The sequence below is a fragment of the Cynocephalus volans genome, chromosome 10 (assembly GCF_027409185.1).
Source record: "Cynocephalus volans isolate mCynVol1 chromosome 10, mCynVol1.pri, whole genome shotgun sequence".
Classification (NCBI taxonomy): Eukaryota; Metazoa; Chordata; class Mammalia; order Dermoptera; family Cynocephalidae; genus Cynocephalus; species Cynocephalus volans.
Genome location: NC_084469.1, coordinates 60,519,318 through 60,591,406, shown reverse-complemented (window position 1 = coordinate 60,591,406; position 72,089 = coordinate 60,519,318). Strand labels below are relative to the sequence as shown.

The window sequence follows — 72,089 nt, the reverse complement described above, 5'->3', positions numbered from 1 at the left end:
ATGTCAACAGATTAACACAATACAATGTTCTAACCTACCATCCATGTTCCACTTTTTAAAACTGACCCACTAATGTCTTTTATGGCAGGTTTTCCTTCCAGGACATGATCCATCTTAGAACCAAATTTTGCATTTAATCATGTCTCTGTCTTTAGACTCCTTTATCTGGAAATTTTCCATAGTCCTTTGTCTTTTGTGACATTGGCATTTGGGAGCAATATGCTCCCCCACACTTTAATAGAACATTCTTCATTTGGACTTTGTCTGATGTTTGTTAGCTCCTGTATTCTTGGCCAGAATACTGCATAGGCAATTTTGTGTCCTCAGGGTATCTCATCTGCAGGTACCCAGTGTCCATCTGTCCCCTCATTGGTTAGTTTTGTTTACCCAATTAAGCAGTTATACAATTTTGATAATTAAAGATTTTTCCCTTGCAACTTATAAGCTGGATATGGGGAAACACGTTGAGACTTCACAAATGTCCTGCTCCTCATCAAAATGTCCCCTGGATTTAGAATGCATTAGCAATCTGCCTGATCCAATCTTTACTATGATGGTTGCAAAATAATGATTTTCCCAATTGCAGCACTCCCACCGCAATTACCAGCTGGCACTTGTCATTCTACTGTGGGCAAGTATATTCTCTTCTATACCCATTAATTTACTTACTTATTCATTCATACATTTATTTATCTGTTTATTATAGGAATGGAATTATGGATTCCTATTTCTATACAAAAAACAAACCCACAGAATTAAGGGTTTCTTTGTAGTTCTCCACCAGTGCCCACGCTGCCCAAGACTTACGTAAGACTCTCATATACTCTTTTCCTCTTCTTCCTCACTCAAAAGGTAGCATACTTTATATGCTCTCTTGACCTTTGATTTTTCCACCTAACAATAGCTCCTGAAAATTACTCCATACCAATACATAGAGACTTTTCTCATTCTTATCTAGATTTCTACAGGGCTCTATAAACTGCATCATAATTTATTAAACAAATTTCCTATACTTGGACATTTAAGTAATTTCCAATATTTTGTAAGCACAAAGAAGGCTACATTGAATAATCATATGAACATTTATTTTCCTATTTTTAAAAGCATATCTTAATGGGAATTCAGGGCAAAGGGTAAAAATCTATGTAGTTTTGTTGGATACTACCAAATTTCCCTCCATGAGTGTCATACCACTTGAATGCCTAGCAACAAAATATAACACTTCTTGTTTCCCCACTGCATTGTCAAGAAATATATTTGTCAAGCTTTTGAAGTCTTGTCAAACTGATGGGTAAGAACTGTTATCTCAGAATAGTTTTAATTTGTATTTTTCATATTATAAATGAAATTGAACATTTTTTATGTTTCAGAGCCATTTTTGTCTTTTTGTTACTTGTCCATTCATGTCTTTTGTCTAATTTTTGAATAGGTTTTTGGTCTTTTTCTTCTTAGCTTTTTGTTGTGAGGTATTTTAAATTTTCTTCTTGAAACAGTTTTGGTGAATCTTTCTAGGAACTTAGCCATTTCTTCCATGTTTTAAAACTTATTGACATGTTTATTTATAATATCATCTTATCTTTTTATGTCTGCAGCATCTATAGTTATGGCTCTTTTTCTGTTTATATATTGTTTATTTGCACCTTCCTTCTCAGGTTCCTCATCTTTTCAAAGAACTAATTTTAATTTTATTTTTTTCCTGTATTGTATGTTTTTCTGTTTCATGCCCTTCTACTGTATGTATATCTTGATTTTTTTATTATTGTCTTAAGATATGTGCTTAGCTCATGAGTTTTTATTTCTTTTTTCTAAAATAAGCATTTAAGAACATAAATGTCATTAGGTTCTGCCTAACTTCCTTTTTAATATATATATATATATATATATATATATATATATATATATATATATATATATATAACCGCTTCATTGAGATATAATTCACATAGCATACGCTCCAACTATTTAAAGTGTACAAATCAATGGTTTTTCATATACTCACAGATTTGTGCAACCATCACCACAATTTGAGAATATTTTTATCACCTCAAAAAAGAGACCCTGTACCTCTTGGCTATCACCCTGTACTGCCCCACTAGCACTAAGCAACCACTTATCTTTACCCTTAATTTAGTGTGTGGTGCACGTGTGTGTGTGTGTGTGTGTGTGTGTGTGTGTGTGTCTGGCTGGCTGGTACAGGGATCTGAACCTGTGATCTTAGTGTTATAAGGCTGCTCTCTAACCAACTGAGCTAACTGGCCAGCCTACCCTTAATTTTTAAAAAGTTCTTTGTATATTAGGATTATTAGCTATTCTCCATGATAAATGTTGCAAATACTTTCCTACAGTTTGTCATTTGTCTTTGAATTTGCTTATTGTATTTATTGCCATTTGGAAAGATTTTTGAAGACAAAATCATTTCTCCCATTGATTTGCATAGGTGACTTTGTCAAAAATCAGTTGACTGTATATATTTGGAAGTATTTCTGGAGTCTCTCTTTTGTAACACTCATATATTTAACTATCCTTATGCAAATACTACACTCTATAAAATAGCTTTATAGTAAGTATTGAAATAAGGTAAGTTAAATCTTCCAACTTTTTTTCCTCTTTAAGACTGTCCTTAGCAATTCTAGATCTTTTTATTTCCTTAGGCATTTTAGAATGAGCTTGGCAAGACCTACAAAGATGTTTGCTGTGATTTTTATTGGGATTTCACTGAATCTTTATATCAATTTGGGAAGAATAAACATCTTCACGATATGGAATATTCAAATCCATGAACTGGTATATTCTCTATTTATTTAGGTCTTCTTCAATTTTACCTAGCTGTGTTCTGTAATTTTGATGTAGATATCTTGCACATATTTTGTTAAATTTACACCTAGGTATTTGATGTGTGCCTTAGAAGATACATTATGGGACATAAGCATCCCACTTTCTGCCACTGTATAGCTTTTGCTAAAAACAAACCATTCATAAATCACACATGCACATTACCCAGAACTAAATGCTAGCAAAGCAAGTATAACTTGGAAAAGAACTGGTTTATTTCTTCAATGTAGTTTGTATTTGTAGTTTGATTCAAGATCTATAAATTCAATAATACTAAGGATAAATTCAGGGATCCAATCAAGATGGCGGAATAGACGGCCCGCAGCGCCACTCTCTCCCACAAATCAACCAAATTTACAACTATAAAAATGTAACATCAGCCACGCCGGGGCGCTGGAGCTCAGGGGAAGAGGAGGAGAGACCTACGGAGTTCATGAAGGCGGGAGAAACTACGATGGGAGAGGGAAAAAGCTGCTCTGAGCATTTCGGGCCGCAGCTGCTTTAAGGCTCGAGCTGATGAGCACATGGAGCAGGAGCCGGCAGAAGCCGCAGCTGTGCCCTTCAGATGGAGTTACTTGGAGGCAGCAGGGGAGAAGAGGGACTTGGCAGCTCCCAGGACAGCAAGACCACTAACAGGGTTCCCGTGGACCCACACAGGAGTGAGGAGCCAGAACAACTGAAAAAGGGAGCCACTCAGAGGCCGCTGAGTCATCACAAAGGACCAGTGCAGGGCCCGTCCTATGGGAAGTGTTTAGAGCATGGACAGTGGGGGAGACGGGCCCACCAGGGAAACACTGGGACACAGAAAGGACAGCTGATCTGCCCCCCAATCAGTGCAGGACCACTCAGAGGAGACTGGTAGGAATGCAGAATTGTATGGGGTGCAGTTTGATGAAAAAACTCAGGCCCAGATCAGAGATTCTACAGAACACAGATCCACCGGGTCTCTGGAGAGCCGGAAGTACCTATAAGGTCAACCATTAAACCCTGAGCTGCACTAAAAGCCTTTGCTAGGGAAACAGCAGCAAAGTAGCAATTTAAACAATCACACAGCTCAAGTACTGGTTCCCACAGGAAGTTCCCCATTAGAAGCAAAGGACAAAAAATTAATTCTGGCCCAGGCACACCACCAGCACCCTGGGGCCTGCCTGGGAACTGGAGGCTTGGATCTGGGGATCAGACCCCACTCCCACTTCCAGGCAAACTGCACCAGTGCCTCAGGGCCAGCCTGGGGACCTGAAGCATGGAGAAGGGGATTGGACCCCCCTCCCACAACCAGGCACACTGAGCCAGCACCTTGGGGCTCACCCAGGGATCCGGGGAATGGAGTTGGGGACCAGACCAACCTCCCACAACCAGGCACAACATGCCAGCACCTTGGAGCCCACCCAGGGACCTGGGGCAAGGAGAAGGGGAATGGTCCTCTCTCCCACAACCAGGCACACTGCGCCCTTGCTTCAGGGCCCGCCCAGGGACCCGAGGCACGGAGAAGGGGACTGGACCCCCCCTCCCACAACCAGGCACACCACACCAGCACCTTGGGGCCTGCCCAGGGACCCGAGGCAAGGAGAAGGGGAATGGACCTCTCTCCCACAACCAGGCACACTGAGCCAGCACTTCAGGGCCCACCTGGGGAACCAAGGCATGGAGAAGGGGACTGGGCCTCTCTCCCACAACCAGGCACACCATGCCAGAACCTTGGGGCCCACCCAGGGACCCAGGGCATGGAGAAGGGGACCAGACCTTTCTCCCACAACCAGGCATACTGAGCCAGCGCCTTGGGGCCCACTCAGGGACCCAGGGTATGGAGTCAGGGACGAGACCACCCTGCCACAACCAGGCACAACATGCCAGCACCTTGGAGCCCACCCAGGGACCTGGGGTATGGAGAATGGGACCGGACCTCCATCCCACAACCATGCACAACATGCCAGCACCTCGTAGCCCACCTAGGGACCCGGGACATGGAGAAGGGGACTGGACCCCTCTCCCACAACCAGGTACATGGCACCAGCGCCTTGGGGCCCACCTAGGGACCAGAGGCATGGAGGAGACCAAACACACACCACAACCAGGCATACTGCCAGTGCCAAGGAGCACGCCCAAAACAGCACCTCCATGTGGGTGGCCCACCACGGCCACCACAATAACCATGGCTGCTGCAAAAGCGGGTAGATACCACAGCCACCATGCAGATGGTCCGCCAACAACTGGAGTACATTCACACAAGAAAAGTCACCAGCAGAGACAAAGAAAAGAAGAGGATGTCTCTTTCCACAAAACCCATTTCAGAGTGACCGAAGAAGCCTCTGCTCTATGATAACACTGGGAGACCTGATCACATCTCTCAGATCATCTAGGCAACAAGTTAACAGAGTAACCATTATTCTTTCAGAAGGAGAGAAGTAATCTAGGGCAATTAGAGAGGGGGAGAGGGAGGGAATGGAGTAAGGGGAGAGGTTGGACAAGGGGCATAAAGAATTATTACGATTTGTAACAATATATATGCTAGTAATATTGATTTAATCAACACTTCTCAATGTTCAACCCCCAAAATATGTATAATCAATTTTGATTCAATAAATGAAATAAAATTTTTTTAAAAAAAGGATAAATTCATAGTATGCCTGTGTGAAAATGAATGAAGAAGAATTTTGTTCAATATTACATTTGTCATACCGAGGAAAATAATATACTTTCTATCTTTCTCTCTAGGTTTCTCTGGCTCTGAGTAAAATAAACATTTTCTATGTATTGACAATATGGCTTCCAGTCAGTTGGTAATTGGGATTTTCTTCTTCCATACTGGAGTTGGATCCCTGGGGAATTTGTCACTCCTTTATATATTCACTCTTTTCACTAAACACAGAGACCCACAAACTAATTCTCAACCACCCGACCTTAGCCAACTCCCTGGTCTTTTTCTCAAAGGGAGTCTATCGCACATTGGCTGCCTTTGGCTTGAACTACTTCCTGGGAGATGTTGAATATAAACTTAATTTTTATATTCACAGAGTGTCCCAGGGGGTTTCTCTCTGCACCACCTGCCCCTTGAGTGGCTTCCAGGCTATCATAATCAGCCCTAGTAATTCCACGTGGGCAGAATTCAAATAGAAAGCCCTTCAATTTGTTCAACTCCTGTTTCCTCTGTTGGATTCTTCAACTCCTGATAAATGTTATCGTGCCATTGACAGGAATTAGCGCAAGGAACACTACAAACATTAAAGAAAAGCATTTTGGATTGTGTTCTACAAGAGGGTCTGACTCATGTACAAGCTCACTCTATGCATTCCTATTTTCCTCCCTTGATAGTCTGTGTCTAGAACCCATGGCCTGGGCCAGTGGCTCCATAATGCTCTCCCTGCAAAGACACAAGCAGAGAATCCAATACACTCACCACAGCAGCCTCTCTCCGGTGGCCTTCCCAGGGACCACTGCCACTCACCCTGTCCTGCTTCTGGTGAGCTTGTTTCCTTTCATTCCCTCTCTTCCATCTTCTCACTGTATGACTCTTATCACTGTCAACCCAAGCCTGCAACTGATGAACATCACTACATTCCCGGCTGCTTGTTTTCCAGCTTTCAGCCCCTTTGTGCTCATTAACCACGATACTCAAATCTACAGAACAGAACTTACTTTGTCAATTGTGGTCAAACAAAAGTCTACAAATAGTCCTTTTTACCAGCAGTTGTCATCCATTCAACAATTTTTAAGCATTCAGTGTTTGACCTCTATAAGTGTTAACTGTAGACTCATCTAAAATCTATCTTGGTTAACGTGTTTCTTGTGACTTAATACATTTTCTAAATGCACTTATCATTTTCTTTTTGAATACTGCCTTCCAATGCAGCAGATATGAGTTTTCCTCTTTGCAGAAAATGCACAAACCATGAAAAAGGGGCCTACTTATATTGACATTTGATATTACCCTAATGAAATGATAGGGTCTGTATAATAATCCTAATGGAAGACCCACTTGATACAATTTCTGTCCTACCACTTGTGATTTGAATCCACTATTAAAACCTCATTCTTTAATATAAATGGACAAAACTCATGATCAGCACGCACTTGAACAAATATTCTATCCTCTGGGGGTTGAGGGTGGGGAAAGACAAATACAAAGAGAAAAAAGTTACATGAGGGAAAAAGAGCATATAAAGAAAGCTGGAAAAGCTTCAAAAATTACAATTAATATTGTCAAAGAGATATGAGACTATATTGCATCCATGAAGTAAGTGTAGCATGCTATTAAAATGAATGATAAAGGATAAAAAGAGCTTTGGGGAGTTAGAAGCACAACAGAGATAAAGTTTTCAAGAGAGTGTTTGGAAGATAATACAGAAGAGCCTCTAGGAAATTGGGGCAATGTGGGAGATAGGAAAGAAACATTAGAAAAACAGCAAAACTTCCCTAGAAGTGAATATTTAGATAAGAGATAACCCTAAAAGAGAAAAATATAAACAGAGGGGAAAACAGTATCAAAGAAACCATATAAGAGAATTTGTCAGAACTGAAACACATTCATTTAGAGACTGAAAGGGCCCACTGAGAAATGAATTAGAGTAAATCCACATTTAGATTTCAAAACATTGGGGAGAAATAAAAGGTTATTACGACTTCCAGTAAAAAAGAACATGTCATATCTAGAGGGAGAGAAATAAAAATGACTTCAGACTTCTTGAAGACAATGAAACAATGTTTCCAAACTTCTGAGATGTAATGTTTTCCAAACTCAAGTTAGACAGCAGTCAAATTACCAATCAAGGATGAGTTAGTATAGAGACATCTTCAGTAAGGCAAAGTCTCAAAACTTTCTCTTCGATTAAATGCTGTTCCAGAAATTATTGAAGATGTTCAACATTGAGAAAGTAAATGAAAAAGGAAAATATGGGATCCAGGAAATTGGAGATTTGATAAATGAAAAATGTTAATAAGATCCCTCCAATGATAACAGCTGAGATTATACAGAGATTACACAGTCCAGATGCATTCTTGGGCGGATATCCCCAAAATGAAACTATAAGTGAATTCCCGATATGTTCTCCCAGAATTCTGGAATGAATAAACACTATTTATTCAGAAAACAAACTATATTTAAAATGAGCTAATTTTAAATTTAGGAAATTAAAGTGAGTAGGAGATTGGAAATGCAACTCTAACTCATGGCACTCAGAAGTTAGTCTTTTATAATAGTGTAAGTACTAAGTATTTATTTAACAAAAACTTTGTGTCTATTAGTTATTGGAGAGAGTTTATTATTCAGGGTCAAATGCATTTTTAACTGATAGAACAGCTAATGTAGCTAGAATGTATTAAGAAGTATGAGGATTCATTAGAGATGAGGTAAGAGAGGTAAACAAGGCAGATCATGTAGAGAATTAAGAGTTATGTAAGCCATGCTAAGGAGTTTGACATTTACGTTTCTTTTCTTTTTTTGTAAGCTTGACAATGCAGTCAGAAAAAGCCAATTCACCTCACAATTCAATGCGAAAATCCTCATTCTTCAAAAACCTTTCTCTGAATCTGCACTTCATTATAATAAATGTTATGCTACCTTGTGCTATGAAAAATTTGTTTTTTTATTTCCTAATTATAACTTGAGCTTCACTTCCTTAAAACCCAACCAGTTCTGATTTCCAATAACAGATCTGATTCCCATCCTTGATTATCTGTTGCACACAACTATTTCTGGTAGAAAATTCTGGATAATACAGATTTCAGTGAAAGAAACAGAAACCCTTCTAGCTACTGAAGGTAAACAATATTAACAAGCTATAAAGGCTCCTTAAAGAAACTGTGCTGGACACTCAATGAATTTGTATCCAAAGTAGAAATTAAAAGACAAAAAAAAAAAAAAATGTCAAAAGATGGAACTAAAATAGTGATTAAGGATCTCCAATGCAAAACATAATAACTCAATAGAGTCATACAATTTTGTACAACAGGTAATTGCAATACCAAAACAATAATAGTGATAATAATTTTTTTAAAAACTATTATTCAATCTCACTCATGAGATGCACAAATCCTAAAAAAAAAAGTAACAAATGAAATCAAGCAAGTGCATCAGAATAATACTCTTATACCATGACTACCCTGGGTACATTCAGAAATGGGAAAAAGTCAAAGGATCTGTCAGTATAAATGACATTAACAAATTAAATACTGTACAAGTGTGGGATGAGATGGTGAAATGGCATTTGATAAAACTCAGGAGGCATTCCTCTTACATGCAACAAAGATCTTTACTCACAAATAAGAGAAAACATTAGAAAGAGGCAGCCAGTTGACAGCATGGTGCTAATTGCCATTCCGTCATAGCTAACAACAATATTTGGTGACTGAAATTTCCAACTTTAGAGTCTCTCTTGGTTGTGGCAGCACTGCCCAATGATGTTTCACATACCTAAGATGGTGATAGGTAATGGGAAACTGGTATTTCCATGATAAAGTTTGAGATACACCAGTTTAAACAAAGTTGAACAATTTTCTTCACTAGAACTCTCTTTAGTCTGATTATGTGCTTTTGAGATGCTGATGAAGTGCTTTTGGTTGTTCTTTATGAGGGAATTTAGAAGATACTACTTCATAAGCTTTGCTAACCAGAGAAGCCTCGTTCTTTTTCAAGTACGAGCAAGCACTGTGATTCTTGGAGAATAATTTCAGAAATGCTGGGATAAAGCACCATCCCCACATCTCCTGGTTAATACGCAAATATGGTACCCAGGGGGAGTAGCATATTAACCAATTAGCAATGATGTATTCTGTTAAAACACTCAAAGTATTCTGCTTTGTGTTACAGTTGATTATTAAGATTGCAGTTGTGTGGAACGATAATGTCAACCACTAGATGGTGAATGACTGAACAGTGATATCATGGATGCCATCTCTGCACAAAATAGACACAGAAGTGAGGTGCAGATTTATAATGATGAACCACAGATACCTGATTGTCAATGCAGAAGTTTTGATGGAAATGGCATTATGTTTGAAAAGGAATACATTTTAAAGGGTTGATTTCTAACTGTGTAAGTATATAAAAACATACTCTATTTCATTACAACTAATATGCTTTGACGCTAGCACTAACTCATAACAGCCACCTGGTTGAAAGTGATTACAAGAAGCCATCAATCTGAAGATATATTCTGATTTTCAAATATTAAAATACATACATATACCTTTCCAAAAGTAGTTGACCAAGATTTACCAATCCTACTAGTTATATAATGGATCTTTATAATAAAGCTTGAGCAGTCAATATCTTAATAAAGTGATCAAACATTTGTGATAGTGGGAAAAATGGATATTATGTGCTTCTGATATGCTGCAAAATGAAATACACATCACCATCTATGAAGTGTTCTAGCCAAAAATGTTTAAGCCTCTAGTTCTAACTTTTTTTTATGAGAAATATGAAGGAGAGAGGCACACATTAAATTTTACCATAAGGAAAAGAAACAAATTCACCATGAGAAACAAATGTGTGGCATTCTATAAAATAGCTTTCCTAAGCTCTTCAAAAGTCTGTTTCTTTTCAGCCTTAATTTTTGATGCAGCTTAAGGGATAAACTCTAGATAAAAATCCTCTCCAATTCTTTTCATTTTACTAGATTTTACCCAGAATGAATTATCTGAAATTCAAGTGGATGAGTAGTTATGGGAAGCTTTTCTTTTCTTTTTGGTGGCTGGCTGGTACAGGAATTGAACACCTTGATGTTATCAGCGTCAACTGAACTAACCAGTCAGCCCCCTTTTCTAAATTCATTATGCCGAATGGTTGTACTCCTAAGAATTCCCAATAGTAATATTAATAATGAGAATAATATGAAAAATAGTTAATATGTATTGAGCATAGTCTACATACCTGATACAAGGGTACTTCAAAAGGTTGTGGAAAAATGGAATTAGAAGATAATACAAATCTTGGGCCGAGCCCGTGGCGCACTCGGTAGAGTGCAGCGCTGGGAGCGCAGCGACGCTCCCGCCACGGGTTCGGATCCTATATAGGAATGACCGGTGCGCTCACTGGCTGAGTGCCAGTCACGAAAACGACAAAAAAAAATAATAATAATAATAATAAATAAAATAAAATAAAATAAGAAGATAATACAAATCTTTCCATGAACTTTTTGAAGACACTTCATACTCATCCAGGGATCTGATACATATAAAGTCCATCCAGTCTCTACAACAGCTTTATTGGATAGTTGCCATCACCAGCCTTTTAAATATGATGCCCAGAGGGGATAAGCATTTTGCCCAACATCCCACAGGTAGTAAGAAGGTGGAATGGTGATTACAAGTTATGGTTTGTGCGACAGGTAAGGGTTTTCCTACATTTGTTACATTAACAGGGTTGTTCTCTATGATGAATCTGCTGAAGTTTAACAAAGACTGAATAATGTTGGAAGGCTTCTATACATTCACTAAGTAAACAAATTCTCTTACACTGTTATGAGCATAAGAAAATTGTGATTCCCTCACTTGCCAAATCTTCCAATAGCATGAATATTCTGCTATTCTTAAACAGAGAGGTAACAATCAAGGATTTCTTATTTGAATTAAAACCTATTGTGAATTGCATCATGTTTTAAAAAGCATGAATGTTGTCTCTAAAATTATTTCTGGATAAGAAAATTTTTTAAAAATTTTTCGATCATTCATGAACTGATACTCTAGGAAAATACAATGAAAAAGTTATAGCAATAACAGATTGCTATAAAAGCTTCCAAACATTTACTCTCATTTTCTGCAATTATCTCATAGTGGATAGATGACAATTTTGTGAACTGGCACTATTGTCTAGAAAATAGTTTGGAAAATAGCATTTGTCTAAAGGCCTTCCTACCATTCTAATTCGAAGGGTTTCTCATTTGGATGAATTCTCTGCTGTACTCTAAGATGTTTACCATCCTATAAGCCTTCCCACATTCCTTACATTCATAAGATTACACAGCAGTGTGAATTCTCTATGTGGAGCAAGAACTGAATTAAATTTAGATCAATCCTACATTCCTTACATTTAGTTTTTCTAATGAGTACCAATTCTCTGATGTCGATCAAACTTTGTGCCATGAATAAAGGTGTTCACACATTCCTTACATCTAAATGGTTTTACATCAGTGTAAATTGATGTTCAATAAGACAGCGCAAAAGTCTAAAGGTCTTTTCATATTCCTTATATTAAAAATATTTCTCAGTAGAATGAATTTGCTGATATCAAGGAAACTGTCTACATACAGGCTACATTCCTTACATTCATAGTTTCTCAAGAGTAAGATTTCTCATATTGAGTAATTTGTCCATACGTAAAAAAATGTTCTTTCATATATCTTCAATGATAAGTTTGCACCAGTATCAGTTTTCTCATTTGAGTAAACTGTCCATATAAAAGTGTCCCCATTCTTTATATTCATGGGATTTACCATCACTATGAGTTCTCTCACACTGAACAAGGTTTGAGCTATGAGTAAAGGTCTTCTCAAATTCCTTACGTTGATAAATTTTTGCACCAATATGCAATCTCTGATGAACACTAAGTTGATAGCCGCTACAAAAGGCTTTCCTACATTCTTTACATTCATAGGACTTCTCACCACTATGGACTCTCTCATGTTTAACAAGACTTGAACCCCAACTAAAGGCCTTCCCACAGTCCTTACATTTAAAAGGTTTCTCACCAGTATGAATTTTCTGATGTTGAGTAAGGTGATAGCCACGACTAAACGCCTTCCCACATTCTTTACATTCATAGGGTTTCTCACCTGTATGAATCCTCTCATGTTGAACAAGACTTGATCCACAATTAAAGGCCTTTCCACATTCCTTACACTCATAGGGTTTCTCGCCAGTATGAAATATCTGATGCCGAATAAGCTGATACCCACTACCAAAGACCTTCCCACATTCTTTACATTCATAAGATTTCTCACCAGTATGGACTCTCTCGTGTTTAACAAGGCTTGAACCCCAACTAAAGGCCTTCCCACAGTCCTTACATTCAAAAGGTTTCTCACCAGTATGAATTTTCTGATGCTGAGTAAGGTGATAACCACGACTAAAGGCCTTTCCACATTCTTTACATTCATAAGGTTTCTCACCTGTATGAATTCTTTCATGTTGAATAAGACTTGACCCACAATTAAAGGCCTTTCCACATTCCTTACATTCATAAGGTTTCTCACCAGTATGAAATATCTGATGTCGAGTAAGTTGGTAACCCCAACAAAAAGACTTTCCACATATTCTACATTCATAAGGTTTCTTACCAGTATGAATTTTCTGATGCTGAGTAAGTTGATAGCCACGACTAAAGGCTTTTCCACATTCTTTACATTCATAGGGTTTCTCACCTGTATGAATTATTTCATGTTTAGCAAGGCTTGAGCCCCAAAAAAAGGCCTTCCCACAATCCTTACATTCATAAGATTTCACACCAATATGAATTCTCTGATGTTGAGTAAGGTGATAGCCACGACTAAAGGCTTTTCCACATTCTTTACATTCATAGGGTTTCTCACCAGTATGAATTCTCTCATGTTTAACAAGGCTTGATCCCCAACTAAAGGTTTTTCCACATTCCTTGCATTCATAGGGTTTCTCACCACTATGAAATCTCTGATGCACTGTAAGTTGATAGGCACTAAAAAAGTTCTTCCCACATTCTTTACATTCAAAGTGTTTTTCAGCTGTATGAGTTCTCTCATGTTGAACAAGTTTTGAGCCATGACTACAAGCCTTTCCACATTCCTTACAAACATAGGGTTTCTGTCTATTATGAATTCTTTTATGTGGAGTGTGAGATTTACTTCCTCTGTAAGTAGGCATCTTCGCATAGCTGATTGTCATTTGACTGAAGTATCCCTCTTGATGTCCCTGTAGTCCTTCAAATTTGCTTTTGCACTTCCAATTATTTCTGGAAATGGATGCCTGAAGGCTTAGGGCTTTACTTTTTTCCTTTATCTCCCATTGAGAAAAATTTATTTGAAAAATGTCCTTTTCTGAAAATATATTTCTGGTGTCATATGTTGACTCCAAATCTGAAATAAAACAATAAAACCACACATTTTATTTTCTTTACTAGAAAACAAACAAACAAAAACACTGTACAGTAGTACAAATAAAAGAAAAATTGAAAATAATACCTACTGGAAATGTGTTAGATTAGGAGACTTACTGGACTCACTCCTGAGCATCAAAGCTCTCCCTGTTAAACAGCAGACTTGGCTTTGATGTTTTCAGCTCCTGTGCTCTTAAAGTTCTGATTTGATAGTTTTCTGGAGGTTTCTACCAATATCACTTTTAAAAAGTCCCTCACTTTCCCATGCTGATTGCCTCCTAAACCAAAATGTGAGATTCCATCAATCAAGCCTTTATGTGCCCAAGTGTGGTCATCCAATGTCCCCTGCCAGGTGTGTCTCTCAATGGCAATCAAGTTCTTATTATAATGAGCTTCTGTTGTTTTTGTTTTGTCTACCCTAGTCTTTCTAAGTATTCTGTAACATGTGGCTTATTTTCTTTACCTCTAGTCAAAAGTCTCCTAAAAGACTTGAATTTAACTCCAGAGTTCGTTGTCTGGACTTTCAACCTTGACATATTGTCTGTTTGGTTATTTGCATGTAATTTGTTGGGAGATAGGAAATGATCTCCACCTTCTAATTGGCTTATGTGCATACTAGATCACAGAAACTCATGTAGCTGAGTCATCAGGAAATCACTGTCATTTTTCTACATCTTACACTTGTCATAAGTCAATGACTGTGGGTTTGTGTGTCTTTATTCTTGTAATGGATTCTACAGGTAACTCATGGTTTGAGCCATGCCCTACTCCATAGCAAGATCACAAACTAGAAGTTACCAGACTGCTAGCCTGGCCCTGACTACATAGTCGGCAAAATGTTCTTCATCACTCTTTACATCACTATTAAGTATCTCCTCCAGGTATGGAAACAATCCCTTGTGTGTATACTTTGTTTTAAATAAAAGATCTGCAAGGATGAAACAATTAACAACTTGCTCTTTAGGGAATTCAGCCTCTTATATGTACGAGTGTCCTTCAGGAAGTTCGTGAAAAAATGCAACTAAAAGATAATATGAATCCTTCCATCAACTTTTTGATGATTTGAAGACCCCTTGCATATTCAGTATTATCCTGATGCCAACCCCAAAGAGTTCTAGAACAAAGAAGAGAAGCTTAGTGATTGAGATTTTTTAAAAATATGAGAGCTCTGTGTTGATGTGCTTATATAGAACAAATTTTAAAAACAGAATTCAACAATTTTCAATAAGAGAGAAAAATTAGACTTCCAATGCTTTAAATGTTGTGGCTCTTTAAGAAAATCTTTAAATACTTGCTAAACCTGTAGCTCTAAGGAAAAAGAATTAAGCCCTCAGTTAAAGTAACAATCCTGTTTACTATATTACAAGATAAGAAGCAAAGCACTGCTATTAGATTTTCAATTTTTAAAAAATAACTTTAAATGTTTAGGTGATATATAAATATAATGAGAATTCAAGTGATATAATCTATTAAATATAAATCCTGATATTATCCAGTATGACAATATGTCTTCTTCCTGATTTTATCACAATGTAAAAACTACATTAGCAAAATATTCTAGAATAGGCAAAATTTGGTTTTACTTTATCACAGAAAGTCAAATTATTCTGAAACGACTATTTTCTATATCTGTTATACTCATCAGATAAGCTAGAGTTTGGCACGCTTTTTCTGTAAAGGGCCATAGAGTCACAAACATCAACTCTGCCATTTTATCAAGAAAGCAGCCATGGACAGTATGTAAACATAAACAAATGGCTGTGGCTATGTTCAAATATAACTTTATTTACGAAAACAGGTGAATTGGTCTCCAGGGCCATAGTTTGCAAACCCCTGAGATAAAGCTAACATTGCTTTCAGAACTGCTTACAATTACAAAAATATACATTCAATTAAATTTAAATTTTACATTTATTTAAATTTATTAGCCAGGATTTTTATAAAAAGATCGATTCTGAAACTTCAGATAATGCTACAAATTATGTGAATCTACAGATTTACCTTATTTAATTTTTAAAATGTCTATCAATTTTAAAAATCAAGAGTAATTATATTGCTATTTAAGGATCACTTTAAATTATGAGATCTCTAATTCACACAGAGACAATGATCTTGAGAGCTGTTAATAAATAATTTTTGGTTATAAAAAGTTCCTAAGAAAATATTCATAAAACAGAGAGCACAAATATTTTGAGTTATCATTCAACTAAGTTTACTTATTTCTTGATTATTTTCAAACATATTTTCACTCAACTAAGCTCCAGCTAACATGGTAAAAAACAATATGATGCACACATCTTCTTATAACACATTAATACTGTTAATTATATTTAGAGATGAAAACTAAAGCTTTAAATGATATAGTCATTAAGTATGGTATGTTATAATACTGGTATGTTTAAATGCATATGGGAAATGCTATGTCATGTTATCATGTGAGAAAAAAGTAACATAAGTATGATATGATAGAAAAGACTGATAACTAAAAGAAAACAATGGCTTTGGAGTAAACAGTCCACTCTCTGAAAACCAGCAGGGCAGACATTAAATCTCAAATCTCTTTTGACCCAAAGTCCTACATCCACAGCACAGTCGGGGATTCAGGCCCTGAAAGCCTTGGGCAGTCCCACCCCCATGGCTCTGCTGGGAGCAACACACTGGGCTGCACTGGTGCCTGTAGCATTTCCAGGTGGGCACTGCAAGTTGCCAATGGCCCTACAGTTCTGGGGTCCTGGCAGTGGCCCCACTCCTATGGCTCTACTAGCCATTGCCCTGGTGGGAGCCCCAACCCCACATTTCTGCTCTAAATTGCTCTAGTAGATGCCCTCTGTGGTGGCTCTGCATGTATGGCAGGTCTCTGCCTGGGCCCCCAGGCCTTTCTATCCTCTGAAACCTGGGTGGAATCTGCCACACCTCCACTGCTCTTGCATTCTGCCAGCCTGCAGACTCAACACAACATAGATGCTGCCAAGGTTTCTGTGTTGCACTCTTCACAGGTGCAGCATGAACCACACTTGGGGCTACTGAGACAAATCAGCTCCAGCCAGAATGGCTGGGATGCAGAGAGTAGTGTCCCAAGGCTGTGCAGGGAAGCAGGCCTGGGTTTCAGGACATTCAGTCCTCCTAGGCCTCTGGACCTCTTATGGGAGGAGGGCCCTTGTTGACTTCTGAAATGCCTTCAGGGCCTTTCTCTCCTTGTCTTGGTTTTAGCATCTGGCTGCCTCATAGCCATGCTAATGTCTTTAACAACCAGTCCCCCCACTGCACTCTTAGATTCTCCTGAAAATGCTCTCTCATTCTCTACCACAGGGCCGGGCTGCTGCAAATTTTCTAAATCTTAATGCTCTGCTTCCCTTTTAATTATAAATTTCATCTTTAGGTAATTTCTCTCTTCTCTCATTTTGCTGTATGCAATTAAAAGCAGCCACACAACACCTTCAATATTTTGCTTAGAAATGTCTTCCACCAGATATCCCAGTTCATAACTCTTAAACCAAACTTCCACAGAATCCTAGGGCATGGACACAATGCAGCCAAGTTCTTTGCTATGGTGTAACAAAGGTGATCTATTGTCCAGTTCCCAATAAGTTCCTCATTTCTATCTAAGTCCTCATCAGCATGGCCTTTAATATCCACATTTCTATCAGCATTCTGGTCACAACAATTTAACCAATCTCTAAGAAGTTAAGTTCCAAACTTTCCTTTGTCTTTTTATTTTCTTCTGAGTCCTTTACCCAGTTTGAAAGTCACTCCCACATTTTCAGGTATCTGTATAGCAACACCCCACTCCTTGGTACCAATTTTCTGTATAAGTCTGTTTTTGTGTTGCTATAACAGAATACCTGAAACTGGGTAATTTATACAGAAAAGATGTTTATTTTGCTCATGATTCTGAGACAACAACATGATGTGGGCCTCAGGCCGCTTCTACTCATGGTGGAAAATGGTAAGGCAGCTGGCATGTGTAAGAACACATAGTGAGAGGAAGCAAGAGAGAGAGGGAGGGGAGGTGCCAGGCTCCTTTTAACAACCAGATCTCATGGGAACTAACAGAATGAGAATCACTCACTACCCAGCTGGGAAGGCATTAATCTATTCATGAGGGATCTGCCCTCATGACCCAAACACTGCCACACTGGGGATCAGATTTCAAAATGAGCCTTGGGGGGACAAACATATCCAAACTACATCACTACATGAGGAAATTAAAGTAATATTCTTTATGTTCAGTACACAGAGAAAATAAAAGCTTAATTTTGCTACACCTCTATGTGTACTTTAAATTTTGAGTCTAATTTTCATGCTTTTAGTTACTTTTTGCCATACATAAAACTATTTTTATTCTCTTTTTATTTTATTTTTTATTGCAATAAGAACTAAAATTCTTTATTATTATTATTATTATTATTATTATTATTATTATTACTTTCTCATTGTTTATTTTAAATATTTTGTTAGCATTCTGATTAATTAGGTAGTCAAGACATCTACTGTTCTTGCCAAAAAGCCCCTCTGACAACTCTTTTTGGTAATGCCTTTTCCAAACTCGAAATAATAAAAAAGTTTGTAACAGATTACATCTTTTACATAAAATCTACCTTTCAGGTTTCCTACAGGACCACTGGGCAAACACAAATATTTTTCTCATTTGCCTTACAAAAGAAACAAAACTAGAAATAACTATGTTTGTTTGGCATGACCCATAATTTAATTAGCTCAAAGCTATTGTGACAGTGTTTTTGTTGATACAACCCAAGGTATATAAAAAACAAAAACAAAACAAAAAGCTGACATTAAAAAGATAGGTGTGGCCTTCCTAGGCTAATTCTAAATAAGTAACTTGTTATTAAAAGATATCTCAGTAATATGTATGTCAGGTTGAGAAGATATATACTCATATTCACATACAAAGAGGTTATAACTGTCTAGAAATTAATTTTAAGAAAGATTTTGTGTCTAGGCTTAAATACTCTTGTCAATTTGGGACAATCAAAATACTCCTTCATTGCCTGAAACCTGTTTTGTTTTGTTTTTTTTGTTTTTTTGTTTTTTTTTTTTTTTTAAAAAAGATGACTGGTAAGGGGATCTCAACCCTTGGCTTGGTGTTGTCAGCACCACGCTCAGCCAGTGAGCAAACCGGCCATCCCTATATAGGATCCGAACCCGTGGCCTTGGTGTTATCAGCACCGCACTCTACCGAGTGAGCCACGGGCCGGCCCCTGAAACCTGTTTTGACTTCAAGGTAGCCATTTAATTAATCATTATAAATTAACTAGTTCTCCATTCTGATATTGTTGGTTAATATATTAAATTAACCAGAGCCATTGATTCCTGACACCTACAACCAGGTTCTCCAACCGCAGAATTACTGGCATCTGGGGCCAGATAATTAGTTGTGAGGGGCTTTCAAGTGAATTGCCTACTACTGATTGTGTAACATTTTGGTCAAGCTATTAAATGGTGGATAAATACTATGGATGTGAATGTGGAAATAATAATCACGTATAATTGGCCATGGGCCTAAATTGTACTAACTGTTGCAATTTTATTTAATAATGTCTTCTTGCTTTGTATAAATTAATACTTGGTGTAAAGATTGTGTATATATCCAAAAGGAAGCCACAATATTTAAAATTACCAACTTGACAGTCCAACTGAGTACTGAGGTGGCCAATTATAAACTAAAAGGAGTAGTTTTTTACAACTTAGTATCACTAATGAATTTGAACTGCTATGCAAGAGCTTGCATTATAATTACTTGCTATTCAAATTTTAGTTTTGCCTAAGGCTTTCACAGTGTTGGTAAATAAATCAGGGTTTATCTTCTTTCTAAATATTAAAAAAAAAAAAATTCAAGGACCCCAAAGAGCTTTAGTTTATGTAGGTTATATATTTTGAATTTATCATATTACAAAAGATCAATGAATCAAAAAGTTGGTTTTTTTTGAAAATTTAAATAAAATTGACAAACCATAAGCAAGGTTAACTAAAAAAAGAAGAGAAGACCCAAATAACAAAAATTAGAAATGAAAAAGGTGATATTACAACTGATTCCTCAGAAATACAAGAAATCATTAGAGACTACTATAAACAACTATATGCCAACAAACTTGAAAATCTGGAGGAAATGGATAAATTTCTGGACACATAAACCACCAAAACTGAGCAAAGAAGATGTAGAAAATCTGAACAGACCAATAACAATAAAAGAAATTGAGCTGTTATCAGAAGGCTCCCAACAAAGAAAAGCCCAGAACAAGACAGGTTTACTCCAGAGTTCTAGCAAACCTTCAAAGAGGAATTGATACCAATTCTCTACAAACTACTCCAAAAGATTGAAACAGAGGCCATTCTCCCAAACTCATTCTATGAAGCAAACATCACCCTGATATCAAAACCAAAGATACAACAAAAAAAGAAAACTACAGGCCAACATCCTTGATGAATATAGATGCAAAAATCCTCAATAAAATACTAGCTAACAGAATACAACAACACATACACAAAATTATACAACATGATCAAGTTGGATTCATCCCAGGGATGCAAGGTTGGTTCAACATATGCAAATCAATAAATATGACACACCACATCAATAAAATCAAAGACAAAGACCATATGATTATCTCTATAGACTCTGAAAAAGCATTTGATAAAATTCAACATTCGTTCATGATAAAGAGTCTCCACAAGTTAGTAATATTTCGGGGTCGGCCCATGGCTCACTTGGGAGAGTGTGGTGCTGATAGCACCAGGGCCATGGGTTCGGATCCCATATAGGGATGGCTAGTTAGCTCACTGGGTGAGCGTGGTGCTGACAACACCAAGTCAAGGGTTAAGATCCCCTTACTGGTCATCTTTAAAAAAAAAAAAAAAAAGAAAGAAAGTATTTTGACATATTTAAAGCCATATATGATAAGCCCACTACCAATATCATCCGGAATGATATCCTCAAGAAAAAGAACTACACAAGGATGCCTACAATCACCACTCCTATTCAACATAGTGTTGGAAGTACTAGCCATTGCAATCAGAGAAGAGAAGGAAATAAAGGGCATCCAGATTGGAAAAGATGAAATCAAACTGTGTCTCTTTGCAGATGACATGATCCTATATATTGAACAGCCTAAAGCCTCTACCAAAAAAAAACTCTTAGAGTTGATAAATGATTTCAGCAGAGTAGCAAGATACAAAATCAACACACAAAAATCAGTAGCATTTCTATACTCCAACAGTGAACACAGAAAAAGAAATCAAGAAAGCTAGCTCATTTACAATAGCCACCAAAAAAAAACCAACTTAGGAACAGAGTTAACCAAGGATGTGAAAAAACTCTGCAATGAGAACTACAAACCACTGTTGAGAGAAATTAAAGAGGACACAAGAGATGGAAAGATATACCACGCTCTTAGATTGGAAGAATTAACATTGTGAAAATGTCCATACTACCGAAAGTGATCTACAAATTCAATGCAATCCCCATCAAAATTCCAATAATATTTTTCTCAGAAATGGAAAAAACTACCCTAACATTTATATGGAATAACAAAAGACCATGAATAGCCAAAGCAATTCTGAGCAAAAAAAATAAAGCTGGAGGCATAACACTACCTGACTTTAAACTATACTACAAAGCTATAATAACCAAAACAGCATGGTACTGGCATAAAAACAGACACACTGATCAATGGAATAGAATAGAGAATCCAGAAATCAACCCATACACCTACAGCCATCTGATCTGTGACAAAGGTACCAAGTCTACACACTGGGGAAGAGACTGCCTCTTCAGCAAATGGTGCTGGTAAAACTGGATATCCATATGCAGGAGAATGAAACTAGACCCATACCTCTCACCATATACAAAAATCAACTCAAAATGGATTAAAGAATTAAATATACACCCTGGAACAATAAAACTCCTTAAAGAAAACACAGGGGAAACATTGCAGGAAGTAGGATTGGGTACAGACCTCAAGGATATGACCCCAAAAGCACAGACAACCAAAGGAAAAATAAACAAATGGGATTATATCAAACTAAAAAGCTTCTGCACAGCAAAAGAAACAATTAACAGAGTTAAAAGACAACCAACAGAGTGGGAGAAAATATTTGCAAAATATACATGTATCAAAGGATTAATATCCAGAATATACAAGGAACTCAAACAACTTTACAGCAAGAAAACAAGTAACCCAATTAAAAAATGGGCAAAGGAGCTGAACAGGCATTTCTCAAAGGAAGATATACGAATGGCCAACAGACACATGAAAAAATGCTCAACATCACTCAGCATTCGGGAAATGCAAATCAAAACCACACTGAGATACCATCTCACTCCAGTTAGGATGGCTTATATCCAAAAGACTGAGAATGATAAATGCTAGTGAGGTTGCAAAGAAAAAGGAACCCTCCTACACTGTTGATGGGACTGCAAAATGGTGCAGCCTTTATGGAAAATGGTTTGGAGATTCCTCAAACAATTACAGATAGAACTGCCATATGACCCAGCTATTCCACTGCTGGGAATATACCCAGAGGAATGGAAATCCTCATGTCAAAGGGATACCTGTACTCCAATGTTATTGTAAATAGTGCTATTTACAATAGCCAAGAGTAGGGACCAGCTTCAGACTATGGTCTACTAAATGTCCATCATCAGACTAGTGGATACAGAAAATGTGGTATATCTACACAATGGAATCCTACTCTGCTTTAAAAAAGAATGAAATACTACATTCACAGCAACATGAATAGACTTAGAAAAAATTATATTAAGTGAAATAAGTCAGGCACAGAAAGAGAAATACCACATTCTCACTTATTTGTGGGAGCTAAAAATAAATAAATAAATACACAAACGGGAGGGGTGGGGAAGAAGACACAACAATCACGATTCCTTGAACTTGTTAAGACAAGTGAACAGATATGATGTTGTTGGGTGGGAGGGGGAAGAGAGAAGGGGAAGGGAGGAATCAGTAAAGGGACATAAAAATCAACTACATTGTATATTGATAAAATATAATTTTTAAAAATTTAAATGAAATTTTAATAATTTTCATTCATTTAAAAATAATAATAAATCATTAGATGTTAACATAAATAACATTTTATGAAAACATTTTCCAAAACAAAAAAATTAGGGCTGACCCCGTGGCGCACTCGGTAGTGCTGCGCTGGGAGCGCGGCGACGCTCCCGCCGCGGGTTCGTATCCTATATAGGAATGACCAGTGCACTCACTGGCTGAGTGCCGGTCTCGAAAAAACGACAAAAAAAAAAAAAAATTAATGAGATGTATTGTTTTATATTTCTGCAAACCTTTTTAATGTCTGGCTGAACAGAATATACCTGAATTCTCATAGGTGCTTTTGCATCCAATCTGTGGCAATGTGTTATTTTGGTTGTAGCTCTTATATGAAGAAAATCCAGCCTCTAACAGAGATGTGATTGGAAAAATCGCAGAATATTCTACTCATCCACTCAGAGAACTGTGGATATTATTCTTTGATTCTACACTAAAACTTAAGAAGTGGTAGTGTCTTAAATGTTAGTTGTAATGTAGAATATGAAATCATAGCCATGAACTTTAATTTATGTTAAATTAAAGTCACATGCACTTTGAATGGTCTTTTACCAATACATAATTTTGCTGCATCACGGACTGGTCGTTTGGAAAATATAGATTCAATGAGTTATGAAGATCTTCAAAATGCTGATATATCTTATTATAAAACATTTTAAAAATAACATTTGTTAATATACCATCTATCTCATCTGAAAAATCACTATGTATTAGGAAGCTGTAAAGCTCAAAACGACGAATAAAAGTTTTACAAAATTTTAATTGTTATATTAAAAATTGAATTCTGTCATTGGCAACACTGTTAGTTGTTCTTGAAGTGACAGGCTCTCTTGCAAGAAAATGTCTTTCTGTTACCCAAATCTGAATAACCATAGTTTGTTTGTCAGTCAGTCTTTAAAGAAAAAAAAATGGTGTTACATAAATAAAGCAACTAGTTTAACTCACAATTTAAACAACTGTACAAGTGGTTGTCTTCAAAGCAACCACCACACTTTGGTATAGAATAGAAGAGCTTAATTTTCCATTTTGTCACATAGAATATTTTAAAAATGTATACTCAAGGGTCAACATTTAACAAAATGAATACTTTTTACTACTTCTTCAAGATGTTTTTAAGTGAAACTGGGATTTTTCTTAATGTATTTTTCTTGTGTGTGTCAGTAAAGAATACAATAATTACGAGTAGTATTTGGTGCCTCTGCCTTTATTCATGCTAAAGCACAGAGATTTACTCACCATTGCTTCTGCACCATCAAGGCAAATGGCACCATAGTGAAAAAGGCAAATAACATCTTAGTATTATTACGAGAATAGTTTTGAACTATGGAATCACTGAAAGGTTCCTGGTGATTCCTAGGAGTCTTCAGACCACACTTTGAAAATCATTGCCCTCCCTAGAATACCGGACTAAAGGCAAAACCAAAATACACTTGCCTTCAAAAATCAATCCTTCAAAAGAACATTGTGATCTGCTAGTAATTTAACTGCCTGCCAATGTGGAGATCACTAACATTAATAAAGCAAACGTATTTTGCAGGGCCTAGCCTCCAAAGCCCTATAGTTTCAGGTTTAGCCTAACTTTTTAAAATTACATACAAAAATGTTAAGCTTGCAAAAGACAGAAAAATTTCCCCAGGCTAAAGTCTCTGTTGTAGATAAAGAATTGTAACAGCAAAATTGCTGGCTCAAGGACAGATGTCCTTGGTGCAGGTTAACCTACCAATTGATATGTTAAGAAAGTTACTTGACTGTTATGTAAATATACTGAGGAAATTGCTGTAGGAAAAGAAAAGTGTTTGCTAAGAACAAGCTTTTGTTGGTGGATTGACTTAACTTTTTACAAATTAATGAGTGTTGCCATGGCAATTATCTTACTGTTCTTTTTGTAACCATCTATGTTCCTTTTCTGTAACCTCCTGCTCTGGGAAATAAATACTGGGAGAAGCCCCCAGTCTGGTGTTATTTTTCCAAGGAGGAATGCCTCTCTCTGAGGGTTCCCGGAAAATTAACCCCTTTGGGGCTTCTCACTGCTCAGAAGAAATGCGCTTTGAGTAATCCTTAGCATCTCCATCACCCAGGGGAAGAGAGGTGACATGCCAGAACAATTCCCAATAATTGTTAGAAAGATAAAATTCTCAAGTCACTACAACATAGCATCTACAATGTCTAGTATACAATAAAAACTTACAAGACTGGTAAAGAAGAAGGAAAATTTGACACATAATTAAGAGAAAATATAATCAATAAAAGCAGACACACAAAACCAAATGTAAATTCTAGGACTAAAATATGTAGTATCTGGGGCTGGCTGGTTAGCTCACTCGGTAGAACACCATGCTGCTAACACACACCAAGGTCAAGGGTTAGGATCCCCATACCACCCAGCCACCAAAAATAAACAAACAAACAAAAATGTAGCATCTGGAATGACACCTTCAATGGATGGGTTAACAACTGCACACTACCAAAGAAAAAAATCAGTGACTTGAAGGCAGGTTAATAGATATAACCAAACTAAAGCACAAAAGAAAAAAAAGATTGGGGAAAAAAGATGAATAGCACCTCAGTGATCTGTGGCACAATATCAAGGGATCTAAAATATGAGGGTACTTCAAAAAAATTGCGGAAAAATAAAATTAGACAACATGAATCTTTCCATGAACTTTCTGAAGTACAATCACATATGTAACTGGAGTCTTAGAAGGAGGAGATAAAGAAGCAGAAAAGACTGTGTGATATTATGATATCTACATATTGGTTTTCATCCTCGGTTCCTGGCTCATACTATTCTCTGACCTTCTGCCCAGCGTTCACCTGCTCCTTTTTTCTCCCTGAAGCAGGAAATTCTCTGACCTACCTTAGGTGATTGTAGTTCATAAGACCCCATTTCAGGAAGGGCCCTGCCCCATACACGAGAGGAGGGAATGCTGCACAGAGAGGCCAAGAAGAACCGGAACAAACAGGGTTTTCCCACCCAGCTTGTTAGTGTTACATCACGCCCTTTTTGTCCAATCACACTTCTACATGGTCATCTATGCTTGATCAAGCATATGTAATGAAGCTCCCATAAAAAGAGCACAGCATTAGGGAGCTTCCAAATAGCTGAACAGGTAGAGGTTCCTGGAGGGTGGTGCACCCAAGGAGGGCATGAAAGCTCCATGCCCCTTCTCCCATACCTTGCCCTATGTATCTCCTCATGTGTATCCTTTGTAATACCCTTTATAATAAACTAGTAAATGTAAGTATGTGTTTCCCTGAGTTCTGCGAGCCTCTCAAGCAAACTAATCAACCCCAAGGAGGGGTTTGTGGGAACCTGATTTATAGCTGGTTAGTCAGAAGTTCCAGAGGCCTGGACATGTGACTGGCATCTGAAGTGGGGGGCAGTCTTGGGGACTGAGCCCTCACAACCTGTGCAATCTGATGCTATCTCCAGGTAGATAGTGTCAGAATTGAATTAAATTAGAGGACAAACAACTGGTATCCACTGGAAAAATGTCTTGGTTGCTAGTGGGGAGAAATCTCCACAAATCTGGCCATAAAAGTCAGAAGTCAGTCTTCTGTGTTGCTGATTGTTGCTGAGTAAGAGTATAGAAAAAACACTTTGGTGTGTGTTTTTCCTAACAAATATTTGAAGATATGATGGCTGAAATTTCTCCAAATTTGGTGAAAAATCTCAACCTACTGATCAATGAAGGGAAGAGAAACTCAAGCATAATAAATATAAAGAAAACAATATCCACGAACTTCTTACAGTCACACTGTTACAGATCAAAAATAAAGAGAAAAAGTTAAAAACAGAGACTAAAGTATATATAAAATGAACAATAAGAATTATAATCTGTCTAATCATTATACACAAAAGAGTTCATAAGATAATGGAACATTTTTAAAGCCAACTAAGGGAAAAAATATTAATTTGGAAATTCATAACCAGTGGAAATATCCTTCAAAAATGAAGGTAACATTAGCACCAAGGTCAAGGGTTCACATCCCTGTGCTGGCCAGCCACCAAAAAAAAAAAAGAGAAGGTGACATAAAAATTAAAGATGAGAGAATCAGTTACTAGCAGCCCTGTAAGAAATGCTAAATGAAGCTCTTCAGGCTACATTATACATCAAAGTGGTATGATATTAATTTTAAGTAGACTGTGATAAATTAAAGATGCATATTGTAATCCCCAAAATAAACACTGACAATATAGCAAACCACAGCCAAAACATAATAGAAGAGATAAAATGGAATACTGAAAAATAGTTGATTAATCCAAGAAGGTAGAAACAAAAGAACAAAGAACTAGTGAAACAAATTTAAAAAATGAATAACAAAAGGATAGACTGAAACCCAACCATACCAGTTACATCAAATGAATATGTAGGATGATGTCATGCAAAATGTTGTAATAGGAAGTTCTAGGGGTTGGTCCCTCCAACCACTGAGCTAGAAAGAGAGACTGGCATCAACAAATTAAGAACTCTGGAACCTGATTGGATACTTATATAACAACTAGGGGAGTTTGGATAAAGAAAGAGGCTGCTGTTCTTAGGTAGGAGAATGGCTTGTGTAAACAGCCACCATCCTCCATTTCTCAGCACAGCCATCGCTGTGGGATGAGTGGCCTATGTGCCTGGAATGGTGTGTACTAACAAACCACCATACCCAACTCCTCAGACCTACCACAGCTGTGTGGAGAGTGGCCAGTATTTGTGGAGGAGCTGGCTGGTGCCAGGGAAGGCAGTATAACCTTGCCTCCCAAAAATTCAGAATTATGCACTTTGGTGGGTCCTGTGTTGCCCTGAGGGACCAGTACAGATGCTTGCCTTGATTTCAGCCCCATCAGCCACAGCAGCTTTCTCCAGCAGCATCTATTGGAAAATTTAAAAGGCCAGTGCATCTTTTCCTTTCCTTCCCCTTAAATCTTTGTCAGGTACTAGCTGAATACAGAGATAATTGAATAGAAACTATAGTGACCAAACACAACAAGGAATACATAATTTGCAAAGTAGTTTCAAAAAGTGAGACATCTCCAGCCCTCAACAAGTAGAAATCAGCAATGTCTGATGAGTGGGGGAATCAGACTTCCAGAGGTACCACATTATAATACTCAGAATGTCCAATTCTCAACAAAAAATTACAAACTAAGGAAACAGGAAAGTATGTCCCATTCACAAGAAAAAAATCTTACAGTAACCATCCTTGAGAAAGTACAGACATTAAATCAACTGTCTCAAATATGCTCAATCAGCTAAAGGAAACTATGGATCAAGAACTAAGGGAAATCAAGAAAACAATGTATGAACAAAGTGAGAATATCAATAAAAAGAGAGAAATTATAAAAAGGAACCAAACAGAAATTCTGAAGCTGAAAAGTAAAATAACTGCAATGAAAAATTCAGTAGAGGATTCAGCAGAAGAAAGAATCAGCAAATTTCAAACAGGTTATTTAAAATTATTGCATCTGAACACTGAAAAGAAAAAGGAATGATGAAAAATGAACAGAGCGTGAGGGACCTATGGGATAGCATCATGCATGCCAGTATACACATAGTAGGAGTCCCAGAAAAAAAAAGACAAAAAGAAAGGGGCAGAAAAAATATTTGAAGAAATAATGTCTGAAACCTCCCAAAAACTTACAAAAGACATGAATACACACATCCAAAAGCTCAATGACCTCAAATAGGATAAACCCAAAGAGATCCACACCAACACATATTATAGTCAAATTATGGAAACCCAAAGATAAAAGGAGAATTCTGAAAGTAACGAGAGAAGCGACCTATCATGTACAAGGATTTTCAACAAGATTAACAGCTAACTTCTCAACAGATACCATGGAGGACACAAGGATGGTATATTTAAAGTCCTGAAAGAAAGATCCTGTCAACCAAGAATTCTATCCAGCAAAACTTTCCTTTAGGAATGAAGGTGAAATTAAAACATTTCTAGATAAATAAAAGCTGAGGGAGGTCATTAGCAGTAGACCTGCCCTATAAGAAATGATAGAGGGAATCCTTCCAGTTGAAGTGAAAAGACACTAGACAGTAACTCAAAGCCATAAGAATAAAGAATACTGGTAAAGGTAACTGCATAGGTAAATGCAAAAGTCAGTATTGTACTTTTGGTTTGTAACTCCCTTTTTTCCCCTACATGATTTAAAAAGCAAATAAATAAAACAGTAACTATAAATCTATGTTAAAGTAACCAAACACCTTGAAGAAAGGGCTGACTTTAGGGGTGGAGTACAGAGACAAGCTTAGCCTAGACACCTTAGTGTGTCTTAAAATAAGGAGGTGCTCAAAGAGTGATGAAGTAGTACGAAAAGGACACAGAAGCCATCATGCAAGGGTTCCCACTGACCAAATCTGGCACAAGCTCTAATAGTTTGAGCTTCAAAATAAATAATGGGAAGAATAGATTACAGCCCAGTGACTAGAAATCCAATATATGAATAAACAGAAACTTTGAAGAGGAACACATATTTAATAGCCTCAAAATACCTCCTCACAAAATACTTATTAAAGGAAAAGAGATTAACTTTACTTGGTGGAAGCCTGTAGACAGCACCATAATAAGTGCCCAAAGTGAGCAACACCAGTAATGACACATCATTCACACTACCTGACAGAACGCAAGGAGAACACAGCATCAACTCTTGAAATTCCTGCCAAAGATCCAAAATCTAAATCTAATCATGAGGAAAGAGCACGCAAACCTAAACGGAGAAACACCATACAAAATAACTGGCCTCTTACCTTCAAAAGCGTCATGAACATGCAAGTCAATGAAAAACATAGGAACTGTTTCAGATTGAAAGACACTAAACATACCAAAATACACAACAACAAAACTGTATATTATCTGGCCCTCATCTATCTCTCTGCTATGGTTTGAATGTTGTCCCCTCCAAAGCTCACGTTGAAACTTAATCCCCATTGTTAACAGTATTAGAGGGTAATCTGACTGTGGTATTTGAAAGTTAGGACTCTTAAGAGGTGACTGGATAATGAGGATCCTATGGACTAAACAATTCATGGATTAATGGATTATCATGAGTAGACCAGTGGCTTTACCAGGAGAGGAAGAAAGCATGTTGCTCAGCCCTCTCACCACATCTCACCTTAGGACTCTGCAAAGAGTCCCCCCGCAAGAAGGCCCTCGCAGATGCTGAGCCATGCCCTTGGACTTCCCAGTCTCCAAAACTGTAAGAAATAAATTCCATTTCTTTATAAATTACCCAGTTTCAGGTATTCTGTTATAAGAGACAGAAAACAGATTAAGACTCTCCCTGATCTAATTTCTCAGTGCACACTCCTTTACTAACTTTTCTCTGGCCTTCATATAGAGTTCTAATTATGTTCCTTTCCAGCTACAGGGCCTTTGCGTTTGCTGTTCACTGTGGTTGATCTACTCCTCCCCCAGATTTTACATAGCTTGATCCCAGGTTCCATGTCTTTGTTCAAGAAAGCTTTTCTTGACCATCTTACCTAAATTAGCCCTGTCAATCCCCATCATCTTCTATTCCCTCATATTGTTTACCTTTCCTGAAGAACACAATTCATTACATGATATTATTTATCTACTTATCACTCTATGTTTCTCACCTACTACGAGGCAAAATACATGAAAATGGGCAAGTTATCAATCTTGTTCATGTTTGTAGTGATAGCGCCCAGGTCAATGCCTAGGTAAGAGAAGGCACTCAAAACAATACTTGCAGAATTTATGGATGAATGAATATACTCACACATACACACAAACTGGAAAGTAGTTGAATCAAACATATAGGTAAAACCATTGTACTGGAAAAAAAAGAACACTCTCTTCACTGAAATGGGACAGGAAATATGAGAAGAGAGGCAAATGGATCAAGATGAAGTTCCTTCGGTAGTTCAACCTGAGATCTCTATTTCCTTTCAGGTCTCAGGCCTTCACTCCACAGGCCTTTGTACTTCAAAGGGAGCTTTCCCCACACCATCCCAGCTATCCCTCTTTCTCCTCCTCTATGACCAGTGAGGCTGTTCCCTGCAATGATGGTCACCCTGCTTTTGCCTTGTCTTCCTTCTTGTGGATTCCTTCTTGTCCTTTCCCTCACAACCATCTGGGGCTCTTCCCTTGCTCCAATAATATCACTACATCTGGCTTAGAAATAGAGTGTCTGCTTGCAAAAAAAGAAATGCCAGTGCCAAATGGTGTAGACATTTTTTTTAAATTATAAGCTTAAAACATTTAGTTAAATTTACAACAAAATAAAACTAAAAATAATATTGATCAAGACTTCAGAGAAGAGAAGAATGATGGGAATGAAGAACGTGAGTTGACCTAGGTAGGAAAATGATCTTGTTTAATACTCACTCAGGCTCCATTTCCTTAGAGCAAATAAAACACAGTGGTTGGGAACACTGACCCTGGAGCTAGACTTCTGATGTTCAATTCCACTGCCTCCCACTGGTTGTGTGACCTTAGGAAGTCATTTAAACTGTACGTGTCTCCATATTCTCATCAATAAAATGGGATAAATGTGGTACCTACCTCCTAGCCTTCTGCAGATGTTGTGAAGGTTAAATAAGTAAATGTATTGGCACTGCTTAGAACAGAGCCTGTTATACAGTATGCACAGTGCTAATTATTAAGATTACTGTCATTACTGTTGTTATTTTAGTAAAAGGAAAAAACTTTTTTCTGGATTTAACTTAATATCAAATGCAAAGTTCACAGATTGAAATGTTCAACCTCAAATCTTTTTTAAGTAAAGGAATGTGTTCACTTTAGTATTAAATTAATTCTGTTCATTTAACCCACCCTGATATCTAGTGTAGGGGCTCTTTTGAAAGTCAGAATATATCAGGACTCTTGTTTCTAGTTCTCCCTGCATGTGGATCAAAAAATAACAAAGAACAATGCTTGTCACTTTAATGTGCATAAGGACCATTGGGGGATCTTGTGGAAATGCAGACTTTGTTGAGCAGGTCTGGGTCAGGACCTGAATACTGCATTTCCAACAAACCCCAAAAGCAGTTGAGGTTAACTGTTTGTGTAATACTTCACAATAAAAAGTTAGAACAAAAAAATTTTTTTTAAATTAAAAAAATTAAAAATCCACAACATATGGACCAAATCATGGCTTCTAATCATTGAGGAAACAATCCATAATCTTCCCCAAAACAATCTATATTTCTCCCCAAAACAAAAATGTTATCATTTGAGCCCTACCTGTCTCCCTCACTAATTTCTTGGTACTCTCTCCTTCACTTACTCTGCTCTGGCTTTCTTATGGTTCCTCAAACAAAAGAATCACACTTTGAGTAGCAAGGACACACATCTATAGAAAGTGTGAAGTTAAACAGTATGAAACCTGGTTTCTCTGACAGTGGTTATGAAATAACCTATACTTCCTATACTGCCAACCCAGCCCCTGGGTCATTAAAAAACAGAAGCAATTGCAAGAAGGGCCTAAGGAAGGTTCAAAGCTCACTGAGGAATGAGGAAGATCAAGGTGCTTTAAGAACCCATTTTCTAACCCAACAAATATGAAAACCTTCTTTTGGTAATAGGGAGAAGAAATTCACCTGGTTTCTTCAAAGACAGCCCTATAATTTGCAGAGGAGAAAGCTGATGTTGCAAAGAGGAGGTTCTAAATTATTTCAAGCAGATGACCTTACCCAGTGACACCAAGTTACTATAGTTCTCCAACATCACATCCACGTATAAGTCTCTCTGAGCAGGGTCCAGGCACTCCCACTCCTCCTGAGAGAAGTCAATGGCCACATCCCTGAATGTCACGAACCCCTAAAACCAAAAGCCCATGTATTACTTGTGAAATTTAAGAAAATATTTCCAAGAGGACAAAAGAGGCTATGAAGCATACACTACAAAGAAGGGGAAAATAAAACAATCAAGTAGGCTGGAAGCCTGTGATACAGGTAGAAAAAAGTAAGAAAATCAGTGCAACTAAAGCAGAATGTCTACATGTTCTAGAAAAATCCTATTATAGCAGAAGAAACTTCCTGGATACTAAGAGATAACTGAGCTATTTAGACTTGTCTGGTAATATCTAAGATAATCCCAGTTTCTTCTCTATTAAATGAAAACCATGTGTCTGTGTACATATACACACACACATAACCTACTATGTGCGTGCCTCATAAACTGCTTATAAATGTGAATTGCTAACTATCCTTTCCATTTAAGAAATAAGAAAACATGAAAACATTTTTCCGAATACACTATAAAATCCTTACCTTAGAAAATGATTTCCATTAAATTAAGGATTATCATGAAATCTCAAGTAAATCATTCTGTTAGATCACATCATAAGCATTTTTTTTTATCTCAATGAATAAACAAAATATTTTTTATTACCTGCAATTCAGTTCATCCTCTGGATATATGAGATTAATTGCTCTATTATATTTGTACATTTAGATTGAATAAAATTTCTGAAGATTTTAATTCTGGAAATCTATTATCATCTAGTACTTAGGCATCTGGATTATCTTCTTACTTGTGACCACCAACCACCTCTCACTTAACACCTTCCCTGTTCCTGAGTCAGAGGACACTGACGTAGGATGTTGCACTTGACACAGATGTCACCCAAGACCTGCATGTCCTGGTCAATCACAAAATGGACTTGGACACCGGTGTTCATCTCTTACGGAATCCCTATAAAGAACCACTCACTGCCCTCCCTAATCCTAAGAGCCTCGCAAAGCATGCAATCCCACATAAACTGAGGTTGAGACCAAGCAATCCCAAATTCCATCTTATCCCTCTGGTCTGTGGAGAAGTTCCAAGTTTTCTCATGGGGTCCAGTGGGACCCTCATCACTAACTCATCACATTACAAACTTAACATGGGAATGAGAAATGCTGTTAAGGAAATGGCACAGACCTGGCCCAACAAAGAGGTGATAACAAAAGGCACTATGCAAAACAGTCTGCCACAAATACGCCGGGTTCAACACCAAAGCTCTTCCAGAGAATGCATCAACAGCTGAAACTGTTCTTTTGGGTGACCATCCAGCTGTCCAAGAGCAGAGTGTCCTGACTGGCTTCTTTGGTAGCTGCCCTCTAATCAGCATCTTACCCTGAAAAAGGAAAACTATTGTTTTCAAAATTCCTGAAACTACTGTTTTCAAAATTCCTTTCCCCTTTTGAATGACTCCTGTTCCTGCCTGTGATAGATGAAATCAATCCACGATTGGTTTCCTTGACACAAGTAAAAGTGTGCTAATTGTTAACTTATTTAAGTTATTCTTTGTCAGAAGTTTATTTCCCTCAAGAGACTCCATTCCTTCACTGCTCTAGCATTGCTCCTGATAGAAGACTGAGAACATAGGAGAATGAATGAATAAGTAAAACACTGACAGGAAAGGGGAAGGGTACACAAGGAGGACACTGGGCAGAAAGCTTTAGAATAATGAAGGAAAAGATTCATGTGACCTAAAAATCACAATATTTCAAGGACAGAAAAATACCAACTTACGTCAGTCATGATTCTAGAATTGCCAGAAGTAATTAATGCTCCATGGGATTCCTCTATTGGTAAAGCACAAAATCCAGAAAAGCCAGAACTGGGGAAGGAAAAAGAAGCTTTAGACCAGGTGTGCCTACATGATCTCATTCTGACTTAAGCAAATATAAGCTTTTATCTCCTCCATTGCTACTTCTGCTCCACACCCCACATGACATTTACAGATTCTAAACTCTCACCCCAAACCCTAAGGTTCTTCAGCAGGAAGGGTTCTGGCAGTGCATGGTTCTGGGGATGCTAATCTGGACCTGGGACTGGACTACTCAATCTTGCCCAGATCAGATCCTCTTCCTTCATTCCCATCTCTCAGGGCTGAGAAGGCGCCACACGGTCCAGGCTAGAACTTCCTTCATGGGCTCAGGACTGATGAAAATTGGTCAAGACATGGGAGCTGGACAGGATGTACAAAGAATTGCTTGGGAGCTCAAAAAGCTGACTTCTTAATGCATATCAGAACATCCATGATATGGAACACTATGAAGTTGATAAACGCTAACTTGGGGAAAATAATTAAGATATGCTATCAATAGAAAAAATAGGTTACAGGATGTACAGTATGATTACATTTGTAGAATATATGTATATATCAATACAGAAAGACTGACATTCAGATATTAACACATAAAAAATATTTGGAAAATTATACATGTACATATTAATAATTTTTATCTTTTTACTGTGATTGCAATGTTCTTTTTGTTTAGGTATTCTGCATAATTATCGTAACCATTGCCATGCATTATATTAACTGTATGATTTCTATATCTGCCCCTGTCCTACCGAGAAAAAATGGCTGAAATTCCCCAAGCAATGTCATAGGTATATTGAAGAGATCTTATCCTGCTTCCTCTCATGTCTTCTTGACAGATGGGTTTATTTTGCATCTGAACCTGTCTTGGACATAATACCCTTCAGATAACTACTGAATCACCTGATCCTATTAGTCTCACTTTGCAACTACCATTAGGAGAATAAAAACAAGAAAGTATAAAGCTTATGAAATAAATTCCATTTACCTCCACAAAGTTGGTCATTACCCAAAAGTAAAAGTAATGCCTATAATTCCCTTCCTATGGTTCCTAAGGCAGGTCACCTTGGTTGCCTATTACCTTTTGTTGCTGGCTGGTACACCTATTCCTATGCATATTTTGTCTTCTTTGTCTTCAAGGTAATAAGTATGTCTTTTAGTCATTGCATTACATCCCCCCCCCCCCGAGGATTATCACAGGGTCTTGCATTTGGGGGCAAAGTTTTACCCAAAATTCTACTTCTAGAAATATATCCTTAAGAAATAGCTAAAGAAGCACACAAGATGTATATACAAGGATATTCAACTAAAAGTAATGTCTACGTAAAAAAGTCTTTGTAAAAAATTTCTATATAAAAACCTTACATTAATTCCATAATCAGAAATATAGACATTTCCAAATGTAAAAAATTTAATGATGGGGAAGGGTATATTTCAGTCATTAAGAAAACTGAACAAGCAGGACCAACACTGAAAATCAGTGGCCATGAAACAAATGATACCTACCAGCTCTTGAACATCTTGTAGCTGCTGTTCATCAATACAACATGACACTTTCACTGTCAAGATTCTCCTGTGAGTCAACAAGAATTAGGTACCTTCAAAGTCTGAGGAAGAAAATACATATGCATGAACAGAACAGTATTTGGTGCAGAAGAGATGCTCAGTAAGTGTGGCTGCACCTCTCTAATTCTTCACTGAATGACCAATTAAAATAACATTCGGGATACAATCCTTGAAAAATGTCTTTCAAAACCCTGTCATATTAGATGGGAATCATATAAGAGTGTACCTCAAAAAGTTCATGGAAAAATAAAATTAAAGGATAATGCAAATCTTTCCATGAACTTTTTGAAGGAAACTCGTATACCATAATATTGAGTATTTTTAGTCATAACTATGATTGCTTAATATTATATCTTCTACATTTTTCCTTCTTTTGATTCCTTATAAACATAATTTTTGTTAGGTGCATATTATTCCATCACAGGATATACTGCAACTTACTCAACTATTTCCATTTTACTGGACGCTTATTTTGTACAAGCTGCTTCCCAGCTATTTTGTTAGTCTTTGTTCCAAACCAATGGAGTTAGATCTTTGTGTTCCAAACCAAGGGAGTTAGATCTCTTTGGGTCACATATACTTTTGATAATCTCATGAAATTATAGACATTTTGCCTACTTACATTTAAAGGAACAAAAATAATAAAAAAGAGAAACATACACACAAAATAATTTTTTTTAAAAACCACATTTACAAATATTTACAAAAATTGGTCTCAATTTCGAGGGACTTATGGTTACCTGGAAGCTCATTAATGGAATAAGAAAACTTTAGGTCAAGATTTCCAGTCCTAGACCACCTGAGCATCTGATTTTTTTTTTTTTTTTTCTGCTGACTCTTTTTGACTTGCAAGATCTCATCTCAATCAATTTCATATTTCTGTTGCTCCTCTTCTATAAAAAGTTGATAGGGAATGAGCCAGAAACACCACATAATAGCAACTCTTAATATTTAGTAAGCCCATATCATGAGGCAAGCACAATTCTAAGGAGCTTTATACATATTAACTAATCTTACGTCACTCTCCCATTAGGTAGATATTACCTTGCCCTGATTTTATAGATGTGGCACAGAGAGCTCAAGTCAATTGCCTGGAAGCTCACATAGCTAATAACAGGCAGAGCCAGGATTTGAATCCAGATATTCCAGATGCAAAGCACTACTCTTAATCACAACACAGTACTGCCTCTCACAGGTCACACAAAACTGGACCCGAAACAACTCATCCTTGGCAATGTTACAGATTTCTACCTAAAGATTACCTGAAACTCCCTGCCCTTCTCTGTGCAAACCACAAACCGTATGCTCACAGTTCAATCACGTTTCCACTCCTAAAAGCCTCACAAAGCAGATGACATTGTCATTTATTGGTTGAAACCTTGCTTTGCTTTAAAAGCCCTCCTACCTTGCCTTGCTTTAAAATCATGACTATGGAAAAGATAAAAAATAAATCGCACCACGTAAATACTAATCTCCTCAAGTAATCACAGTCTAGAACAAAACTCTACCTCTAATCTTTAGTAGGTGTATTTCTATATCATCAGAATGCACTGGAGGATTTGAACAATTTGCCATATGAAAAGATGTCTCATAAGTGAGAAGGACAATAGGAGGTCACCGGGAAGAAGGATGCATCAGCATGGTGGGTATTCACCAGAACAAAGACCCAGGATAGACATTACTAGTCAAGATATTTCAGGCCAAGAAAAGCAAATGTTCTCATGACCTAGAAGCAAAAGTAATTGTATGAATAAAAAAGAAACATAGACTCACCTGAACCTTGATTTCTAAATACCCCAAAATTCTTTCCTCTTCCTCAAGGTCCTTCTTAGGGAATCTGGCAGTACGGGAGGAAAAGGGGGACTCATAAGATACCAGTATTTCTCGGAGCACAAACAGATTTAATTTTAAAAGAAAAAACAGAAACAAAACACACTCTATGGCCTCTCACAAGCTACACAAAGCTAGACCTGAAACAACTCATGCTTGACAATGTTATACCTGCCTTCATCCACACATAACCAAATGGGATTAAAAGGGAGGCTGTTGACAGCGATCCTTGGAGACAGAGGTCTGGTTGCATGGCTCTGAAACATGTCGTTGGCCCCCAAAGAGCTCCTAGAGACACCCATTCTAGGAATCCTACTTCTAGAACCTACCCATCAGGTCTTCTTAGAAGCCTGTCATGGGGACACTTCCAGATCTAAAATTCTCATCCTTCCTGCTTGAAACTGTCGTTCTACGGTTTAATAGACTTCTTTTCTGCGGTCATTTAACTGTGGCAGGCCCAAAGACAGCCCAGAGGTAAACTAGAGCACACGCCCAAAGCAAACCACACCTCCAAACCCCGTCACACATTCCCAACCGCACTCACCCTCCCTGAGACACACTCCAGCCTTGTCACGCCGTCTATTACACACCATCCCCTCAGCTGCCCACGCAAACACAGTCTTGAGGCTCCAAACACGACACACCCTGTCCGCTATCCGGGCCTCCTCACCTCCAGCGACCACGATGTCACCCCCACCCTCACTGCAGGTTCGAATCGGGCTCCGATAAAGTCCGCTGAGCTCCCCAGCCTGATCCGGCGCTGATTACTTCTACGGACGCGACCAACTCACCACGCAGTGCCAAGCGCTTCGAGGACACTAGTACGGGACCCAGAGACCAAGGTTAGTTTGGATCCAGAGGCTTCTGGGAAGTAAAGCCGGGAAATCCTTGGAGGCTGGGAGCGGGGTCATAAAAAGTGCTCTCCGCAGGCAAACCCGCCCACCTCTAAAGACCTGTGTCTCGGAGACTTCTGGGAAATGTAGTCCTGAGCTCGCGAATCCCCGGAAGTTGGCGGGGCTGCAGGAATGCTCCCAGCATGCAAGTCGGCCCTGCCTTTCAAAGATGCATTTTCCGAACCGACCCGGAGGGAGGGAGTAGTTCCCGGCTTGGGCTGGGCTGGCGGTTCAGTCACCTTTGGTGTGGCAGAGAGCGAATTAAAAGGTCCTCAGCAAAGGCCAATTGAATGCGTTCTGGAGACCAAAGCGGGCGGAGATGGGGGTGTCTGAGGACTTAGACCTGAGTGAGCAGGTACACCCTGGGTAAAGTCCGTGGGAATGGCCTGAGTGGAAACCACCAGTTTACCTGGCTACGACCTCCTGGAGCAGTGTCTGGAAGTTGAACAGATGGGTGTGTCTCACCTTGAGTGAGTTGTGGGTCCGATTGGGTGTCTGAGACCCTGTGTGGACCTGTTTGTGTTCACAGGATAGTTTCTGAGTTTCTACCTGTGTGTCTATTTCCCTAGGTGTGAGGCAGTCCGTGTTACAGATTATATGCCACGGAGGAAGACAACAATAAGTGGTCATGAATGGATATTGTGGGATTGAAAGATGTGAGGGGTCTGTAAGATTGTTTCTGTTAATATCAGTAACCGAAGATGACTTACTGTTTGTGAGATGGTTTTTTTGATAGGCTTTTCTTTTGTGTGCATACCTTGGTGATTATGAAAGTGGATTACTATCCAGCTGGGATTGAAAAACAGTTCAGTGTTGTCTACCTCCGTGTGTGTGAATTTGATTATCTGACTAGCGACCACTATATGGGAAATCGTGACTATGTGTTGGGATTGAGTGACAATAAGTCACAGTCGCATTATCTATAGAGTAGTGTTATTACATCTTTTTGGAGCGTCAAATTTAAGATGCTTTTTATCTGCCAAATGATTTAGAAATTTTATAATTAATCCAAGATATTTTATGAAAAAGAATGCAAAACAGCATAACTTTTAGAAAGAAAGAAGAAAGCAAAATACATCCAATCATGGAGTGCCTGATGTAGGCTCCCACTCTTCTGTGATATTAAGGGGACTTGAGTAGATAACTTTGGCAAATCCTGGATTGAGGGAATAGCTTTCCACTTATAATGGCAGGTGGATTGGAGCAGTGCCCAGAATTAGGGAATCAGATGTTCTAGATTATAGGCCATGCAAGGCAAGGAACCTTTTTGAGACTACATAATTAGTCTATCAGAAAACTACCTGTCTTATTTGGATATGTGATAATTAACACATTTTGTTATATCTAAATATACAAAACTAGGCATTTATGTAACTAATATTATTGCAGTAGCAAACGAATCTAGAAATAAACATACCCATCAAAAAACAGGATGGATAAATTAGGTGTGGGGTACCTATATTGTGGAATACTACCCAGCAGTGACAATTACTGAATCTAACAAATATAATGAACAAATAGAGAAATATACATGCAGTATATTTTTAGAAGAAGCAAATATACATTGATAAAATTTTTAGAAGCAGCAAAATAAATGATATTTTTTATGCATAAGTGGTACATAATAAAAACAAGGATATGGTAAATAAAATTCAGGAGTGTGGTAACTTCAGAGACAAGGAAAAGGAAGAGATAAGTTTGCAAAGGGATTCAAGTGTATTCTGTTTCTTAAACTGGATTGCAGTTACACACAGTACACTGGTATTTTTTATATATTCCTCTTTAGTTATAAATATTCTGTGATGAAATTATTAATGATTCTGATAAAATAGGAACTGAAGGCAACTGTGTCTATGTCTAAATGTGTATGATTATATGAACATGGAGAAAGATGTGGGATCTGGACACCAGGTTTTTAACATTGTTCTACATGTGAGGGTTTGTGAAGGTGTGTGCAGAGGTGAAAGTAATAGGCAAGCAATGTAAAAATGATGCTTTTTAAAAGTATAAAATACATACATACATACATCTCTGTTATTTACATATATGTGTCAGAAGATGGTTATGAAATACTAAAAATTATCACAAGGAGGTGTGCTTTAAGATGTTTTCACTTTATATTTTTATGTTCCACTTGAATTTTTAATAAGCTCCCATGTGTAAGCTTACAATAAAAGCAATAATGGTTTTCTTCATTGAGGAAAAAATAAACATATAAAGAAAGTAACTCATCATTATTATGCTTACATTTTCTAGGAAACTAAGAAAGCAAAATAATAACTGGAATTATTAAGAATTCAGCAAAATATTACATAACAGAAATGAAAGTTTGTAATACCGGACATCTCTGCTCACTCAACATTAAAAGCAAAAACCTACTGCCTAGACTTCCAAGTTCAGGATAGTTTTGATGTGGTTTTAGTTAGTCTTGACTGTGGCTGTTTTTGGAAACATTGATCAGGTTTATACACAAATACTAATAAGATGTTGGTCTGATGGGGGCAAGATGGCTGATTAGAGGTGCCTGGTGCATGCCCCTCCCACAGAAAAGGACCAGAACAACTAATAGGCAACTAAATGTTGACAGGATCATCTAAGGGAGAGCACAAGAGTGTAGCAGGACACTGACGAGATCCCCATGGAGCACAAAAGTCCATGGCGGCAGCATAGGGAGGAGAGAGAGGCACACAGCCTCAGCCACCAAGTTTCAGTCACCAGGGTTGGCACAGGAAGGAGTTTCCCTTGAAGAGAAAAGGTAGGCAGAGAGCTTGCACTAACCTCCATCCTCACCACAGAGACCTGCAGTTCCTGCTACAGGACTCCACAGCCCTTGCAAGCCCAGAGCCAAATGTAAGGAGCCGCCTAGAATTCATGTACTGCATCACTGCAGAACAGCAGCACACATTGTTCACTTCTCATCCCCACCCTCATGACCCAGGCTGATGCAGTATGGTGCCGTCTTGAAACCAGAGCCACTGCGGGAGCATGCCCTGTCATGGGGGCCAGTAACCACTGTGATTCCCCAACCTTAAGGCTGTGCCTTGATCCTAATGCACTCAAGTGAGTGGCTGCAATCCCTGGTCCCAGTGACTTAGAGCCTGGGTCCAGGAACAGCTGTGACCCCAGTCCTGCACATTGGAGAAGTCCATCCCAGGCTGGCTGAACTGCCATCCCCCTGTGACCCTGACAAGAAATGACTGGCAGACAACCTACCTTCACTGTCAGTCAGCTGAATTATGTGTGCCCAGACCCCAACCCAGAAAAATAGCTCATGGGTCTCTACCCTAAGGAACATGCCCCCAGCCTGCAGAACTAAAGTGCATCTGCACCTTCCCTGAGAAGCAACCAGATGGTTTTGCCCCCAACAGTCCCACCTTTTGACCTCATCACCCACTGCCTGAGAAACGGTTGGCCCAGGCCCTCTCTCAGCAGGCCTACCTCACATCACCCACCACCCAAGAAGCATCTCAGCAGCCCTGTCCTTGGCAGATTCATTGCTGAACTGCTGATTAAAGCATCTCCTCACATATGGTCCCAAGAAGTGGGACAGCAAACTGACCCCTGGAAGGCCCTCACCCAGCTAGCCGAGCCAAAGTATGCCTATGCTCCCAGCTCAGAAAAACAGCCCAGCTATCAGGCTTCTGGTGGACCTGCTTCTAAGTCTTTGAGCCCTTGCATGCCCACCCATCCAAGTGAGAAACAGCCCTTCTGACATGCACCAGGCAGGCCTGCCTCTGGTCAGAGAATCAGCACATAGACCCTGCCACTGGCGAACCAGTCTCAGGGACTCTTGACGTGCCCCACACCCTTACCCCCAACACAAGAATCAACCCAGAAACTCCATCCCCAGTGAGCCAGCTCCCAAGATGACTGATCCACACTGTGCATACACACACCCCTGGCCTGAGAACCAAACCAGTGAACCTAACTCCAGCAAAGCTGTGCCACTGCCACCACTAATCTCCAAAGCCTAGGCCACTGTGACACTCACAGAAATAGCAAGTGTGGCTTATAGCTGAAGAAACACACAGAGTCTACACTACTGCACCCATTCAGAACAAAGCCAATGTACCCTACTCAATCAACACTCTAGGATGAGTTTGCAGGTGAAAGTCTTTCCCCACACAAGCCACTCTACAAAACTCAAGGAGGTGACTGTTCCACCAGATGCAGAGATATCAATGCAGGGGAACAAGAAACATGAAAAAACAAGGAAATGTGACACCACCAAAGAAACAAAATAATGATCCAGTGACTGATGTCAAAGAATAAGAAATTGCTGACTTGCCCAAAAAGAATTCAAATTAATAATCTTAAGGATACTAACTGAGATACAAGAGAATACAGACAAACAAGTCAACAAAATCAGAAAAGCAACTCATGATCTGAATGAGAAATTTAACAAAGAGATAGATATTATTTAAAAAAGTTAAACAGAAAACTTCAGATCAATATCTCTCATGAACATAGATGCAAAAAATCCTCCACAAAATATTAGCAAGTCGAATCCAACAATGTATTAAACGAATTACACACTATCAGATGGGATTTTTCCAGGTATGCAAGACTAGTTCAGCGTTCGAAAACCAATTAATGTAATTTGTCATAACATCAAGCTAAAGAAGAAAATCACATGATTGTATCAATAGATGCAGAAAAAAGCATTTGACAAAATCCAATACTTACTCATTATAAAAACTCAGTAAACTAGGAATAGAGAGGAATTTCCTCAACTTGATAAAGAATTTCTACAAAAAACCTGAATCTCACATCATACTTAATGGTGAGAAACTAGAAGCCTTCCTGCTGAGATAAGGAAAAAGGTAAAGATGCCCCTCTCACCACTCCTTTTCAGCATCATCCTGGAGGTCCTAACTAAAGCAATAAAAGGAGAAAAGGAAGTAAACAGTGTACTGATTGGGAAAGAAGAAATAAAACTATTTTTATTTACAGATGACATGATAATCTATGTAGAAAGTCTGAAAGAATACACACACAAACACAAACTCCTGGAACTAATAATCAATTATAACAAGGTTTCATGATATAAGGTTAATATAGAAAAGTCAATCACTTTCCTATATACCAACAACAATTGGTATATAGGAATTTTAAATTAAAAATATAATACCACTAATGATAGCACCCCCCCCCAAAAAATGAAATAGTTAGGTGTAAATCTAACAAACTATGTCCAAAATCTATGAGGAAAACTACAAAACTCTAATGAATAAAAACAGAACTAAACAGATGGAGAGAAAATTTTTTGAATTGGAGTACATGTTTAAAAACATGAAATGGTCAATTTCCTAGAAAGCTGTAACTTAAAGAATTGACAAGAAGAAACAGAAACATCTAATAGACAGCCATTAGTGATAACAGTAGTTTCGAATTTAAATTCTAATCTTCACCAGGCTCAGATAATTGTGTAAAAGAGTTTAGTTAGGGAAGAGTTCAGACACATTTTCTGTGCCACTTCAGATCCCTCTCAGGCTTACCTGTGCCTGGGACCTTTGGAAACTTGTTTCTCTTGATTGACTGCCACAGCGACCATTCTGTCGTGAACTCAGACCAATTCTACATGGGCACAAGCAACAACTATGACTGACCTCATTCCCTCACTGGGTGCTTCTTGCCTCAATTCAAAACTTATCTTCTATTTCTGTGGTCTTTTCCTTTCTTAACATTATTTCTTTTCGCCTTTTCTCTTTTTTATTAATCATCTCATAAGTGGAACACTTCCAATAAGCAGTTGTTGGTGGTTAGCCTCTCTGTTGCATCAGTGTTTTCTATTTCATTAATTTATGCTTATTATTTACTTCAACCCATTTTCTCAAGGACTTCCCTGTTGATGCTGATGCGTGAGACTTCACAGAACCCATTATACTCTGATTTATATACAACCTGGAAGTACAGCAGAGTTCATACTGTCTGGAATAAACCTTTTATGAATAGGTGATAGGAGCCAGTGGATAAATTATTCTCTCTTCCTTTCCTCAGGTCAATAGATGGTCCTGAAGTGCAAAATTAAGCAATTGACCACACTTGATTAGCAAGCAGTGGCCAGCTCAGTAAGACAACTTTATACAAGCTCTCCTTCTTTCCCTACCACACTATGCTTCTCCTTTACTCCAGCTTTCCTGGAATTGTACTCCCTAATAATTTTCTCTGTGAGGAACACAAGATAAGAGGGTTGTTTTCAGAAGAGGAAGCTGTACTGTTCCCTCAATTCAAATTTATGACCTCATGTGGGATTTCCTATAGAAAACTGACTGAGGAAGAAAAGATCTTGTTCACAGATGTATCAGCATGATATATTCTGGGATCTGAACCTGAATTGCTGCCTTATTACAGGATCACCACTCAGAGTCCTACAGACAGTGGTGAAGGAAAATCCTTCTGTTGACAGAGCTGTGATCAGAGCTCTTCACTTCATTTGGAGGGAGATGTGGCCTGATGTACAGATATATATGGGCTCTGGGGAAGTGGCACATGGTTTCCTGGTTGGTTAGGAGCTTGGAAGAAATCAGACTGGAAGCTAAGGGGCAAGTAGGTCTGAGGAAGAAGTATGTGGGTAAACATATGGGAGCACATGCAAAGAGCATGCATATTTGTGTCTCATCCTAATTTCTACTAAAAATAATTCACCACGTAGGAAGCTCTTAGCAACAGTGGACAGGATGATTCATCCTATGAAAGTCAGCCAGTCTACCTCCTCAGCCATCTCCATGCTGGTACAATGGTCTCGTGAGCAGAGTGGCCATGATGGCAAGGATGAAAGCTATGCCTGTGTCCCACAACATAGGCTCCCTGTCACCAAAAGCAACCAAGCTACTGCCACTGCTGAGTACTCAACCTGCTAGCAGGAGAACCTGGCCCTGAGCACTTGGTATGGAACTATTTCTCAAGACCAGCTAGCTATCTAATAGCAAGTTAATTACATAAGACATCTCCTGAATGGTACAGGAATTTATCCTTATAGTATTCTTAGTATCCTTACAGTAGTGAATAATTACTCCAGATATGCATGTGCCTTTCTTGCCTGCACTGATTACCAGCACCATCATCTGACCTTGTGCAAAGGCTCAGTTAAGAGACCATCTCAGGGTTGGGATAGTGTCTTGTCTTCCTGAATGTAGTATATGCGTTGAGCCAATGGATATTACAGGATGCTGCATCACAAATATCTGAAATACTGGTACAGGAACTAAAAGTGAAAGCAGGATTTAGCTTACCATCTAAGCCTATGTGGGTGTGCTTTTATCCTGATCATGCAAATAAAATAGTCTCCAAGGAGTCTGGTTTAATGTTGTAACTCAAACCTACAGCTTCCTTGTTGATAAAAGTTCATGTTTTTAAATAATATCTTTACCAGGTAGCCTTGTAGGTCTTCCTCTGTATGTTCTTCATCACTGTCACAATTATTGTGTGAATGCAAGATGAATGACAGAGGTTCAAATCATTTAGCCCTTTAAAAGTAGTCTGTGAAAGAGGGCCAGCCCATGGCTCACTTGGGAGAGCGTGGTGCTGACAACACCAAGACAACGGTTAAGATCCCCTTACTGGTCATCTTTAAAAAAAAAAAAAAAAGTCTGTGAAATATGTATAATCAATTATGTTTCAATTCAAAAAAAACAAATTTAAAAAATAGTCTGTGAAGAAGGGAAAGGAAGAATCGAATTGGGGGATCTTTCTTACTCCAGTATTTATATTTAGGAGCGAAGCAAATAATATCTGCAACTGGCTTTTAATGGTTCAACAGCAATATAAAGATGATGGATAGATGGAAAGATAGACAATAGATAGTAGTAGGTAGATAGATAGACAAGACAGACAAAAAAAAAAATAACTACAAGTTATTTCCTTCCCTCTATCCACACCCTTCATTGATGCCCTTCCACACTGACTCTGGACTATCCTGGTGACTTGCTCTGGCCAGTGGGACATTAGCAAACATAACATAAGCAGAGGCATGAAAAACACTTGCTTATTGTGGGTTGCTCTTTTCTTGCTTCCCTTTGGAATTTTGCAACTCCCATATTAAGAGTATAAACTAGCCATGTGAAGAGCTGAGGCCTGGCTGACAGCCAGCCAAGTGCCAGTCTTGTAAGAGAGACCATTCTAGGTCATTCAGCCATCATCCAACCCACCAACTGACCACAGGCACATGACAAAACCCAGCAAAGATCAGTCAAGACAGCCCATACCAGAAGAACGACCCAGGAAACACAGAATTTGGAGATAAATAAAATGCTTGTTTTAAGCCACTAAATTTTGTTCATGGTTGTTATGCAGCAGAAGCCAACAGATACATAAATATAGATAAAATAAGCAAATATGGCAAATGTTAACAATTTTGATCTAGATGATAGGCATATTTGATGATCAATGAACTAATTTTTCAACTCTTTGGCAACTTTTAAAAAATTTAGGAAAATAGCCTTTATTTTCATGATAGAATGATTCTCTGCTGTTCCCTATCATCCCATATTTCAAAGCTAATGTATGAAACATTGCTTATGCTAAGCTGATTCAAAATATTCACCCCTTTAGAGCTTTGTTCAGCAAAAAGAGAATATTTAATAATTCTTTATGAATATATTTTAAAGTTCATAAACTTATAAAAGTTTATAAACTTATAACCAGTTTGTAAACTTATAAAAAGTTTATAAACTTATAACCAGTTTGTAAACTTATAAAAAGTTTATAAACTTATAAACAGTTTATAAACTTATAAGCATAAAAAGTTTATAAGCTTATAAACTTATAAGCTCTTAAAGCTTATAAACTACACAAATGCTGCCAAAGAAAGTATGTTTGATCATGCTTTGGGGGGCCTGCTGCCCTTTTTCATGTTTACTACAATTTTCTAAAATATTTTTTTCTGTTAAAATATCATATATTTCTTTTTGGACTAATTCTACATTTACAATATTATCCTATATTTGGCCACTAAGGATCTAGGAGTTGTATTTAAGGGTTCCTCTGTGCCACTGAGATCATTCCTTTTTCTTTTTTTTTTTTGGCAGCTGGCCAGTATGAGAATCCAAACCCTTGACCCTGGTTACAACACCACGCTCCAACCTAACCAGCCAACCCCAGATCATTCCTGATTAATGAATAATCTATAACTTAGATTTTTCAAGATACCCCACATATTTAAGTTTTCTACAGATCATCCAATGCAAAAAGGAAAAAGGAAGAACTACCAAACTTTGTTTCAACTACCAGATATCTTGAGATTGCTTGAACTCAGTGATATTCAGACTATCCACATGTATATCCCATCATTTTTTCCATGTGTTTACCCCACAAACTGGCTTCTTTACTGCTGACTAATGTATTGACACATTGAGAACTGACAAAATAGACAAAAAAATTTTACTCAACATCAAACTTAATGATTCAAAAGATACCATCAAGGTGGGGGGCGAGGGCTTTTGCCACACCCCCCTGACATCTGCACCCAGCCCAGCAATGACAAAGCCACCGCTGGAAGCCCCACCCCCATCTCCCCTGTGGGAATGAGGGGGGTGACGCAGGCCTCAATCCCACCCCTCCTCCTTCCTCTTTCTTCCATCACACTTCCTTCCCCTTTCCCCTCTCCCCCTCCTTCCCAACTGCTCCGCAACATCATCCTAGAATGTAAAAAATAATACTGATAAAATTACATTTTCTTAAAAAAAAAAAAAAAAAGATAGCATCAGGAACCAAATGGAAATAGATGAAGCATTCTTTCTGGATTAGACTCTGATAGATATGCAATAATACTGACCCATTCCTGGAGACCCCAGTCTCTCCAGTCCTCGGATACTTGGGAGGTCAGAGGGCAGGGCTTCCAGAATGCAGCAACACCTGCACCCCCCACCCCCACCCCGCCACACACACATCCAGAAGGAACAAAGGAAGCTCAGGGAGGGAGAGGAACTCTCAAGGACACATGAATGCAGGGTTGAGCCTGGATCTCCTGGCCCACATCTGATGATCTTCAAACAGCACCTGCCACTGTGATTTGCCTCCCCCTGACCCCAACCATTCTTTTGGAAGGTCCTAAAATGCACTCCTACCAAATTCTCAGGTCCTGCTCCTCCTACAACACCTTCTACTGTGTTCTACTTTGTCATGAGCCAGTCCTGCCCCCACCATCTGTGTGTGCCTTTCTACTGTCACCATGTACAGTTGTTCGTTTTGGGAACATAAGAGGCTCTATACCTAAGGAGGTGTCATTCACATCACAAACATCTTTATTATTTTGAAAACAAATTTTTGGAAATTTTTGTGTATTTTGTTACTCCTTTGCTAATTGCAGTTTGATTCATACTTTATTGCAACCATGTTCCAGCAGATGGCAGTAAAGTTTCTTGTTCCGACAGGGTTGGTAGCTACCATTCCACTTCCGCTTAGTAAGGAGACATCAGCTTGGAAATGGAAAGTCCTTGCTCAACTCATATTATCTAAAATAACCTGTGCTTCTAAACAAGGAGCTGCTTTTCCACCTGATATGTGTAGCATCTTTTTAAAAAATTCCTATTTGCATCTGCACATTGGCTGCATTCGATATTCCATAATGCAGTTTATATTTTCAGCTAATTATTTACTGTGCCAGACTGGAATTGTTAAATTCCAAATTTAAATCTACCAGTCCTTTCACTTGGCATGAATCCCTATATAATAACTAATATCCAGTTACCATTTAAAAATCCACAAAGAATGTGGATTAAAAGTATTAAAAATTAAAAATTAAAATTAAAGAGTGTTATGTAATAGTCTAATGATATTATTATAGTAGTTACATATTATTGCTTTAGAAATTTCATCAGCATAAAAATAAACTATTATTAAAATTTAATGACTTTAAACTATTATTAAAATTTAATACCTACATATTATGTTAAGGTAAATACTGACCCTATTTGACATCTATCACGAAGGAAAACAATCAGAACCAAAAAATGGGAAGTTTTTATGAAGCTAATTAGATCACTGAATAATTTTTTGAGAAAAATAAGGTAGCAAGAAAAAAAATTCCACAGCTGCTATTTTGTTTTGTTTTTATTTATTTATTTTTATTTATTTATTTATATTGATTATACATGTTCATGGGGCACCAGGCTGACCATCAGCACCTGGACACAAGACATGATGATTACATCAATGCTATCATGCCCACCACCTCAAACTGCAATTATTCTGTGTGTCCCCCACCCAACTACCCCCCAACCCTCCTCCCCCTACCCACCTACCCCAGCAACCTTAGTCCTGTTCTCTCCCTCTACAAGTCCAATGCACCACTGTGGTCTTTCTTTCCTTCCTTCTTTCTCTCTTAGCTCCCACTTATGAGTGAGGACATGCAGTGTTTTTCCCTCTGTGCCTGGCTTATTTCCCTTAACGTAATTTTCTCCAAGCTCATCCATGTCACTGCAAATGGCAGAATTTCATTCTTTTTTATAGCTGAGTAGTATTCCATTGTGTATATATACCACGTTTTCCTTATCCAGTCATCTGTCGATGGACATTTACGTTGGTTCCAACTCTTGGCTATCGTAAATAGAGCTGTGATGAACATGGGCGTGCAGGAGTATCCCTTTGACATGACGGTTTCCATTCCTTTGGGTATATACCCAGAAGTGGGATTGCTGGATCATATGGCAAATCTATCTGTAGTTGTTTGAGAAATCATCATGCTGTTTTCCATTGTGGCTGTACTAATTTATAGTCCTAGAAAACAGTGTAGGAGGGTTCCCCTCTCTGCATCCTCACCAGCATTTGTTATTCTCAGTCATTTCAATATAGCCAGTCTAACTGGAGTGAGATGGTATCTCAATGTGGTTTTAATTTGCATTTCCTTGATGATTAGTGATGTTGATTATTTTTTCAAGTACCTGCTGGACATTGTATGTCTTCCTTGAAAAAAATGTCTATTCAGCTCATTTGCCCATTTTTAAATTGGGTTATGTGGTTTTTTAGTGTGTAGGTGTTTGAGGCCCTTGTATGAATATTATTAATCAACAACATTGTTCACAGAAATGGAAAAAACAGTCCTAGCATTCATATAAAAGAACAAAAGACCCTGAATAGCCAAAGCAGTCCTGAGCAAAAAATAAATAATAAAGCTGGAGCCATAACACTACCTGACTTTAAACTATACTACAAAGCTACAGTAACCAAAAAAGCATAGTACTGGCATAAAAATAGACACTTGGACCAATGAAACAGAATAGAGAACTCAGAAATCAACCCACAAACTTACAGCCAACTGATCTTTGATAAAGGCAACACAAACATTGGGGAAAAAAACTGCCTCTTCAATAAATGGTGCTGGAAAAACTGGACATCCATATGCAGAGGAATGAAACTAGACCTGCACCTCTCACCATATACCAAAATCAACTCAAAATGGATTAAAGACTTAAGTATAAGACCTGAAACTATAAAACTATTAAATGAAAACATAGGGGAAACACTTTGGGAAGTAGGATTGGGCAAAGACTTTATGAATAAGACTGCAAAAGTACAAGCAACAAAAGAAAAAAATCAACAAACAGGATTTATCAAACTAATAACTTCTGCACAGCAAAGAAAACAGTCAACAGAGTGAAAAGACAACCTACAGAATGGGAGAAAATATTTGCAATCTATACATCTGACAAGGGATTAATATCCAGCATACACAGCTGCTATTTTGGCAGAATGCAGCATAGATCCACTAATTATTGAGCAGAACAGAACATAAATTTTCCTTCCACCTTCATGTAAACCAGGAAGGAAATTTTTCAAAAAGTGACTGGAAGAATGAGGAAACAAAGAAGGGCTGGCCTGTTGCACACTCAGGAGAGTGTGGTGCTGACAACACCAAGGCCACGGGGTTCGGATCCTATATAGGGATGGCTGGTTTGCTCACTGGCTGAGCGTGGTGCTGACAACACCAAGCCAAGGGTTGAGATCCCCTTACCGGTCATCTTAAAAAAAAAAAAAAAAAAAGAATGAGGAAATAAATAATGCTTTAACTAAATACTCTTTTTTGCTAATCCAGGTTATCCAGACATCTAATTTGAATATTACCCTCTTAAAATTTGAGTGCTCAGATATTAAACTGTTACATTTAAACTCTTAAAAGTTATTCCCTTTAAATAAGAAACTTTAACTTCTGAGAGACAGTTACAGCAGACAGAAAAGTTGTTTCATACAGATCCTCCCAAATGGGGAATAGATGATCAGATCCAGGTAGCTTTATTTCATCTCAAAGGATCCTGTAATTACCTTTATTTCAAACTCTGGAGGTGGACAAAACACACTAAAGAAAAGGAATAAGTACAACGTGGTGGGTGCTGTGATTTGCTACCAAGATCTCTTCAGGAATGAAGGATTCTCTCAGCTGCTTCTGTCCGCTCCCTTGGGCATTACCTCGCACAAGCCCAGCACCAGAGCTCGCCCTGAGGTGCGCTGAACCCTTTGTTGGGACTGAATTACAGCCCAACTTCTTCCTCTGCTCAATCCATCTTCCCTCGCTCTCATTCCGTAGCTGTTGGTTCCAAGATCCTACTCTGCCTCCCGGTAAAGTCCAGCCTGTGACAGCACAGATGAGCAGCGTCGATCACAACTGATTTGAAAATGAGGAGAGGAACACATCCACAATAGTGTGCAATATTCAAAATGAAGATCAGGTTTAGCATATATCCAGAAGAATTCAAACCACGGTCCCAAACAGATATCTGTACACCCATATTCAGAGCAGCATTACTCACAATAGCTAAAATGTGAAAGTAACCCGAGTGTCTATCGACGGATGAATAGATAAGCAAAAGTGGTATATCCATCAATGGGATACTATTCAACCTTTAAAAGAAAGGAATTTCTGACATATGCTACAACATGAATGCACCTTGAGAAAATTGTGCTAAGTAAAATAAACCAGTCACAAAGGGACAGATACTGTATGATTCCACTTATATGAGGTATCTAGAGTAGTCAAATGCACAGAAACAAAGTAGAATGGTGGTTGCCAGGGGTTGTGGGAGGGGAGATGAGAGAAAGGGGAGTTGTTTAATAGGTATAGAGTTTCAGTTTTGCAAGATCGAAAGTTCTGGATATTGGCGACCCAATAATGTAATAGATTCAACATTATTGAACTGTTAAAAAAAATTAAGATCTAATTTGAGAAAGAAATATTGATGCTGCAGGCAGAGTGTATATAAAAATAAAAGAAAATATTGGCACGTAGTATGCATGATTCAATTTTTGGCGAGGCAATGACTAGAGTTCCAGAAGAAAATTTCACAATTCTGGTAATGTATGGAAGAACATTTATGCAGAACATGAAGATCGGAAGCAAGTGATGTTACACATTACTTAGGGGATAACATTTTTAAAAAATCATTATGATTATGACATGTTTGATTAATGAAATCATTTCAAATAAAACAAGAAATACTAAATATTTCTCCACTATTTGTTGGTAGTTAATAAGTCAGTTAACAATTATTTCTACATTTCCAGGTTACACCTATTTCTACATATAAACACTTTGGGGGATTTTGTCCAGCAAATGACACAACCAGAGACTGATGGTATGCACATTTAGTGAACTGCTTACCAAAAAAAATCTGGTAAAACATAATTTGAAAGGCTAGGTATTTGCAAATGGGCATGAAAATGAAAACACATATGGAATCTTACGGAATGCAGCAGAAGATCCTTGAAAATATTCTAAGCATTCAAAATTCTAATGCATTCAACACACTTGTGTGGATACTCAGACACCAGGCAGATCAGGACACCCAGATGGATGCTCCAAAAGGCAGGTCTTTGGAGTGAGGTCAGCACCTCCTGATGTGTTTTCCTGCGCTCTTCCTGGAGGTGTAAATCCTTATTCTGCACATTTTTAAAACTGTGTAATAAATGATGCAGCAAAAATTTCTTTGAACACCACTGATTTTTAAAATATCATTCAAGCACTCGACAACTACTTTTCCGCTTCTAATAAATGTAGGAATATATGAAAACATATTTGTCAGAAGTAAATCTGAAATTGTTCAATATGCAAAGGGAAAGTTGATTTGGTGGTGTGAGACCACTAAGAATTCTTTTTGAGGTAGGGGACACTCTTAGATGTTGTTCATGACATTAATGAAGATTTATGTGTTAGAATATAAGCTAAAGTTACACCTTGAAAAATAACTTCTTTTAAATGGTTTTTTAAGTGAAATTTTATTTTGGGCAAAATAATGCAGGAATCCAGTTCAGTACTCCTAACGCCCTGACAAGCACTAAAGGCAGAAGGGATAAAACAAGATTGGTGATATGTTAATAATTGCTAAGTCTGGGTGACAGGTACATTATTCTCTATACATTTGCATGTATTTGAAAATTTCTACAATAAAAAGTTTTTAAAATAGCACCTTAATGGGTACCACAAAACATCCTCAATTTTGCCCAATCTCCCAAATAATTAATTCCTTAATTACTAAAGTTTAATTACAAGTTGAGCATACCTAATCAGAAAATCCAAAATGCTTCAAAATCCAAGACTATTTGAGTGCTGACATGATGCTCAAGGGAAATGCTCATTGGAGTATTTCAGATTTCAGATTTTTGGATTAGGGATGCTCAACTAGTGTGTATTCTGCAAATATTCAAAAATCCAAAAAATTCTGAAATCCAAAACACTTCTGGTCCCAAGCATTTTGAATAAGGGATACTCAACCTGTACTAAAAAGTGGTTACAAAAAGAAAAACTCTAGGTTCATAAGCAACTCAGAATTCATATTGTGTAACCCTCTGTGGATGCAAGAGCCCCACCCAAATCCCTAGTAATGGCCACTGGGTCTCCACTTGATTACCTCCTGTAATGGAGAGCTTCCTACCTGGTACCTTGAAGTCTCCGAAGGTACTTGAAGAGTCAAAATCACACACACACACACACACACACACACACACACACACACACACACACACACACACACACACACACACACACACACACACACAACATCAGGCTGGTCAACCTTCTCGTAAACCTCAATCCCTGACACTGTGAACCACTGAGAATACTCCCAATGCCTCCATCTTCCATGGAGACTTCAGAAAATCCAGCCTCCTTCCTAGCCAGACTCCATTCTCCAAAGGTCCTAAGCTCCACCATGTGTCTGTCTGGACTTCCCCCCCAACACAGAACCTGCGAGGGAAAAAGGGAAGCAGGAAGAGTAATCGGGGTGCAAAACAGGTTCTGGGAAGTGAGGTCTGATGGGAGGGGCAGAGATTTGGCAAGATGAGGGCAAGGGAGTCTCTGCCCGGGTCTATTTTCAAAGAAAAACTGGACTGGACAAAGTTAAACAGGCAAAGGAGACTTTATTCAAGATTATTGCAATAGGGGAAAGAGACTGAACTCAACTCCACTGAAACAAAAGGTGGGAGGGTTTTAAAGCTCTGGGTGAGGTAGTAGAAAAGTGCTGGAGGATGACAGATGGAGGTTAGTTAATCAGATGCGTCCAGCACATGGAGTTATTTCTGACCTTGTGGAAGTTTCTTCTGTGATTTGGCCTTGTGTGTTTGCTAATGTCACTTATTAAAGTTGGGCTCCTGCCCTCCCATAGAGACTGAGAGATAAGGGTGCCCATCTCCCTTCATGATTACATTTCACAGGGAGGCTCCCAAGTCCTCATAATGACATTCCTGGGTTGCAAAGCTGGCAAGAGGCCAGGAGAAGATTTACCTATGTTTCTAAGGGGCAGAGAAAGAATTTGCAATTGCAAGTTTTCTATAGTAAGTGCTCTAAAAAAATGGAGGTCAAGGGTCTAGAGTTATAAAGAACATTGTGTAAAGTTTAGTCAAGCTGAGGGGACAATTAAGACCTCATTGGTCACCCCCATTGTGTTAACTCTATCTCCTCCAGCTCTGGGTCTGTGATTCTAGGTCTCTGCACATGCTGGTGCCCACCCTACCTGGCACAGTGGATGGGTGTGATCCAGACAGGCAGCATCTCCAAGCAAGAAGTGAGACAGGTCGGGAGGTGCTGGCCTGGGGTCTCTGCCCAAACCCGAACCACCTACTGGGTCATCCATCTGGATGTGCTCATCTGCTTGGTGTCTGAATGTCCACATGGGTCTTTGTCCTCGGGAATCAGGATGTCCCTCGGGTTGTTTGCTGTGTCTCTGTCTCTATGATGTTTTTATTTCACTCATTTAATAAACACTTATTAAACACCTTTTGTGGGCATGTCCCGTCCATCAGGGTATTCATCTTCACCTCTGGGTTTGTCTGTGTGTCTACTTTGCTTCTGTCCACACTGGGTTGTGTCTGTCTTTCTGCATCTCATGTGTACCCACCTCTCTGGATATCTGTGTGTGTGTGTGTGTGTCACTGTTTCTCTCTTTGTCTCTTCCCTCTTTCTCTTTGTCTTTCTCCTGATGCCTCTTGGTTTGTAAGTTCATTCGTCGATTTATTCATTCATTCATACAGTATCACAAACATCCTCAGGGACCCCCGAGGAGTGCACAGCCTGATGGGGAAGAAGTGCACTAGATCAACTTAATTGGACTGGAGCTGGGAGACAGGGAGGTGCTTGAGACTGAGAATGGGTGGCTGAGGGTCAGAGAAGATGATGATGTGTGGGTCTTTGGGTCTGTAGATGTGGCCCCAGGATTGGAGGCTGTGTGTGTCTAGTGTGTGGATGGCATGTGTTGGGGTGGGAGAATAGGAGAGGCTAAATGTGCCAACCTCAGACTAGAACACAGTTCAGGGTGAGGGTAGGACCAGAGCCAGCAAAACACAAATTCCCCCCAAATTAAGGGTTATAGGCCTCCAGCCCCTTCTCTCTCAGACTCAGGAGCTCAGATCCCCAGGACTCATCCTGGCCCCATCATGATTACCTGGGAGGAGACCAGTTCACGTGAGAGAGGGTGGGGGTGGAGGAATCCTGACCAGGCTGGGTAGTCTGGATGCCTAGGGCTCAGCAGGGAAAACCAGCTGGGCAGCAAATCAAAGCGGGATGAGCTGTCCTAGGTGCCTGGTCTCAGCTCCACACTCTGGCAATGAGGGTCACCAGAGCCATTCTGCTGTGCTTCTTTGGGGCTGTGCTCTGCCTAACAGGTACCCAAACTTCTGAGGCCAATAGTAAGAAGGGGCTGGGGGTCTGGACTCCCAGGTCTGGGGGGGGGGCTCAGACTCCTGAGTCTTGGTGGGGGAGAGACCTGGAGACGATGTCCTCTTCATTTCTCCTCCTCTCCTCTGTTCTTCCGCCACCAGGCATTTGCTCTGATGTCACTCTTCTTGCCGCTCTAGCCTTTCTTATCCTCCTTGCCCACCCTCCCCCCACTCAAGGGTACTTCTGGGGAGCCCTCAGCGCTCTCCCCCGAACTGGCAGGGACCTTGGCCTCATCTTCAGGCAACCTCTCTCCCCATTAGGACAGGGACACACTCATTTCAGAATATAAGTGGCTACAAAGACAGAAAATCAGAGAAGTAAGAAGGAAACTATTCCTGCACACATTAAGTTTGGGTGTGTCTGCTTACCCATGGGGGAGTTTGGTTTCCGTGTGTGTCACTGTGTCAGTGTGTCCTCGTTGGTCTCTGTGCTCATGTGTGTTCCTCTGTATCAGGTTTTGATATCTGGGTTTTTGAACAAATGCTGTGTGGGTCTGTTTATCTCTGAGCTCCTCTTTGTAAAAAAGACGTGTGTGTAATTTTGCGTATGTGTCTGTCTTGGTGTTTGTGAATCTCTGTGGTTTTGCAAGCCTATGTTTATCTCTGTGTATATGTGTTTTGGTATTTTCATATTTGTTTTTCTGTCTGTGTATCTGCGTCACATTTCTTGATGTATTTTGTATCCACATACGATTTCAAACTGTATGTTTTTGTGGTCTCATTTTTGCATATCTCTACCTTTGCATAATTGTGGTCTCTCTATATGTTTGTGTCTGTGATTCCTGGGTTCATATTTTTCTCTCTCTGGCTATGATTTCCTGTGCTCTGGGTTCCTTTCTGTGTTGTTATTATCATACATACAGCTGGGGCTGGCTGTGTTTGTGCATCTGTAGTACAAGACTGTACATTGCTCTGCATGTATTGGAGTGTTTGTTTTCCACTGGTGGTCTTTTAGTGCCACTGTAAGCCATGAGGTCACTGTGGGGAAGGATGGGCAGAGCAAGAGCAAGAGTGAATCACTTCCTACCGCCTTATCTAAGTCGTAGAGGGCTTCCTGGATGAGGGTGGAGATCTGGAACAGCCTAGAGGAAAAAAACTGGAAGGGCAGCTGCAGAGGTCATTACTCTGCCGTGAGATAGACGCAGCCATGACCAGCAGCAGTAGCCGATCCTGTTTCTCGCAAGGCAACAAGGCCCAGCTTCTCTCAGAGCAGAGTGGCCTGGCCCATGTGGCCAGTGTGGCCATTATCTGCAGGGTGGACCCCTGAGTTCCTAGGACAGGCTCAGCCCTGGTCCTGCTGACCTGGCCCATGCCCCTCTCCTCAGGGTCCCAAGCGCTGCAGTGCTACAGCTTTGAGCACGTCTACTTTGGCCCCTTTGACCTCAGTGCTATGAAGTTCTCCAACATCTCCTGTCCTCAAGCATGCTTTGAGGCTGTCCTGTCCCTGGACACTGGTGAGGAGGCGGATGTGCCGAAGAGGAAGGGATGGGGGAGAGGGACAGGAATCAGAGTTTAGGGAGGGAGAAGAGGGGAGGAGAGAGAAAGGGAGGGGAATTTGGTAGAAGCAGAGAGAAAGCATAACAATAGACCAATAGAGAGGTGGAAGAAGAGAGGAGGAGGAGGGAGAGAAAGAAAAGAATGGATGAGGAACAAGAGGTGGGGGTGGAGGGAGAAGACAATGGCGAAACGGGAAGAGGAGGTGGGAGAGGGGCAGGAAGGAGGAAGAGGGGTGGGAGACAAGAGTGCGGGGAGGAAAGGTCTGGACGCGAGGGAGGAGAGGGTGAGGAGGAGCAGGTGATCGCGCGAGAGGAGTCGAAGGAGGGAGGAGAGAGCTGAGACTAGCGGAAGAAGATCGGAGGGAGGCGGCAGACGAGGTCCCCTTCCCTCCCGCCCCCAGGGTACCGCGCGCCGGTGACCGTGGTACAGAAGGGCTGCTGGACGGGCCCGCCTACGGGCCAGATGCAGGCGAACCAGGACGCGCTGCCGCCTGACTACTCGGTGGTGCGCGGCTGCGCCACTGACTTGTGCAACGCCAACCTCACGACCCATGACAGCATCCCCAACCTGAGCCCAGGTGTGCTGGGGCGCTGGGCTGGGCGGGGCCCGGGCAGGCAGGGGGCGTGGCCTCCGCTGAGCGCCTTCTCCCGAGCGCTCTGGGATGCCAGCCCCGAGGCCAGGCTAGGACGGCGTCCTGGTGCAGGGTGCAGCCGCACGACCGTGCCCGGGAACCATTACCTGAGTGTGCGTGCGCTCTCTTGCCAGCGCCCGACCCGCCGACACTCAGCGGCACCGAGTGCTACGCCTGCGCGGGGGTCCACCCGGAGGACTGCGCCCCCAATAAGTCCCGACGGGTCCAGTGCCACCAGGACCAGAGTGTCTGCTTCCAGGGCAATGGCCGAATGACAGTTGGTGAGGGGCTGTAAGGACGGAAGGACCTGGGCAAGGAACGTGGAGGAGGGGCAGGCCTGAGGGTAGAGGCATCAGACAGGGAGATGTGGCTCGAATCTGAGAGAAGAGGCACGGCCCTGGCCTCTAAGGTGGAGGTTCAGGTGCAGCTGCCTCCCTCAGTTCTGATCTCTCCGCTCTTCCCCTCCTATCCCCACCCGCAGGAAATTTCTCAGTCCCTGTGTACATCAGAACCTGCCACCGGCCCTCCTGCACCACCGTGGGCACCACCAGTCCCTGGACAGCCATCGACCTCCAGGGCTCCTGCTGTGAAGGGCACCTCTGCAACAAGGACACAATGACCCAGACCTTCACCACTGCTACGGCCACCGCCCCTCCCCAGGCGCCCCACATCCTGGCCCTGCTCCTCACCGTTCTCCTGCTGGTCAGTGCTCTGGGAGGACACATCAACCTCTCCACATAGACAGCCCCTCCAGGATGCCGGGAGCAGGGTCCACGTACCTCTTTCTCCCTGCTTCAACCTCTGACATGTGGCTCACTGGAGAATGATATCAAAATAACAGTCGCCCTCCTGTTCCTCTGACCGTTACCCTCCATCTCTCTCCCTCCTGCTTCCCTACTGTCACACTGCCCCTAGCTGGTCAGCAAGCCTGGGAGGAACTCGACATGGTCACCAGCATTCTGGGATAGAGAGAAACAGCCTCATCCTGCCCCACATGAAGAGCAATTCTGATCATAGCTGCAACTTACTGCGTACCAGCCAGACACCAGGCATCCCATGACATGGCTTCCTGTGCTGTCACTCCAGAGCCTAGCCACAGCTCTAGAAAGGAGCCTCAGTGGTGTATATATTAGTCTCATCATGAGAGGCCGAGAAGCAGTATATCCTAACAGATAGAAGCCCAGACTCTGGAGCTAGACCGCACACCTCAAATCCCAGTTCTACCATTTAACCTGTGGCTGACTGTGGGCAAGGTATTTAAGCTTTCTGTGCCTATGTTTCTCCACCTGAAAGGTGGAAGTGAAAATAAAGTCTGTAATAATGCCAAGACGTGCTTCACAGTCATGGTGAGGATTAAATGAGATGAACATGTAGTACCTAGGACACAGCATTTGCCTAGTACCAGTGGGTTATTGTCATGTCACAGATGAGCAAACTAAGAAAGGAAATTGCTTGGGCTCATGTATATAGTGAGTGGAGAGTCAGGAGTCTGACTCCCAGCCCCAGGAACCACTAGGCAACCCCACCTCCCAAACATGTGAGTGTTGATTAATTTGACAGAAAAACATAGGAGACAAAGCTGAGTGTGGCAAAATTCCCCAACCCGTGGAGATCAGGGAAGACTTCCTGGAGGAAGTAAACCTTGAGCAAAATCCTAATGGATAAATAGGAGTTGGCAGAGAGAAGTAGGAGGAAGGGCACTCTAGGTGGAGGAGAGAGCCTGGACAAAGGTCTGGAGGTAGGAAGGAACACAGGGCATGCAGGACACTCATGGGAGCACACGAACTCCATATGAATGAAATCCTACAGCATGTCCTCTTGGGCACATGCTTTATGATGTTCTTTCACGTCCTTTCTCCCACAAGATCTTCCCAACAATTCAGTGAGGCAAGCAGGAAAAGAGATGCATCCTGCTATGGTCTAAATGTTTGTGTCCCCCCAAAATATTTATATATATATAATTTTTTTAAGATGACCGGTAAGGGGATCTTAACCCTTGACTTGGTGTTGTCAGCACCACGCTCTCCCAAGTGAACTAACCAGCCATCCCTATATAGGGATCCAAACCTGTGGCCTTGGTGTTATCAGCACCGCACTCTCCCAAGTGAGCCACGGACCAGCCCTCAAAATTTATATTTTGAAACCTAACCCACAAAGTGATGGTACTAGGAGGTGGAGCCTTTGGGAGGTGATTAATGGGATTAGTGCCCTTATAAAAAGGCTCCAGAGAACTGCCTTGCCCCCTCCACATGTGAGGACATAACTAGCAGGCTCCATCCTTAAACCAGAAAGCAGGCCCTCGCCAGACACCAAGTCTACTGGCACCTTGATCGTGGACTTCCCAGCCTCCAGAACTGTGAGAAATAAATTTCTATTATTTATAAGCCATCCAGTCTATGATATCCTGTTATAGAAGGCTGAACAGACTAAAACATCCCCATTTTGTTGACAAGATGCCCAAGGCACAGTGAGAGTGATTTTCCGAGTAAGTGGCATAGCACAAAGGGACCCTGCATCTTCTAACTCTACCTTAGCGGGCAGCGTTGTGGGAAGGAGGGTATCTCAGAAACAGTCCTATGCTCCTGTGAGGTGAAGGGGAGAAGGGCTCCAGATGTGTACTCTGACACACAGGGGGAATCTGGATATCATTGTTCATTCATTCTTTACATTTACTGAGTGCCTACTATGTGCCAGGCACTGTTCCAGTTGCTGGGCCTTCAGCAGTGAACAAAACAGGCAAAAATCCCTACCTTCAAGAAGCCAGCCTTTCTAGTGGGGGAAACAGACTTTGGATTTTACTGCAAATGTTGTCTAAAGGTGGGATGGTCCATTTGACTTATCCTCTTGACTAGGCTATAGTCCTAGTTATTCAGTGAAGTGCTAATTGGTGTGTCACTATGAGGGTATTTTGTAGATGTGATTAAAGTCCATAATCAGTTGACTTTGAGGAAGGGAAATTATCCTAGACAATCTGGGTGGGCATGACTCAATCAGTGCAAAGGTCTTAAAAGCAGAGCTGAGGCTTCCCTGAGGAGGAATAAATTCTGCCTGTGGACAGCAGCTTCAGCCCATGCCTGAGAGCTCCAGCCTGCCCTTGCCTAGCTGGCCTCCATAATCACATTAGACAATTTCTTGCAATAAATTTCATAATATAGATCTCCTACTGGTTCTGCTTCTATGCTTGATCCCAGACTAGCACACAATCACTGGAGGATTTACAGTAGAGGACTTCCATGATCATATACATATATAATTATATATGTATGTAATTATATGCATATATAATTATATGTAATATACAACATAGCATAATGGTGTCATTTCTAGCCTGTGCTCCCAAAGCCTCCCTCATAGTCCTTTATGGTCACTTTCCCATCCCAAATGCAATCATTCTTCCTATCACGGATCAATTCTGCCTATTTTTGAACTTCCTCTAAATGGAATTCTACAGCATGTGCTTCTTTGTACATGCTTTACATTTTAAAAGGGTCCCTGTAGCAAGAATGGGATCTGAGAACTGTGAGGGGCTACTGCACCGGTCTGGGCAAGCGATGATGGGGACGTAGCAGAGGTAGTGCAAGGCGGTGAATAAGGGATAGATTTTGGTAGTAGAGTTGACAAGACTTGCTGATACACTGGTTGAGGGGCATGAGGGAAAGAAAAGACTCAAGAAAACTCCAAGGTTTTGGCCTGAGAAACAGGGTGAATGGTAGTGCCATTTACCAAAGAGAGGCACAGATGGAAGGGAGGGCGTGAGAATGAACAGCCGAGTGGCGGACGCGTTAAGTTTGAGTCAGTCTAAACTAAGAACACTTCAATGTACACAGTGCTCTTCATCAGGACACAGAACATATTGCACAAAACATGCACACCTCCGAGGATGGTACACTTTGGAAAACTTTTTTGACAATTTGATCAACTGTCAAATTTGACAAATTTGACTTTTTTGACAGTGTTATATAAAGTTAAACACACACACTTGCCATATGACCCAACAACCAAATTCCTAGACATTTACTCAAACGGACATGTATGTGAACGTTCACAGCAGCTTTATTCATAACCACTAAACCCTGGAAAAATCTTAAATGTCTACAAACTGGAAAATGATAAACTGTGCTGTGCCCACACAATGGAATACTACTCAGCAAGAAAAATCGACAAGCTACTGATACGTGAAACAATATGCGTGAATCTCAAAAGTGTCATGGTAAAGGAAGACAGACACAAAAGACTACATGTTGTATAATTCCATTCCTGTGAAATTCTAGAAAAGGCAAAAGTATAGTGACAGGAATCAGATCAGTAGTTGCCAGGGGCCAGGGGTCAGAGTATGTAGGAACTTTTTGGGCTGACGTGAATATTCTGTACCTTGATTGGGTAGTGGTTTCATGAGTGTATACACATCTGTCAAAATCAGAGCAAGTTTAGTGTGAGGCGAGTAAGGCAATGAAGCACTTAACTCAGCCTCAAAATTTAAGGTGGCAATCCCCATACTGGTAGGCTGCTAAAAAAAGAAAGAAAGAAAGAAAGAAAGAAATTTAAGAAGATACCAAAAAACTCAGTAATCAAGATAAATAATACTTGTTGGGTGGGAGGGGGGAGAGGGAGGAGGGAGGGAGGTTTCGGTAATGGACCACAATAATCAATCACATTGTATATCGACAAAAATAAATAAATAAATAAATAAATAAATAAATAAATAAATAAAAAGATAAATAATACTATAATGCAATATCTTAAAAAATCAAAATTGATGCAAAAAATTCATGATAAGTGAAATATCAAAATTTTAAATAAAGACCAGATTTTTAATGCTCAGTCTTGACACTGGGTAAAACTGAAAAACTCGTCAAACTATACACTTAAAATGAGTGCATGTTATTGTGTGTAAACTATACCTCATAAAGTTCTTTTCAAAAGAAAAAGGGAGCAATAGACCCTGACTTCTGCTAATTCTAATCTATTTCTGAGACAAAACATTCTCCCTGTGGTGTTGGCTAAGGACACCTATTAGAGGACATGCATAAGCAATTGGCAGCGCTTTGCCATGAGACTGATTCGGAAACTTCTAAAAGCTCACGCTTGACAGTTCTCACTCAGTAGAACAGGGGTGCAGGGGCTGCCTTAGAACTCACAGTGTGGGAGTCCAGGCAGGACTGTGAACTCAGCTATGGGGCCCCTTAGCTGCTTAGTCATACGCTTTCCTGAGTGCTTAGCAGAAAGGGAGAACATTTTTGAAAAGCTTTGTCTGCTGGCGAGGATGAGAAGCTACTGGGATGCTCATACTCAGGTAATGCATGTGTAAAATGGAGCAAGCACTTTGTAAAACTATTTTTCGGTGTCTGCCTAAAGTGGAATCTACACCCACACTGTGACCCAGTGATTCCAAGCCTGGGTAGATCTCCCCAACATATATTAGCTTATATGTTGCTCCAAAAGACATGTACTAGGATGTCCCTAGGAGGACAATTCATCATAGCCACAAACTGGAAACAGCTCAAGTACCTATCAATAGTAGAACGGATAAATAAAGTGTGTCCTATTCACATAACGGAGTACTACACAGCAATGAGAATGAACAATCTACAGCTCCATGCAACAGCATGGATAAATCTCACAAACATAACGTTTAGCAAAAGAATGAAGATACACAAGAGAACGTTCTGTATGATTCCGTTTAAAGAAAGTACAAAAGTCAGCAAAACTAATGTATGCAGTTGGAAGTCAAGATAGTGATTATCCTTGGGGGTTAGTGACTGAAAAATAGATCCAGGAAATATAGTCTCTATTTTGTTCATTGGTCCTGAATTATCCAAGTGATGCTTAATATTTTTATTATCTATGTTCTGATTGAACATATTTAAGTTCACACATCATTTACTTTTGCCTGTCCCACATGTCCACACTTTTGTTTTATCCATACATCTCTTGGTAATCTTGATTTGTGGTCATCTGCTTGAATATTTAGCCATTTTTTACTACTTATTCAACAACTAATTATTCTTGTTTCCTAATTGCAATGCACAAGAAATATTTTGTCTTGGTGTGGCAGTGGCGGGGCGCAGGGGGGTGCAGTGGAGGAGCAGGACGAGTAATAGAACTCGAAGACAAAATTTTGATTTACAGACATCAAAATTTTGATCTGCCTCACCATCAATCTTTCTAGAAAATAATAAAGGAAGAAAAGAGGCAAGTTTAAAAGAAAAAGAAATTAGCATATGGATAGACACATGAAAAGATTTTTTAAAAAGGAAGGAGGAAGCAAAGAAAGAAAATGGAGAAGAAAATATGCATAGCTGCTATAGTTTGCATTTCCGTCATTGGTCACAAGGCCGTAATTGACATGTTTAACTTATTTCTTTCATTACTTATTCCATGGTTCCTTTACCCTCAGCTGGCTGGTGGTCTTTATTTAGTGAGGTGACCCAAAGGTCTAAATCCTCAGTGGTTCTGCTCTATTTTTTTTTAAACTATTGGACATGGAAGTTCTAAGAGGTGCTCAAGAGCATGACTTGGCTTACAAACATGACCTTTCTTGGCCGCATTGTGTAACAGTAATCCAATTTCCCCTTGGTAATCGAGATCAATCATCCCAGCAAATAGAGCAATCCTCTTCTTTGCTTGTTGGTTTAGTGGCATGAGGACCCCAAAATGGCCAGGTGGCAATCTCATCTTCCAATTCAGTGTAGCCACTGCTCTGTCCCCTGGTGGAAGCATACTTTCTGTGGGAACCAAGACCTCCAAACCAGAAGAACTCAAAGTTGTAAGAACAAGAAGCAAAAATTCTGCAAATAAGTATTAGGTATGATGACAGGAGCCCCTGTCACCCCCTTAATGCCCAGGCTCATGTATTTAGGCTATGGGGAAGACAGCACCATATATTGGTCATTGACTCAAAGCATACACCACACCCTATAAGACAGAACCCCATCCTTTCAGGGTGTTGACTCCAAAGTGGCAACAATAACTGAGTCATTCCATTAATTTATCAGGAGAGCTGCTTTTATGGGATTGGGTACTAGTTAAAACCTGTGAAATCCATGGCCATGAGGCCATTGCCACACTCCATTCACTGTGTAATGAGTTCCCTGGTCAGAAGCAATGCTGTGTGTGACACGGAGTGGAGGAGAAGACATTGTGCAGTCCTGGGGAGGGATTGTGTGAGTGGTGACGGGAATAAGGAGAGTTCTTAATCCCTCCAAGTTTCCATTTACACACAGGACCGCTTCAAACACGCATCTTGGAAATGCAGCAGAAAGGTGGTAGGGAAACAGCATTCCAAATTTACCAAACTTGAATCTACACACATCAGTATTCATCATGCATTGATTGAAATCCCCCTATATTCCTGGTCATGCACTGGAAACTGGGACCACAGACATGAGTCCTAGGCCTGGAGGAGCTCCCAGTCTGATGAAAGAGGCAGAGCTGCCCTCAGACAGCCACAAACCTATGATGGAGGAATTTTCAGGGACAAGAATAGCCAGAGTTGTGAAAGGGATACATTGGGGCTAGTGCCATAGGGAAGAGAAGCTGGTGACAGAACTTAAAGCATACCAGATGAGCAGAGAAGGAAATAGCACTCCAGGCAAAGGGACCAGCCCATGCAAAGACAGAGATACAGATGCAGAAGCAATCTCAGGAGAGATTCAACAGATATTTATAATTCATTCTGTGCTAGGTGATCCTGGGGACCCCTGCCCTTGAAGAGTTATTGTCTAATGGGGGACACAGACGAGGGCCTAGATGGCCACAGTCTTCAAGGAGATTGGGACAGTAAATAAGGGAAGTTCTTGAGCTGGAAGGGCTAGCAGGTAGAATAACAACCTCTGCTTGGGGGTTGGGCATTAGGGTATCAGGGTGGTGGCTTCATAGAGGACAGAGCCTGAGCTGGGTCCTGAAGGATGATTGGGAGGTTGCCAGGTAGAGGGAGTGGAGAACAGCCTTCCAGGCAGAGGAACCAGCCTACGCCAAGGATTCAGGAAACATTTGTCAAATGGCAGGGAGACAGTAGGACAGGGGCAAGGACAAGTCAGAGACAGAAAGAGCTATAGGAAAGGACATTCAGCAAAACTTTATGACCCATTCTGGGCTGGTGATGCTGGGGACCCAGCGATGAGTCAGACTAGGCCTGGCCCCTGGTCCAGAAAGAGACAGTCACAAGCCTGGAGGATCACAGTTGGTAAAACATGAAGTACGAGGGACTAGAGAAGCTCCAAAGAGGAAGACCAGGAAAGGATTCTGACAGAAATGAGTCTCTGAGAAGAAACCTAAATGGTGAGTAGGCGTTGGCAAAGAAGCCAGAGGAAGGGCATTCCGGGTAGGAAAGACAGTAAGCACCAAGACCTTACATGTGGATAAAGTGTGAGGAAAATGAGGACGGAAAGGGTGGCAGAGCTCCTGAAGGGCCAAACGGTCAGGTGAGGATAAAGTTTCCTAAACTTTCCCCTCCAGCCAATGGGGAACCATGGAAGGATTTAGAGAAGGGGAGAGGCATGACCAAAGACAGTTGATTGGAAGCTCTCTCTGTGGCCAGGCAGGGGACAGGCCAGAGGGAGTGAGACTGGAGGAAGGGAGGCTGGGGAAGAGGCTAGTGAGGGGATTTCTCACTCCTGTTTCTCCAGAGTCAGAGGCCACTTGGTGCTGAAGGGCTGGAGCAAGAAGGAGGGACTGAGAAAACTGTGAGTGCTATGGGGTAGAAGGAGATAACGTTCCTTCTAAGCAAGGATAGTGGTTTCCTCTGGAGACTGGTTAGGGGGTTCTGATCATAAAGGAGAACACAGGGAGATTCTGGGAAATGGCAATGTTCTCTCTTGGTGTGCCTTATGATTTCATGGGGGTTCACTCTATATTATTTTTCCAAAATGTAGCTCTATGTTTTATGCACTTCTTTCAATTTTTATTTTATTTTTTAATTGCAAAAAGAACACTTAAAAATAAATTAGAAAAATACAAGCAGAAATTTGGTGATGGACATAAGCAGATAAGTCACACACTCCAAAGAATCATACATGGCTAATAAATACATTCTATGATCTGGTTGTGGGTGGGAGCTTGGCTGGCCCTCGGCTGCCACCTCAGGACCCCCAGGCCTCTCAGTATGCACTTTCTGTATGTGTGCTATATGTCATCAAAAAAAAAAAATAGCAACAGTAAAGTCAAGCTAGAGTCCAGGTCTTTGGACTTCCATGTTGTAGCTTTTTAATATTGGTTATCTCTGGTGTATCAATTGCGAGGGATACAATAGAATCTGTTGTGACAATGGAGATAGCTTTATCATGGTGGTGTCTATACTTAAGTACATGTCTATACATAAGTAGAACCACATCAATCTATACACTTAAGATTTGTGAATTTTATAATGCGTAAGCCATACACCTCAACAAAAAGAAAACAACTTTAAGTACAAAATATAATTAAATAATGTCATGTCTGGGATTTGCATTAAAATAACATATGAAGTGAGGAAGTGGGTGGAGGCATAGATGAAATGCAATTCACCATGAGTTGGTACTTGTTAAATGGATACATGGAGGTTTGTTTTTGTTTTGTTTTTTGTTTGTTTGTTTGTTTGGTGGCTGGCTGGCACAGGGATCATAACCTGGACCTTGCTTTGAGCACCACTTTCTTTCTTTTTCTTTCCTTTTTTTTTTTTTTTGGCATCTGGCTGGTATGGGAATCCGAACCCTTGTGCATGGAGGTTTATTACACTCTTATGTTCATTTCTGTGTTTGAACTTCTCCATAGTATATATGCATTTTAACTGATGGGGAACACAGAGATACACAGAGGTGTGTGTGTGTGTGTGTGTGTGTATATACACACACATAGAATATATGTACATATACACATATATGTATGTGTGTGTATATATATATGATTGATAGATGACAGACAGAACAAATATCCATTGAGCTCACAGTGACCCATGTACCCCCTGCCTTGGGAACTCAGGTGTCTGCCTTCCATCAGTGATGCAGATAATCCAGTGGCTGGATCTCACACACCACATCACCCCTTCCCAAGATACCCTCACTTTCCCTAACTAAACGGAAGTGGAAGCCCGGGTCAGCACCAAGGACAGATCCACAGGGTTGGGTCTCAGAACCACAGACAGCAACTCGACTAACAGCGGGACAAAAGACAGGGAAATTAAGAAAGGCCATCCTTCCCATCTCCAGGACAGTATGGAACAGGACAAGAGGCGAGAGTCAAGAAGAGCTGATCAGGATCCCTGAATGAGTGCATTCCTTCAACAAATATTGATTGAGCATCTCCTAAGAGCAAGGCACTGTTCGGAACACTGAGTATGGTCCTGTCCTTAAACAATTAGACAAATAAGAAAACAGAATCATTTTATATAATCATAAATGCTATGATGAAGATAAAGTAATGAAATAGAATACAGGATGATTGAGGGTGGTGGGAGAGACCATTTTTGAAGAGGTGGTCTGCTATATTCGAGCAGAGAACTGGATGAAGTGACGGAATGACCCATGAGGATATTGGAGGTAAGAGCATCCAGGCAGAGAGAACAGAAAATGCCAAGACCCCAATGCAGAAAAGAGCTTGGCATCAAACAGAAAGGACATTGTTGGGTGGGGGGGAGAGGGAGGAGGGAGGGGGGTTTCGGTAATGGGCCACAATAATCAACCACATTGTATATCGACAAAATAAAAATAAAAATAAAGAAAAGAAAAGAGCTTGGCATGTTTGAGGATCAGCAGAAAAGCCAATGTGGTGAAGCACAGTAAACACAGGGGAAAGTGGTGGGAGGGTATTGGCAGCACAGGAGTAGACATACAGAGAGAAAGAGGGAGAAGGAGAAACAGGAAAATAGGAAAAACAAGCAGAGATTGACTGAGACAAACTGCAAGGCAAAAAGATAGAAGCAAAATGATAGTAGCTGCAATTTATAGGGTACAATTTCCATGATATATTCCATTATCCCATTATCTATCCATATCCACATACATACATATTATATATATATATATATATATATACACACTTTTTATTGTGGAAAACTTCAAACGTAAAGAAGTGAAAAGAAGAGTATAATATCTATTCATTACTATTGGGTAATGAGCCACTCCAAAATTTAGTGTCTTAAACAAAGAATGTATGATTTCTCATAATTCTGGGGGTTGACTGGGCACCTCTGCTGGTCTCTCCTGAGGTCGCTGCATTCTTTTATGGATGGACTGGAGCTTCTGGCCAGAGTGCATTGATTCTCCTCTGCATGGCCACTCTATGTGACTAGCTTGGGCTTCTTCACAGCATAGTGATCTTAGAGTTCTAATAGCACAAAAGCAGATGCTTCTAGTTCTCTTAACAACTGGACCTGGACTGACCCAGCATCATTTCTACTGTACTAGTCAAGGCAAGTCAGAAGCCAGACAGACGGAAGGTGAAGGAACACATTCTGCCTCTTAGTGCGAGAAGCCATGTGCTAGTAGAGAGGGGAGGAATCATTGGCAGCTAACATGGGAGACAATGCACCACGAATGCTTAACATGTACCAGTGCCGTGTGTTGTGGGCTGTTGATATTCTACTTCACCTAATTCTCAAGCAACACCGTGACATAGGTATTATCATCCCCATTTTACAGGTCTGTCAGGGAAACAGGAATGGCAGCTAGGCTTGAATTCACGTCTGTCTCTAAACCAAGCTGTATGTATGTTATTTATATTCCACACAAAAATAAAGTCAATGGCCACATCAAGGCTTAAATCAAGGTCTCTAGCTTCCCAAAAATGTGAAATATATATTTTATATATAAATATGTATATAAATTATATAAATATAAATATATATGCAGGTACTTCAAAAAGGGTGTGGAAAGATTCATATTATCGTTTAATTCTTTTTCCATGAACTTTCTGAAGTACCCTCGTGCGTGTGTGTATGTGTGTAAGTCTGTGTGTGTATGTGTGTGTACCTGTATATATGTCTGTGTGTGGTGTGTGTCTGTCTTAACATAAGAATAAACATAATTTTTAACTGATGGGGAACACAGAGATACAAGGGAGAAAATAAACAAAAACAGAAAGAAAAAGGAGAGAGGCATGCACTTGGAGGTCAAGACCAGGAGATAGAAACCAAGAAGCAAGGCCAGTGAGATACAGAGGGAGAAACAAAGACTCAGAAACGGAGCGAAAACGAAAGAGAGACTGAGATTGATGGAACCAGTCTATTTAATCTATTGAACCAATTTAGCCTGGAAGCTCCACGAGGGCCCTCTTAGAGCAGTGCCTGGCACTCAGTAGCTGCTCCAATACCTTCACAAGAAACTAGGCAAGATAAGCAGTGAGTCTGCACTTCCCAAAGCCACCACAAGGTGGCAGTGTCCATAAACCCTGGAGCCTCCCAATGCCAAAGTCCAAGAGACGTCGGTGGAGAATTTGCCGCCACAGGCCCCTGACTTTCAGGATGTCTTCCCCCAGGCTCAGCACAGACTTTCCCTGCCTGAGCCCTGGGCGATGAGTGACCTTTCCGCTTGAGACACCCTTTTCTTCACTCCCCTCCACCACCCTGCCCAATAAAACAACCCTTTGTCTTCGTCCCCTTCCGGCTGGGCTCCGAGACACCTGGGTCCTTTCCAGGCCCGGAGATAGGGTTGGAACGAAGGTGGGGCAGCTGGGACGTGGCCAAGGAAAAGTCCTGGAGATTTTGAAATCAGTTCTTCCGTCTTCCTGGAAAAAAAGTATGGGATCCATGTCCCTCCTCCCCCAGACCCAGGAGTCCGGGCCCCCCAGTCCTCTCAGGCATTGAGGTCCTCTGGCATTCCGTCTCCCTGTCTTTTACAGAGACCCCTCTCCTCCTTCACTCCCCCCTCCAGGGTTGAGACCAAGGCTGAGTCACAGGAAGCTCTGGGGCCCTGAGTCACCCCTACCCCCTGGCTCAGCCCCTCCTTCCTGGGCTGGAGGATGCTGGCTGTAGCGTGATATTTCCTACTGACTGACCCCTGCAGGCCAGAACTTCAGTTTG

At 40.1% G+C, this 72,089-nt stretch overlaps 2 protein-coding genes across 4 annotated transcripts; one reads left to right on the top strand and one right to left on the bottom strand.

Annotated features, from left to right (window-relative positions):
- Positions 1–12,134: 12,134 nt before the first annotated feature.
- On the bottom strand, positions 12,135–38,840 carry ZNF283 (zinc finger protein 283). 2 transcript variants are annotated; one of them, XM_063109086.1, is made up of 6 exons: positions 38,604–38,840; positions 37,877–37,940; positions 36,044–36,144; positions 34,462–34,549; positions 32,637–32,763; positions 12,135–13,877 (listed from the first exon to the last, which is right to left on the bottom strand). In XM_063109086.1, the coding sequence occupies exons 3-6, from the start codon at positions 36,073–36,075 to the stop codon at positions 12,205–12,207; spliced, it is 1,920 nt and encodes a 639-aa protein (XP_062965156.1). In that variant the 5' UTR covers positions 36,076–36,144; positions 37,877–37,940; positions 38,604–38,840; the 3' UTR covers positions 12,135–12,204. The 2 variants fall into 2 exon arrangements, with proteins under 2 accessions (XP_062965156.1, XP_062965157.1); XM_063109087.1 differs by lacking the exons at positions 34,462–34,549; positions 36,044–36,144; positions 37,877–37,940; positions 38,604–38,840 and adding an exon at positions 33,868–33,948.
- Positions 38,521–60,395, top strand: LYPD5 (LY6/PLAUR domain containing 5). 2 transcript variants are annotated; one of them, XM_063109092.1, is made up of 5 exons: positions 38,521–38,775; positions 58,293–58,421; positions 58,865–59,041; positions 59,230–59,376; positions 59,577–60,395. In XM_063109092.1, the coding sequence occupies exons 2-5, from the start codon at positions 58,358–58,360 to the stop codon at positions 59,834–59,836; spliced, it is 648 nt and encodes a 215-aa protein (XP_062965162.1). In that variant the 5' UTR covers positions 38,521–38,775; positions 58,293–58,357; the 3' UTR covers positions 59,837–60,395. The 2 variants fall into 2 exon arrangements, with proteins under 2 accessions (XP_062965162.1, XP_062965161.1); XM_063109091.1 differs by lacking the exon at positions 38,521–38,775 and having other exon boundaries at positions 58,235–58,421.
- The last annotated feature ends 11,694 nt before the right edge of the window (positions 60,396–72,089 follow it).

Coding starts and splice junctions, on each gene's coding strand:
- ZNF283 (XM_063109086.1), bottom strand. CDS start 36,075: ATGAACAGCAGCTACAAGATGTTCAAGAGCTG. Junction 34,550..36,043: donor TACAAGATGTTCAAGAGCTG/GTAGGTATCATT, acceptor TTCCTTCCCCAG/TTCTGGCTTTTCTGGATTTT. Junction 32,764..34,461: donor ATTCTAGAATCATGACTGAC/GTAAGTTGGTAT, acceptor TTTTGGTTTTAG/GGGTTCGTGACATTCAGGGA.
- LYPD5 (XM_063109091.1), top strand. CDS start 58,277: ATGCCCCTCTCCTCAGGGTCCCAAGCGCTGCAGTGCTACAGCTTTGAG. Junction 58,422..58,864: donor TGTCCTGTCCCTGGACACTG/GTGAGGAGGCGG, acceptor TCCCGCCCCCAG/GGTACCGCGCGCCGGTGACC. Junction 59,377..59,576: donor CAATGGCCGAATGACAGTTG/GTGAGGGGCTGT, acceptor CCCCACCCGCAG/GAAATTTCTCAGTCCCTGTG.